Source organism: Lacerta agilis, chromosome 1, assembly GCF_009819535.1.
Source record: "Lacerta agilis isolate rLacAgi1 chromosome 1, rLacAgi1.pri, whole genome shotgun sequence".
Taxonomy (NCBI): domain Eukaryota; kingdom Metazoa; phylum Chordata; class Lepidosauria; order Squamata; family Lacertidae; genus Lacerta; species Lacerta agilis.
The window spans coordinates 103,122,314-103,177,203 of record NC_046312.1 but is presented as its reverse complement, the minus strand read 5'-3'; the positions used below and the strand labels follow the sequence as shown (position 1 = coordinate 103,177,203).

At 44.8% G+C, this 54,890-nt stretch overlaps 1 protein-coding gene across 1 annotated transcript; it reads right to left on the bottom strand.

Moving 5' to 3' along the window:
• Positions 1–3,510: 3,510 nt before the first annotated feature.
• On the bottom strand, positions 3,511–29,786 carry GALNT5 (polypeptide N-acetylgalactosaminyltransferase 5). The gene is made up of 10 exons (XM_033165233.1): positions 28,247–29,786; positions 18,252–18,418; positions 16,732–16,851; positions 15,113–15,248; positions 14,475–14,594; positions 13,536–13,653; positions 12,267–12,590; positions 9,599–9,679; positions 7,928–8,089; positions 3,511–3,915 (listed from the first exon to the last, which is right to left on the bottom strand). Exons 1-10 carry the CDS (start codon positions 29,542–29,544, stop codon positions 3,775–3,777), a joined length of 2,667 nt encoding a protein of 888 aa, XP_033021124.1. The 5' UTR covers positions 29,545–29,786; the 3' UTR covers positions 3,511–3,774.
• Positions 29,787–54,890: the final 25,104 nt, after the last annotated feature.

The following is a 54,890-nucleotide window of genomic DNA, read 5'->3' as shown; positions in this document are numbered from 1 at the left end:
TCAAAAGTTAAGAAATCAATAGCTGAACAAGCTTTGTAGTGTTGGGCTTTCTGTATTGGGCTTACCTGAGCAGATTTCAGGCTTATGCAGATTCCACTACTATTAAAAGGAAAACGGTTGACAGATGCAGTGAGACAATGTTTGTAAAAAATTATGTCAGATTTTTAATAAGAATTTCCCATGTGTAAATAACATTTTTGTCTGAAGTGCATAAAAGCTATGTTTAAAAGACAAACAAAAAAACCATCAGGTTAGAGCATTACTGCTACCTACAGATAAGGGTACAATACGAACGCCAGACAGGAAGGAACTAATTACATATATATTTCAAAACCCACAAATCATATTATATAAAAGACATCAGCTCACATTTTAAAAATATATATACAGCTGTTTATTATTTTTTTTAAAAAAGAATAAAGTCACCACTCTTTTAGTTCATTTATCAATGTGGGTTCATCTCTGAGCTATATACATTGCATAGTACATGGTTAAAATTCACAGTGGACAAGTGCATTCAAAGTCATTGCACAAGGCTTTTTTTTCATTGGATGCAAATTCTGGTTCCTTCCTCCCCAACCCCCAATAACAAAATCAAGCAAATTAAGATTTAACTTTGAGAATGAAACATATACAGGATCCACCATTAAATTACACCTGGATAAAATTTATGGCAGTATATAAAATGCTAAAACGATTGGTAGGGTCAGATTTTGGTCACTAATGCACCTACTAGTGCTGCTCCAGCAACACAAGAGTAATGTTCAAGTTTCCTTAAGTGGTTAGGTAGTAATTTCCTTGAAGGTCATGTAGGCGGAGAGGAAAGAGGAACACAGCTATGCTGCCTTGCCCAGCTCATTACCATCTTAGTTCAGCTAAGTACTAACCTCTAAATAACAGGGCGCTCCTTATCTTAAGAAGATGGGACTCTTTCATCTCAAGATCGCTTCTCTCTCTCTCTCTCTCTCTCTCTCTCTCTCTCTCTCTCTCTCTCTCACACACACACACACACACACACAAACGAGCTACTAGCAAAGTGTGCACGGAAGCAAGCTTGGGCATGCTCCTTTTCTGAAGAAAAAAACCACAAATGGGTGGATGCTGTATTGGGTTGCACATGTGACTCTTGGCACTGGGGTGGGAAACGCAGCCCAGTCCAGAGAAAAATTAGCCGTGCTCAAGTTCTACTGGAACAGAAGGGGCAATTGCATTGAAATTTCAGTGGGGATTCAGACTGGATTGAGGCTGGGTGTGCAGCTGAATGATCAAGCGCTAATCACTCATTTGAAGTGTATTATTAAAGCTGACAGTGCTAGCCCAGATATTGGGTTGATGGTAGTAGTATGGACAGACAAGTATTGCACAGCAGGACATCTCACTTATTTCCCCCACCCCCCAGACACATATTATTCCTGTCAAAATAGCAGTGTTTATTCATCTGTGTTTTCCCCTAACCCCTCCCCGTCATATGCTTCTTCTGCAATCTAGCAGCCAGTGAGTATTGGGTTCCTAGATTTTTGCACCCATGTTATTGCTTGCAAATAGAGTATTTTTAAAAAAAAGGTTTGAAAATCTATAGCGGAGTGTCTTTCCCACCTTCCAGAACCAAGCAAATCAAGGCTGTGCACGGCTGCAAAACAGGAGACGGCAGGGGCCTACCTGTAAAAGAGTTGCTCTAGCCACGAAATCGGGTCCAATGTAAATGGCGGACGCTCTTTATTCGAAGTCATTTCCATCTGCATCGTTGAAACCATCTGCATCTTTGGAAGCTGCAATGGTTTTCTGTCTGGGAATATCAGGATGGAGGAATGCCTTGAGAACATGTTCTTAGGTTTTGTGATCCAGGAGCTCTCATCTTGCTCAAAATATAATTGTGGTTTTTAAATATATAGCTGGCATGGTTGTTGTTCCTGCAAGAAAAGCCTACTTGAGCAGTGTTCCTCAGTACTCTAGATTTTTATGTGTGTCAAAGAGTCCAGAAGGGTCACCCAATATGCTTTTTTAAAGAATAAGCAAAGCCAGGGTGGATGCGAACGTTTTGCAAATGGCACGAGGGGAAATGCAATGTGACTGTGACATATGGCCACTCCGTGCCTGCTAAATGACAAATGATGGAATGTCAGCGCACAGAATGTAACGAAATTCATCCTCTTGATAAAACATGAGTGTTCAGACAACATCTGTGTAATTTTTCTGATGCCAACTACAGGGCAACAATACTGGAGGATACCGGGGGGGGGGGCAGAGGGGGCGGAGGAGAGACTCAGAAAGACAGTTGGGAATGAAGCTGACTGTTAAGTCTGTTAGGCAAATCAATATTTTGGCAGGTTCAGCTTGCCAAACATTGTCAGTGCTGATATGCGATGTCGCGGCAACATTATACAGAGGCTCGCTTGGACATAAAACAGACTTGTAAAAGGCTGTAAACATCACGGATGATGAAAGCTCGGCTGTCATCGAAGCTTGTATTGTGAGGTACAGCTTCAGGACAATGCTCCGAGGCAAAGGATGCTTCTTACTCCAAAGTAGCCCCACCACCTTTGTAGCTCCTGAAGACTATGGCTGTCTGAAGTTTATGTGGTCCTTCAGCAAGTTATCTATTCAATAAAGTTGCCCAGAAGGATCTGCTCTGAAATAAATGGTTTGAGGGCTCAGGCCCGCAAAGTTACAGAAGCGACTTAACAATGGCTGTCATTCTCCAACAATAACCAAGATAGCCTACATGAGGAGGGAGATGCAGGGCCATGGCCCACTGGTCTGATTACTGACATTCACATGTTCAGTGGAATTTCTCTGAAGGGGCGCATACACAAGACAGCACCTCGGATCAGAGGGTTCCCAATTACCTCGATCACCTATGGGCATACACACATGGGAACTCTTTTTCAGGCATCCCTCTGAGAACATGGATGTTGGGAATTTGTTTATGAAATGTATCACTTGAGCGCATTGGCTTGGTGGTCAGGGTGAAATCACACTTTCCCCCATGGACATAGACTAGATGTGTAAAAAAGGAAGACACCTGAAAATCCCTACTGTGCACATATGCTGAATCTGTTGGTGGACTGTGCCACTTGGAGCTTATAGACTGTGCGCCTGATCTCTCCAATCTGGGCTGTTTTAGCTCGAGTTTGTTCCCAAAGCTTCTTGAAAGTGACAGCAAGAGGGCTTGACCCATAAGACATTTTCAAACTCCTGCCGCCTCCACACATGTAATAAAGTCAGACTTTTGCCACGACCTCAAAGTGCAGCCTGGCCATTCACCTGGCAGCCACTATCAATCAAATTTGACAGCTGTCAACTTCTATACTCACAGGCCACACATTTTGGGATGCAGATTTGAGAGATGTGATTCTCAAGGTTTCCAAAAGATTGGCATTATTTTTTTTTTGAAATAGGGAGAAGTGCGAAACTTGTGAAGTGGAATCTCCGTAACGCTCCCGTAAAAAACCCAAAACCAAACCAGAAATGTAACAGTGCCAAGCAGGTAAACCCTCTAAGGCAGGAAGAACTTTGGTAATTTTTTCCCTGGTGATTTTTTTCCTCCCTTGCCAATGTGCCGGCCGTGTGTCATTAGGCCACATCAAACCAGCTGCGTTCTCGCTCCATCTTCTGATCTGGCCATATGCTTCTTCCAAAGTGTTGGGTTCCGACAGCGGTTTGGGAGGGAGATCACAGTTTTATGCTCGCTGCTATCGGAAGTTCCACAGCTGTTGCTTTCAAATTCATCGGCTTACAAAGCGACTCTTCTGTCCGGTTTGCTCGTCTTCCTCTTCAGGCAGCATAATAATTTCCAAACTGCCACTTCTGATAAAGATTGGAGGAGGAACAAACGCCGGCCCTCAGGGCTTTCTGAGACTGATCCACTTCCAAACACGTGGCCCGCGGAAGGTGTTCTAAGACAATGTGATCCATCTGGAAAGAGAGGGAGAGAGAGAGGGCATGGGCAATGGGCTGCAAGTAGCAAACTGATAAACTGCTATTTACACGGGACTAGGGAAGGACCTCCTTAGCTGCTTCAATATGTATTATTGATCCTTCAACAACCGTTGGCTGATACTTGTAGCCCAAAACATCTGGAAGACACCAGGTTGTGGGAGGCTGGTATGCATTTATAAGCTGAATGGGGATTTTGGACAGTGCTCAATATTTCCACCTGTTCTCAAACCGCAACTTGGCTGCACCCTCTGTGCCACATGGCTTTCCAGTTCTTTGAAAATGCAACGAGCAGAACTCTTGCTGCCTGAATGATCATTACCCTGCAAAGGAAATCATCCCAGATGGCATTTGCAATATAGGATGACTTATGGCAGGAGATCCTGCCTTTCATATCGCATTATGTCTCAGCTGATGAAGTAGAAAGACACATACCATGATGGGAAGTGGATTGGGTAATTTGTTAATTAAATCCAAAGGGCTGGGATGCAGAATTGGATTATGAAATCGTGAGAAGTTTTGAATGAGCAGGGATCCTATTCTGGTTATTTTGCATTTAGGTGTAGCTATCTTTAATGAGGCAGAGTACCATTATACCAAAGGCTGTTCTATGCTTACTTTTGAGAAATGCAGGTTAATATTTTGAAGCATCATTGGATTGAAACAGCAAATCTTAAAAAATGAAAACATATTGTTGGGGGGGGGGGTAGGCAGTGGAAATACTATTATCTTGACTTATATGCTAAACTATAGCGATTGTTCACAATCTGGCAAATGTCGATGTTCACAATGCTGAAAATGCTATCTGAATTTTAGGACTGCCTAAAAATTAGACAATAGGCATTTGCCCATTTTCCAGACAGTTAACATGAATGTTGATAGTCATATTTCAGTGGTGTATCTGTGAGTTTTCAGACATTCACATTAACATAATTTACTTTCCCCCCTCAGACGACAGTAGTATGTCCAGTATCATAGCCTTTGGTTTACACCAGGGGTCAGCAAACTTTTTTGGGAGGGGGCCGGTTGACCATCCCCCAGATCAGGTGGCGGGCTGGACTCTGTGTGTGTGTGTGTGCGTGCGCGCACACACACACGCACCCGAGGGGGCTTCTCTCTCCTGCCCTCCCCCCAGCCTACCTATGGCGGCAGAGGCAGTGGGACCAGCAGCGAGAAAGAGCTGGCTGGCTTTGGTGCTGCCCTCTGCTCTGCCAACCACGGCTCGTGCCTGTGCTTGCGAGCGGCAGAGGCGGGTGTCTGCGGCGGAGGGATGAGCGGTCCCAAAGCAGCCCTCTTGTTTTTTTAAAGCCTTTAGTTTCTTCATTCTGAACAGTGCAGGTACAAGACGAGCCTGCAGAGGACAGCCCTTAGCTTTGTAGAAAATAAACCCATCTTTTGGTTTCAAGTGACGGCAATAACTTTAGGCTCTCACAGGGCCAGCCTGCCATCCAAAGCTTTCATAAAAAAACCTAATCTGATCTTTTACCTTAGCAGATAAAATTGTACGGCTCAAACTTGCTGCTGGCTTAGTTTTGTACAGGTGCAATTGCCTGTACAATTGTGCTAAACTAGGTATTACGATTCAGGAAGAAGAAGAAGAAGAAGAAGAAGAAGAAGAAGCAGCAGCAGCAGCGGGGAAACACAACTTTCTTTATTGTAGAAGGTCCAATCTGTTTTAAGGCCCAAAGTTCAGAGGCAGATCAAAGAATGTCAGTGGTACCTGACAAGATATCTGGTAACTTAAATGGCTGGCCATTTTTCATATGCTTTTTCATGTCTTATCCTAAAAAAAGAAGAAGAGCACTATCACTTTTTAGGAGGTTTTACACCAAGATTGGCAAAGGATGAACAAATGGAAAGAGTCACAATGTCAGGATCTTGTACAAGATTATTGATCAGATCCTATAATAGCTATTCTTCCCTATCAACAGCCCCCACCCCAAAGGAACTGCTAAAAATCAGCCTCTTTCAGATAGGGAAAAATCATTTTAATTTACCTTGGTCTTTTTTTTCTTTTTAAAGCCTTTAGAATTATTTCTAGAAGCTATAGCTGAGGAGGCTGCAAACGATTTTGGTGTTCGTGTTTTAAATACAGTCATTAGATTGATTTTTGCACCGGGACAGTTTAGAGAATCTATTCTTTATCACTGCAAAGTGTTTCTATGATGTATAGATGGCCACCCTGGAAGGAAGATCTGTGAGAAACTGAAATCACAGTACTTAGTAAGGCAAAGTTCAGCTCTTAAAATAAAAAACCACCCCCCGGCACCCAGGGCAGTGTGAGGTAATTGCCTCAGGCGGCAGGTGGGGTGGGGAGGGGGGCAGTCTCCCAACTATTTCCCTTGAGTCCCCTAAACTAGCCTATTCTCTAACTTCTAAACTACCCAGCTGCCTCACCTGCAGCAGAGGGTGTTGTTTCATTGCCAGTGTTGAAACACGGGTTCTGCCGATGGAACTGGATTAGAAGGCAGTGGGTGGTGGACACAACACAACACAAACACAGGGGCCAACACTGAATCCAGCCCATTGAGATCAACATGACTTAAGTTAGTCACTTCAGTGGGACTCCACCACGACTCACTTATAGTCTGAATCCAACCTGTTATTTTTATAGCCTCCTGTTTTCAGACCTTTGCCTCAAGACGTGTGCTGATGTTGTGGCCCAAGGAAGCTTTTGGAGAAATCCCACAAATTCATTGGCCCGCATGTATGTCTCAGTAGAGAAACAGGACCTGGGGCTTAAGAAACACACCAGCTCAAAAAAGTTCCAATGATTCCTTCTGTGCGCTCTCTCTCTCTCTCACACACACACACACAAACAACACACACACACACACACACACACACACACACACAAAGGTAAAGGACCCCTGGATGGTTAAGTTCAGTCAAAGGCGATTATGCGGTGCAGCGCTCATCTAACTTTCAGGCCGAGGGACAGCTTTCCGGGCTACTTCTGGCACAACAGAACACTGTGACGGAAACCAGAGTGCACAGAAATGCTGTTTAACTTCCCGCCGCAGCGGTACCTATTTATCTACTTGCACTGGCATGCTTTCGAACTGCTAGGATGGCAGGAGCTGGGACAGAGCAACAGGAGCTCACCCTGTCGTGGGGATTCGAACTGACAACCTTCTGATCGGCAAGTCCAAGAGGCTCAGTGGTTTAGGCCACAGCGCCACCTGTGACCCTGTCTACGTTGATTCGTTTGTACAGCCTGGAAGTTTAAGTATGTAAACATCCTGTGTGGTTGCGTGATTAGAGCACAGGTGAGCAACCTGAGGGCCAGATGCAGCCCTCAACTTAATTTTATGTAGGTGGGGGGAGCCCAGAGAAGAAATTGGAGGATGTGTGTGTGGAGAGCTGAAATGAATGGAGTGATCAAAAGAGAGGAGGAAAGCCTTCTGCAAGTGGCAAATCCGGACAACTGACAAAAGCAATCTACACCCCTGCCTGCACCAGGCTACTAGGTGTAGAGGAAGGAGAGAATTGGTGTAAAAAGAGGGTGGGGGGAAAGGGCATGTCCTGTCCACTTTTAGCTTCAGTCTTTCCCACTGCCGCAGTGTGCCACAGTTGATTGACCCTGGTGGTCTGTGGACCTTGACAGGCAAAATGTCTGTCACCCCTGGCTTAAAGTGTGTTGGGCAAAGGACCAAGGAAACCCATGTTAAGCCAGAACGCTCACTCACTCACTGCAGCCATCATCTCTCAGCCTAACCTCACAGGGCTGTTGTGAGGAGAGAATGGGTTGATAAAATGGAACTATGTGCAACCCCCCCCCCACCTGAACCCCTTGGAGGAAGGGCAGGATAAACATATGGAAATAACGCCTGCACAAACCCTTTCTTTACTTGAATGACGAATGCCTCTCACATGGCCCCCATACAAATGAAAATGAGAGAAAAGGCTCCCTTTGTTTTGCACTGTTTCCAGTTTGGCTGTGGCGAAGGGGGTGGGGGGGGGAGGAGCCCTTTGCAAACGCTGCACTTACGAGTTCTGGATGAAAAGCCACCAGTGATTTATGCAACCATTTCAGGCCATTGTTTCGTTTATCGCAAGGGTGCAGGCCCAGTGTCCCTTCCGCATCAGTCACTGCCACACAGGAGTCTCCGTGCTGGATCAATCTCAGCCAAGTATAGTTGAACTTTTGGTTCTGTGCGTGGGAAAGAATTAGAAGCAGGCTAAATTTCAGTGGTTGGTTATCACGGTCAATTTCAACCCTGCTTTCAGGTGCCGCTTGGAAGACATTTTTATGGCAACAGTCTTACACAACAGGCGTCCAATATCTGCACTTTCCAGAAACAGTTGAAGACCTTCTTGTTCAAACAGGCTTTCTCAGCTGGATAAATGGGTGTCCACTTGTTAGGACTTTAAACTTGCTTTAAATGTATTTGGTTTTTGTGTGTGTGTTTTAAACGGTTTTAAATTATTTTACATGTAGATAACCTGGTTTGGAAGGTGATTGGATAAATAAATTTTAGTAATAGTAATATGCAGCTCCTTAAAATTTTATTCAGTAGCCAGACATTTTAATGATTGTTCTGTACTGCTTTTATTTTACTTTTTACTTTTTTTTACACTGCTGTACATCTCCCTGATGTTTTGTGAGGGGTTGGTATACAAGTATTTTTTTAAAAAAATAAATGACTAAAACTGGCCTTTCCAGTATGCAGCTGAATCCCTCAGTATGCAAAATGCAGGCAATCTAAAGCCGCTTTTGAAATTCGCCATGTGCATTTTGCACCTGGCTACTGGCCACTTGCAACCAAGTGAAGACGCCTGGGAAGCAGGATGGCGCCTGACGTCTCCGCCATCTGGAGGTGCATGCCTGGGGATCCTTGGATCTGAACTGTTTTCACACAGTTGGAACACATCCTGCAGAATTCTATCCATTATATTTTATCTGCACAGTAAGAATGACTTTCAGGAACCAAAAAGTCTTATCGAAAAACACGACTTTCAAGCCCATCTCGCCCAAAAATGGAAACTAGGCATTCCGTTTTGGTGATGGTAACCCTAGGAGGTATTTTGATGCCAGTGTTATCTTCTAACACTGACCTAAAGGCAACCTGTGAAATGGGTAGAGCTGCTGAGACCGTTCTCTACGATCCTGGGATAAACATCAGACTGCTGTTTCAACTAATTTTAATATTGCAGTTTGATATTGCTGTTACCTGTATTTACGGGTAAAGGGTAGGCATGGAAGCCTGCCTTTGGTTTGGTGGGTGAAAAACGCATCTCACCCGTGGCACTTCGCAGTGGTATGAATGGGAAAAGGAACTGGATTGTTTGGAACAACCCATTAGTGCAAAAAGTAGTAGCCAACCCCATGAAAATATTACATATCTTTTATGCTTCCTGGAAGCTGCAGGAAATGGAGTGGGGATAATCTGGCCTCCAGAGGCCACTTACGTGCCACTGGTTTGTGACTTCACTGGAGACTGGGCTACAGATTCCACTCATCATCTGTACCTCCTGGTAAGTATAAAGGGCCTTCTTGCATCTCCCGATAGTGAGGGAAGCCTAGCTGTGAGCCCAACACGAAGACTGTGCCCAGTACTAGCCTCCCAAGTTGCAATTTCAAAAAGGGCGTTAAAGCAAAGCAACCATATTGGGCCTCCAATATGAAGAAATGCAGCAGGAAGGCAATAAACAGTCTTACCTTGTTATTAACGTCGCATGTTTCAAAGGCCAGGCTAGATCTATTCAGAGTGATGCATTTAGCCAGTGCTATGTTAATGATCTAAAGTAAAACAAGCAAATTGAAGCAATAGGTTAGAAATGTGATGTCAAAGTGGGCGTAAAGACCCTGAAGAAGGAATGTAGCAATTTTTTTTTTTTTAAAAAAAACCCCAATTCAATGTCTAGAGGTGGGCAATAGCCACAAGCTCCTCCACCCCATTTCTGACATTTGATGGGTATTTCGTAAGTTGAAACATAGTCACTGAAGGTGATCAATCAGATTGGGCTCATTTTTAATTAGTTGGCCTGAGCATCTGAGGCTATTTTGACAGGTGTGTGACAACTAACAGGGAAAGAAAAAGAAAATGTTAAAATCTTTTAACAACTTGGCAGCACTTGTTTATTAAATTGTTAGCTGTCTTGCTTATCTCATTAAAAAGTTTAGGTGACATGCAAATTGTTTCTAATCAGTTTCAAATTCTTGTGTTTGTGGACAGCCCTAAAATCAACCTTTTTCTGTTTTGGAAGTATGAAAACTTTCATTCTACTGATTCAAATACTGTAATTCAGGTTTGTTTTCAGGCTGGAGGGAGCAATGATGACTTATCTCTATTTGCTGCAGCCCACTATCAGCAAACCTAAGCCAGGGACAGGCAAAAAGAGCAATTCTCCACAGCTGACCTTATGCAGTCAACTGGGTTGCCCAACCCATCGTAATAGAAATCTTCCATCTTGAGATTATCTTGCCTAAGCAAGACTAATTTGGAGTTTTAAACAAAAATCTTCTGGGTTAATGATGTGCACTGCAATTTGTTAATGCAAAGGTCAAAAAAATAAATATAAATAAGTGGCTAAGCCCTCCTGCTGTCACCAGATCTCAGTTTGCTAATGGATTTTGGGGATGAGTGACTGATTACATTTTGCAATTTTTACAGCTGTGTACTAAGTGGCCTATCAAGTATCTCTTTCCAACTCCTCATCACTACACCTTCTCTCGCCCAGAGTCAGGGATGGGGAACCTGCAGCCTTCCAGATATTTGCTGGACTACAGCTCCCAGTATCCCTGACCACTGGTCATGATGCCTAGGGCTCAGAGTGCAGTAACATCTGGGAGCCCACAGGTTCCCCATTTCTGCCCATGATGGCATACAACATGGCACTCTCTCACTTTCTCCGCACACCTATTGGCCCTGCAGAAACAAGGAAAGGTCAGAGTTCGTGTGACTGCCAGGCACAGAAAAGCTCCCGCAACACCACAGGTCTGTGTCTGCTGTCATGGAATGAAAGGAGGGGACACCCCACGACAGAGGCAGAAGTAACACTGTGCAAATATGCATAAGGTGCAAAGCAGGAGTGGGGAACCTTTGACCCTGATAAAACTACAACTCCCATCAGCACCAGCACTGCAATTTCTGTGCCCTCTCTCCTAATTACAGCTTATAAATCAGCACTGAAATTGGATGTTGGGCATGGAAGGTTCATCAGGATGCCATATCACTGCTTTACGGAAGAAAATTTTGGGTTTGGGATAAGGTACCAAAATACCAATTTTATTCCAGAAACTGGAGGAAAATGGGATTCTACTGCACTCTAGTGGATGCAAGCAAGAAGTCTGAGATCTGAGAGGAAGTTGGGCCTTGGTGATTTGAGTTAGGAATGGAAGAAGAAGAAGAAGAAGAAAGAAAAAAACAAACCAAACTAAGATTTTTTAAGCACCAATACTCTACTGTCAGGGGTCCTTTACCTTTTTACTCTAGTGCAAATATCTAAAATGCCAGTTTGGTAGTATCAACAACTCTTCTTCAGCTGCTAATTGTTACTACTGACACTACTAGGCTGCTCCCGACATCTTCCCTTGGCTTCACCCAAAGCTCCTCTTCCCTGACAGATTCCAATGCTTTACATGGGCACAGCTACATCTCAGCTACAACAGCTGAATAGAACCATCATATTCAGAGGCCTTTGAAAAACTAGGTGCTGAGGACAAACAGCATGGTCCAATGCCCTGCTCAAAAGCTTCTCAGAGGCATTTGGGTGGTCACTAGCGAATACAGAATTCTGGACCAGATGCCTTAGCTCAGTTGGTTACAGCATGGTGCTGAGAACGCCAAGGTTGCAGGTTCGATCCCCACATGGGGCAGCTGCATATTCCTGCATTGCAGGGAGTTGGACTAGATGATCCTCAGGATCCCTTCCAACACTACAATTCAACGATTCTAAGATAAGTGAGTAGCTTCAGCTCACAAACCAAGCCCAAGGCAGAGAGGTGGGGTCTGGGCCCCAAACATCAACCCATTTAATATATTGCGACACATGTAAATTCCACCAAGATCTTCCCCCCCCCCATTAATTTCCCACTCATCCTTTGGACATGAGTTCATCTCCTTAGATCCTCTGGTCCTCCAGATGTTGTTCGATTCCATCTCTCACCAGCTTCAGTCAACGTTGCCCACAGTCAGGGATGGTGCAGCTGTAGTCCAACAACATCTGGAGGGCGAGAAGTTCCTCAGCTCTGGGCTACCAAACACTGGGCGAAATCCATCTCAGGCAAATATCACACAGCAGCAAAAGACATAAAATTTTAGAAGGTGATGTGTCAAGTTGACATTAGCCCAAGGGCCACATTGGAGATGGGAAATTGAACATACCAGCCCACTAGCTTTAACAAGGGGGGCTTCTAAATCAGGGTAGACGTTCTCCAGGTACCATTTGAAGCTTTTGCACTGAAGCTGCTTCCTTAGTTCTCTCTGCTGAGTCAAGTCCCCTACGTCCAGATTCTTTTGGATGAGGTGATAACCATGTCCATAGAAGAGATCTGTGTATTCATCCAGCCAAACTTCTGCAACTCGGGCCAAATTCCGCTCCACCGTGGTAAGGCGGTCTTTAGGGAAGGAGTAGGGGTTGTCGTTCCTGAAAATGTGGCCCACTCTGGAACACGGGATGATTTCTATTTCCCCTCCACACATCCAAACCTGGTGTAAAAGAGGTAGGATAGCACTTTTTTTTTTTTAAATGAAATCTTTATTGTCAAATAAAAATGGATGGATGGATAAATGTTGGAATATTTTGTTTGGCATTTTGTTATGGATTGTTTTGTTGTTTTGAACTCTTGAATCGGAAACAGATGAGGTAGGATAGCACTTCATGAGGCAGCTACTGGCCAATGGATTCTGTCCTTAGGGTGCATCTGGATAGGGAAGGTTTAGCACAGCTTGCTGTTGATAATTATGTAAGGGGATTCCACAGCACACCAGCTCAGTTCAGACAGCATGCCTAACCATAGTTTACAGTAAATGTGGCTTAAGATCCTAAACCGCAGTTGGAGCTTCTGTATGAACAGGCAACCTGTGGTCTGTTTTTGTTTTATATCTGCTCAGCACTACAGTCTCCAGTTGCAATGGCCTTTAGTTTGTCAATTCAGACATCACACCAATGAGAGACGGCACAAATCAGTTTGCAAATCTATTTCCCATTCTAATCTGCCACTGGATCACAACCCACAATCTATCAGTTCACGCAAAACATTAACCATGTTGAATGTTTCTTAACCATGGTTTCATGTGGTATCTGACATGAGCCATTGTCATTATTTAGTGCTTTTTGCCTAGGATTTTATTTTAATCTATTGCATGAAAGCTATATTTTGTTAAAGGTGCATACATCTTACAAAGCACCCTCAAGTTTAAAATGTGATTGCTGGGGGGACGGGATGGAATAATATGTAAATATAACAAATACAATACACTGCTTGCCCTGATGCAGTCATTTTAAACTTTTTATTTCTACTAAGGAGCATCTGAAACCACTATATATTCAGGACTGCTGCTGTAATATGACCATTAATATGATTATGAATGTGATGCAAATCAATTGGGGTGGGGGGAATACAAAATACTGTTACAATTAATGCAACATACCTTGAATGAGATCTCCATGTTTTCACCTCCCCAAACATCAAGGCCAGGATCATATGTCCCAAGTTCAAAAAAGTACTTCTTATCAATAGAAAATAACCCACCTGCCATCACAGGACACCTAGTAATTGAAACATAATTTAGGATTATACATTGTGCTTTAAAAGAAAATACAGATTTTGCTATTAAAGGGCGCCTACCACATGAATTTTAACAATGCTCCATGTGCTTACATCAGAGTTCCCTTTATGACTTCCAGGATGAATTAGATCTGCTCTCCCCCACCCACAAAAACTTAGCCGCAGGCTCTGCCACTGTTTATAAACTCTGAAATTTAATCTTGTTATATGATTGAAGTCTTGAATATGGTATAGATGGCTTGCCTTGCAAATGCACAGTTTGGGTGCAATTGCATCTAGCCAAACATAGCATTAGGTTCCTTGCACAGGTGGTAGTTTTAACATGTTTATAAACTGACATCTCCCTATTTGTATGATGCATACTTTAAATAAATCAGGGGTAGGCAATGTGGGGGTCTCCAGATGTTGATGGACTATGACTCCTATCATCCCTGAACACCCTGGCTATGCTGGAGAGTTGCAGTTCAACAACATCTGGAGGTACCACGTTGGCCATTCCTGATTTTCTACTGCAAGAAATTGTGGCTGAACTAAAGCTTCAAACATCCCTGACCACGTTGGCTATGGGCTGATGAGAGTTGGACTCCAACAACTCTGGTCTAGAGGCCCAGTGTTTACCCAATCTTGTTCTTTGTATGGGATCCTCATAGCTGAACTCGCTGTGTTTTAATGATGCTAGTTTGCACCCAGGAACTGTTACCTATGTTTTGCAAACCTGAGTAATATACGCCTTTCTCCCAACTTGTGGGTTTAGTGCTTGAGGAGCAATTCTGTCAACAAAAGCTTAACAGCATAATTTTACCTAATTATATCGGTGTCCTTAATCCCATTTTTCTTGATGACATCTGGAGGAATGGGCTTCCATCCAAAATTCATTGGCCATGTAAAAACACCACGCTGAAAGCTGTCCACGGTCATGTAGCTAAGGAATGGAAGTCACAACAGGAATTAACTTCAGAAACAAAAGCTATGTCTGAAAAGGGTAACTGTAACTTGAAGGATATACTTTTAAAGGGGAGGGGCTGTGAATAGATCCCACGGGTAGCATTAAAACACGTACTCTCACAAAATTATGAGCTTTTTAAACATGTGGTGAAATGTGTAACATCCTTCAAAAATAGTTTTTAAATTCTTGGTGTAACATCTTTTCCTGTTTGCAATTTATTTTTGAAACTGTCACAACCAGAAGATGCTTAAGAAGATAAAGGGTAGAAAGGATTGGTTCCAAAATGTAGAAGGGGAACTTGTGGTCTTCCAGATGTTGTTGGACTGCCACTGGCCATGTTGGCTGAGGGTGATGGGAACTGGAATCTAACAACATCTGTAAGGCTACAGGTTCCCCATCTCTGCCAAGAAAAATGATCCATGTGGATAAGTATTTTTTCCTGTGCATGGATTACCAAGGCGGAACCAGAACAAATACACAGGCATCAAAATTACCTCATGTCTTTGTCACTGATTACTTCAATAACAGGACAGGCAACTTTCTTCCTATTCAAACGGATTCTGTCCAGGAGCGGCTCCAGCCACCCTACGTTACATTCCACATGAGAATCTAAGAATGTCAGTACATCACCTAGAGAAGAAAATAAAAAGGAGCTAATTCCATTGCAGAAGGTGAAATGGAACAACTCTGGAAAGCTGTCACTCCAGGGATAGGGAACCTGCAGCCTTCCGGATAATGCAGCAGTCCAACTCCCATAAGCCCCTGGTACCCTAAGTGAATGGCTCGAAAATATGGGAATTGTAGGCCAGCACAGTCTGAAAGCCCACAGGCTCCTCATCCATCGTACTTGATAGCTTCTTGTGAAAACATTGCTGGGTGTGTGTATGTGATAATAGTAGCAGAATTCTTCTTGGTGTCCTATTGAAGAAAGATATCTAGGATAACATCCACACACAGCCAGGGAGGACAATGCCCAACTCATTGTTTCTCAGATTAAATAAGAGTGCTTCCACACAGCAGTTTTTTGTGGACTTGGTGCTGCTCACGCACACAAGTTTTGTGTAGCATCAACACGATGTCGCCCTCATCATAATGACATCCTACCCACCCTCCCATTTTACCTGGGTTCTCCCCTTTTTTACTTATCAGATTTTCAACAGAAACTGCAAAGGGGAAATAACATTCAACCAGTGTAGACAACAGGGAGCTAGATGGACCAATGATGTGACTCAGTATAACATAGCTTAAAATGTTGCTATCCCACGTCACCTGGAGAGACTCCATGTGTTTACATTGGGATGGACACAGGACCCTCTTCTCCCAATTCACCCTTGTTTTCCCTCAGTGAGATCTTCAAATATCTCAGTTGTATTGTCTGTAGTGGTTTCATGACTCCTCATGGGCTAAGATCACCTGTGTGACTGATTCAGGAAGCACTGTCCTCATTTTCAGTTAGTGTTATTTGCCCCCTTCTCCCATGTCATCATCAGGGGACAATAATCTCTTGTGATTTTAAAATGTTTTTACATTAACCTGTTCATGACCTGATTTCCAGCCGATACCAGAAAGAGGAGATACTGATAGCACCAAATAAAGATTATTTTTTAAAAAAATAAAAAATGAATGGCCTCACAGTTAAAGAGGCTTTCAGGAAATGTTTTTAAAACATATTTCAACTCACTATTTTGGTTAAAAAAAATCAAAAGGAAGAGAATATTTGGTGCCACCTTTGTAGCACTACTGAATCTACATGACTGGTGGGGGAAAATATCTGCCTTCTATTATTCTGTTTTTCACTTTTAGTTATGTGTTTTACAATTGTGTGGCAATCAGGTACAGTCCAGTGAAGGTTAAGTATGCCTATATCCCAATGAATTAAAACTACATTCTTATGCACACTTTTCTGGGAGAACCCCATTTAGCAGAATGGCACTTAACTTCTGACTGGACCCATTTAGTTCCACTGATGTCAGTCCAATGAATCAAATTTCCACTAGACTGCTTCCAGTGACATCTGTCTTTTTTAAAACAACAGCAGCAGCAGCAGCTGCAGCAGCACCAGCAACAGCAAATAACAAACTGCACTTTGTTGATAAAATGCAACTCTTCTTACCTTTGGCAATCTCTGCTCCCGCTAGTCTAGCTCGTATTAAACCATGCCTTTCCTTGAGATGAAGGACCTGGACTTTGGGAAACTGGGCCATGTACTGGTCCAGTTTGTCCTTGAGGTATGCTAAAACAGAACAGAAGAGAAGCAAGGAAATGGAGCACAGATTCGTGCCTATGAGCAATAAATAAAGAGGAACCAACCAGCCACTGCCACTTGTTCAGACTACTGGAGGAGAGACACTGGAAAACAAACATTGGTTCCCTTCTTCCGACAGCCATGACAGGGATGGTGGACCCCCTTCCCCTGGCTCCCCACCCAACACTCACTTGCTGCCATGTTACCTTCATTACATATGAATTGTCGCCTCCCAAAAATACTTTGCTTTTTAAGCACTAATTGACATTTATTTCCTTTCAATAATCCTCCCAAAGTTAACATCTCTTAAGCTGCATCCATAGTGTGACTACATAGCGGTTTCTCTCAAGCTGAGTGGAGAAGTGATAGACCACAGTGACGTAAGATTTCAGTTGAACGTTACAAGAAACATTTTAACATTAAGAACAGTTTGACACCAGAACCATTAGCAGAGGGGTGGGACTGGGGCTCCTCCTCACCGGAGGTCTTCCAAGGAGAGGCTGGTCACCCATCTGCTGGGATGCTCTAGCTATGGATTCCTTGCATTGAGTAAGGGCGTTGGATTGAGTGATGGACTCGCCATAAAACCCCAAGAAGAGGTAGAATCAAATCTATGATCATCAGAAGAAACCACCCCACAGAACAGTGGGTCCCTGGTCTGTCCTCTTTTAGGCCAAATATACTTTCACGATACCCATACAGTCATACCTTAGATCTCAAATGCCTTGGCTCCCAAACAAATCGGCCCCCGAATGATCAAATCTTGGAAGAGAGTGTTCCGGTTTTCAAACATTCTTTTGGAAGCCGAACATCCAGCAGGGCTTCCAATTGGCTGCAGGAACTTCCTGCAGCCAATCAGAAGCTGTGCTTTGGTTTCCAAATGTTTTGAAAGTTGAATGGACTTCCGGAATGGATTCCGTTCAGCTTCCAAGGTACAGCTGTATTCTAATTGTCTTTTTTTTGGGGGGGGGGTATATAGAAATAAAATGTCATCTATAGGAACCAAACCAAACAAAACAAAAACCAGTTTGAACTCAAAGAAATGTAAGGCAACAGAATTTCACTAGAATATCACAACAACCACTTGTATTAAGTTACATTTGTTTTATTGTTTTTATCTTGGTATTTAGTGATAGTTTTACACATATTTGTTTTTTCATTGGGTTTGTGTATTTTAGTCATGGTTTATACATAATTGGACTGGTTTGAGTTTTGTTTTGTTCTTTGGGATTTTTTTGAGCAAACTTTCTAAATAAACAAACAAACGGCAACCTTAAAAAAAATTAAAACCAGAACAACAACAACCCGACAGCATTTTTAAGAGAGCAAAACGGCTTGGAAAACAGGACATTCCGTAAGCCGAAACACACTGGGAAACACCGACCAACCTTTTGTGCTGAAGTCATCCACCAGAATAACCTCTTTAATAAACTGAGGAGGGGAGCGGTTGAGGACACTGTGAACAGAGCGCAAGAGGGTGGACCACACTTCGTCAACAAAGCATATGATGATGCTGGTGGTGGGAAGGATGTTGTGGACGAGAAGGTCTCTACATCTGTAGCGAACAGAAACAGGCATAAACGGCACCGAAGCAGCACACACAAATGGGCAAAAGCACATGCAGAAAAGACTGGAGGGTTGGTGCTTCTAACAACTTGCCATAAAACATTTTACCTCAAGATTGCCTCACCCTTTATATACTCGGTCGATCACTGTGCTCTGCAGAAGGGGGTCTCATGCAGACTCTGCCTTACCAGGAAGTCCATTCCATATGATATAGAAACAGGGCCTTTAGTGTGGTTGCACCTACCTTTTGGAATCCTATCCTCCCATTCCGTAATAGACAGCTGCTGTCTCTGCTGTCTTTTTGGAGCCTACTGATTGCCTTCCTCTTTCAACAAAGCCTTTATCACAGCCTGCATCTGCACTGGAACTATTTCCCACTGTTTTTATATATGGAAATGTTTGTAATTGTTTTCTGCTTCTCTTATTTTACAGCCATAACTGTTTTTTTGATTGTGTATTTTTTAAAAAATTGTTTTAACCTGCCCTGGCAACATATGATAAAATCCAAATGAATGCTACTGATGTTTTAAACCGAAAGGAACGAAGTGAACAAAGGAGCCAATTTCCACATAGCACTATGATGCTGATCAGCACCAACATCAGGGGTTGAGCTGGCAAGAGAGGAAGTGGTTATACTTTCGGGTCAGGAGCTAATATCAATAAAAATAGATTATGTTAATGAGTCTCCTTTTAATGGGAAGAAACATCCTAAAATACAGGAATTAGTTGCTATAATTCCTGATTTTTTGCCACTTGGGTAGACTCTATCAAAACACCACCACCATTATCATCTAGACCAGTGGTACCCAATTAGCTAAGTACTGCAGACCCCGTTTTTCAAAAGCCAAACTATGGAGCCCCTAATGTTTGAAAAACTTGGTATCTCTGTAATAGCTCTTGTTACCTGTGTGGGTTATGTGGACCCCCCTGGGGTTCACCGGCCACCAATTGGGAACCAATGATCTAGTCTACAGCCTGCATTGCTGCTAGTCAGCTTCTGTGTTTAAGAGAGCACCTGCGAGCTCAGAACAAGCAGGGTGGCCAACCTTGTCTTGAAAAACCAAGATGCACAAATGATTTTTCCAGAGGAGTACTGTAACTTTTTTTTTAATGGCTTGGCAAGTGCAGTGTGCTATAATGAACTGGAAGTCGGGAGAAGTGAAAGAGCAGATGTCCTGTGGATTTTGCAGTATATGGAAGCCAGCTGTGGAGGACGGCTTGTGTATGAATCCCGTGGTGTAAGCTAACAAACAGAAAAAGCACCCAGTGGCTATTTAAAGAGAAAACCAATTCATGGCTTGCCTGCACTCCTGACATCCATCTCACTGCCTGATCTGTGTTGCAACGGGCAACTGTTCATTATCCACCTGCACTGTGACAACTTATGGACTACCAGCAAAAGCATGGTAGATAAAAAGCACAGGGGCAGAATAGGAGCAAATCTTCCTTCCTGTCGTCTAAAAAGCTGTGGAGTTGCATGTGGAATGGTGGAGTAGCAGATACAATATCAGGACCAGGAAAATAGGAGTACATATCCTCCCTTAACCATAGATCTCACTGGCTGACTTGGGGACTTTAGGGGTAATACTTCCTCTCAAGAGATTTTGAGGGCTGGGTGGAGAAATGCAGTGTTTGAAATTAGCCAGGCGCATTTTGTGCCTGACTACTGACCGCTTGCGTCCAAGTGAAGATGTCTGGGTGCCAGGATGATGCCTGACATCACCAGCTGAAGGTGCATGCCTGGGGAGTTTTTGGATCTTGGCTGTTTTCTCACACCACATCCCATAGAATTCTATCAGTTATGTTTTATCTGCACCATCAGAATGAATTTCTGCAACCAAAATGCTTTTTCTGTGCAGCCTGAACAGGAGCAATGAAAAACATTATAGCTAATTGTTGTAGCTTGTCTTCACTTACTCCAGCCCATTGCCCTGCTCACAATTGTGCAGAATATTCTTACATTTTGAATGGTCTCTGTCATCATTAAGAAAAAAGACATAGGAGTAGACCAATATGTATGTGGACTGTCCCTGGATAAAGTTCTCAAAGCTCTAAACCTAGCTCAATGTTGTCATCTGAACTAGCCAGATGTTTAACGGATAATCAGTCAAAGACAGCCCATCCTTTTTTTTCTTCTTCCTAAAATAAGACTCTAGAGCCTTCTTGGCCAAACATGACAGCTAGACATTTCGTTTCTGGCAACTGCAACCTTGGTTTTAAGGAGCCATTTGGCACCTAGTTTGTGTATATGAGTTTCTAACACTGGAGAAATGGTATGATGTGATACACACACACCATGGAGGCAGAACAGTAAACTAACGGTAATGACAGCAATGTGTAAAACATGCAGCACCGTTTTAAACACAAAAGAGCTCTTAGACCACCTCAAACTCAGTCCCTTTAGGGAGAACATTAGAAGTGTCCTGCTGGATCAGGCCAATGGCCCATCTAGTCCAACATCCTGTTCTCACAATGGCCAACCAGATGCCCACAGGAAGCTGACAGGTAGGACCTGAGCTCAAGAGCACTGCTCCCCTCTAGCGGTTTCCAGCAACTGCTTTTCAGAAAGATACTGTCTCCAACTGAGGAGGAAAAGCACAATGTACCCTCCATGAACTGGACTACCGGTAATCCCTTTTTAAAGACGCCCAAGTTGGTCGCCATCACTGCCTCCTTGTGGGAGAGAGTTCTCTCCATTTTAAGTGTGTGCTTTGTGAGGAAGCAATTTCTTCCTGGGAAGCTTCAAAATGGAACCTCTGTTAGGCCTAGGTACAATGGGCCAAGGGAAATGTAGTTCCCATAGCTGCTCACATGCCCAGGAGCCATGGGAACTACAAACCTATGGTCCCTTGAGTCTAGGATGTCACCACTAAGGGACTGAAGGGAGCCCTTCTTCTGAATCTCCCCATTGCTGCCACAACCACTACGAGGATACGAAATGGGAGGAGCAACTGGCAGCATTACGAACTGGGCTGGACCTGAACTTTGGTTGGATATGGGGGGAGGGTGAAAAACCACACACACACACAACAGATTTCAGTCTTGTCTAATTACTGTAGTTAAACTAACACTGGGGGCTCCTTAGAACAGAATGCAAGCTCAATTCTGAAGTGATCTTCAGTTTGGAAACAGATACAAACAATCCTAGTTTTATTCCGGAAGAGGTGGAAAATGGATTTCTAGTGCACTCTAGTGGCTGCAGGCTGGATGTGTGCAACCCTATAAGAAATTACAGTCGTTTCTCCGTACTTCATAGAAGTAGGAATGCGAGAAGATATAAAAAATTGAAACGTTAAGACTCCAGCAATAAGGAAAAACAGCTAAAATGCCTATTTAGCACCAGCAACACTTCCTTAGCTGAGATGTAGCCATTCGTCCTTGTTAAACATGATTAAATAAATACACTGTGGAACACTGCGGCCAAAGCAGGCTGCAGAGACTGGGAGCTGCAGGGCCAGTTAAGTTAAAACCTTGAACTGGGCCAATTATTTTATTGGCAAAAAAGGGTTCTTTAAATGTAAAAAATGCAAAACAGAACATTGCAACTGCTTCTGAAGCCATTCCCCAGGCACCCCTGCCATGTAAGGTTACATGGGTGGTGACTGGAGAGGGTCTTCTCAGTTGTTGCATCCCAGCTAGGAAACGTTTTCCCTGGGGATGCTTGCTGGCAGCCAAATTCAATGCAACCTTTGACCAAGGCATCCCCCTCTCCTCCCCCCTCTGTGTTTACTGTGTTGTGTTTGTAGTCACTTTGAGACATTTCTAAGAGCAAAGCGACTAATTAGCAACCCTAATAGTATTTGCAAAACTTTTGTTGTTGTTGTTAGCTTGTCAAAACAAAAGCTCTCCTTTCGCTCTACCTAAGCCAGCGAACGTTGATGTCTGCAAAGCAACACGGTCTGAATGTAGCCCACTAGGCCTATATATCAAGAAGGAACAGCACAAAATCTGCAGATCTGAGGGGGCGATAATAATTTCTCCCATTTCAATGAATTTGTCATTTCATATCATGGCAGTAAAAAGAAGAAGGAGGCGGTAAAGGGCTGGGTCAGGTCTGAGTCTTTCCTGCTTGAACAAAAGGCCGAGGGGAAAAAGCATTTCTCTTCATTTCTATTTGCAATTCATTGGTGGGCTTGATGTGGTGACTTAAGGGGGGCCTTTCGCTCCCTAAGCTCCAGTATCTTCAAGGGGATCTTGAGAAGGCCACAACATCCTACCAAAGAACTTCTCACAGAGTCAATTCTCTTGACTGTTCCTTGAGAATGTTTTATGTGGTTGTTGATGTCCCCCCCCCCCCAATCCGTATCTTTGCCTCCCTTGCCTCTGGGACGTTTTGTTTGGGGAGATGGCTGGAATTTCCAAGCAGCCCTCACAGGAAGTGAAGTGCGGCTCAATGACAGAGCACATGCTCTGCATGCCGAAAGTCCCAGGTTCGATCCTTGGCATCTCCAGTTAGAGAAAGAGAAAGAGAGAGAGAGAGAGAGAGAGAGAGAGAGAGAGAGAGAGATGGAAAAGATGCTGGAGAGCCACTGCCATCAGAGTAGAGAATCTTGGCTGCTGCTGGTGCTATGAGGTAGGCGCATGGAAGGTGAACCTGTAATATATGGTGCAAGCATCCCCTCCACTTACACGGAGGCTACGTCCCGGGCCCCCGTGCACATAAGTGTAATTGCATAAAGTGGGAGAGCACCTTCTAAAAAGCCTTTGAATCCCTATTCCCCCCCCCCCTGCTCTCCAGGTCTCTCTCTAATCCAGACCAAAATAACTAGAGTTGAAGCTCTGGAGACTGGAGGATATGCAGGAAAGTGTTTGCGGCGGCTGCTCAGCTACCCTGCATATCAGCTGAGCAGGCGGAGAGGCTGAGCAGCCTAAACAAAGCCTCACTGTGTTATACCAGGATTGTCCTTGCAGTAGAGGAGAGGTGGGGTACCTACACCCCTGGGACAATTTCACCTGAGGAAGAAGGGAAAAGGTGGGTGGGGGAAAGGGTAGCAGAACGAGACGGAGAAAAATACAAATAGAAAAGGAGGTGGCAGAAAGAGAGAGAGAAAGAAAGACGGAGTGGGAGAAAGAAAGAAAGAAAGAAAGAAAGAAAGAAAGAAAGAGGGCCATAATAACTTTGGATTTGGACCTCACCTACCTGGCCCTGCCCCCCCCCAACAAATTGCTCCTGAGGCAATGTAGCCCTTGGCTACATTTACACCATACATTTAAAACTTATTTCTCCCTCAAAGAACGCTGGGAGCTGTAGTTTGTTAAGGGTGCTGGGAATAATAGCTGTCTCTGTATGTGCGAGGGGGTAAATTACAGTTCCCACAACTCCTGGGGGAGGGAGACAATATGTGCTTTAAATGTATGGTGTGTACACAGAGCTCAACAGTAAAAGCATTACCTCAAGCCCTGCACTAGGATAAAACAAACTCCGAGGGCATTTTAAATAATTTAAACGTGGCTAAAATAATAACAACCACCCTAGGCAGATTTAAAGGAGGAAATACGTGTTTGCCAAAGCAAACTTTTCATCACGTTCACAGTGGAGAAACTTGTTCAGCGCCAACAATATACTCGCACAACTTCCTTGTCGACATACGCAGAGCAAACAAGTTGCTGATGTGAACGATGAAAGCTAAAGGTGTCCCGTGTCAGTGGCTGACTGTTTGCTTGTTTGGAGTCTGCAACCGGCCTATCCCAGCCGATACACCCTGACACACTTTGGCAATTAATTTCCCTCATGGGCAGGAATGTTCCTTCTCCAAAGCTGGTAAGCTAAGCAAAAAAAGGAAATCCTTGTGCTCCGCATTCAAGACTGCAAAAAGAAACAATCTCCCCACCCCCCCACCCCTTTGAGCGAACGAGTGCGTCACTAACTGTTCTGCTAGCTTTGCGGTAACAGTGCAGGCTACCTAATCTGATGGACAACTTTCCAGTTTTCCGTGTGTATTCCAATGCCTGAATTAACACTCCCACAGCTGGGCTGGGCATCTTGACTGAGAAAACTTCAGGCTCATTTCCGTAGACACCACTTCTACTTTGGACTCTGGCATAGCGCCCTGAATGTACATGCCCTGCAGATTTATGCTGTTGCAGGACTTACTTTTAATTAAGAAAGAATAGGATAGCGGAACAGCTTACTCCGGTGGCTAAGGCCACAATCCTATGGCCACTTAATGAGGTAATACTCAGGGCCGGACCAGGATATTTTGCTGCCTGAGGCAAAGGGTGAGATGGTGTTCCCTCCCACACAATTCCATATCGAGAAGCTGACAAGACTGGCCATCAAACTTCCCTTCAGCTCTAAAAATGTAAGTACCCCTATACACCTGAGGGCAGCTGGCTAGCTTAGGGAGTGGCATAGAGCAGGCTGTGTCCTGCTCCGCCCTCCCAGTTTCTACCGCCTAAGGCTCCCGCCTCACTCTGCCTAACGGTAGGACTGGCAACAACAGGTACATCTACTCACTGAAAATGTTTTACAAGCCACTTTATCTTATCAAAAGGCAATGTAACCAGTGCTAATAAAGCACGACAGATAAAGGGCAAGGAACTAAATCCGGTCAGCTGCCCAGATCCTTCTGTCCCCACCCCCACCTGCCACATTTCACGTGGGCGGCCACTCACCTGTAAAGCCACCTGACATCAGAATGATTTTGGCCACATGGTTTAAAATTCAAACTGGAGGAGGGGAATATGCCTCTCACAAAACTTTGTAGTGCTAACAATTGGCTGATCTTCGGAGCTTGAAGAGAGCCCATACGCAGCACGGTGCAAGCACCAACCACCAGCCGATTGTCAGGTGTTCAAAGGGATGCGTGCCGTTCTATGAGAGTCCTGCTGGTCAGCTGATGGCAGGGGCTTGCAAAAAGCAATGCACAGGGCTCCACAAACCCCTTTTGGGCCTAGACACACACCTGACGACATACACGGTATCTGGGAAAGATCAGTTGTTAGAGCATGATATTCTTAATCTCAGGGTTGTGAGTTCGATACCCTTGTTGGGCAAAAGATTCCTGCATTGCAGAGGGTTGGGCTAAGTGACCCTTGTGGTTTCTTTCAACTGTACAATTCTTTGAGGGGTAGGACAGATGGGTGACTTGTTTGAGGAAGCTGAGGGGGTGTTCATTAGGCCTGCGGGCTGGAGGTTCCTGAATGCTGCAATTGGCCAACAATAAGATTAGGGAGCAGGTCCTATTGGAATAGGGATGCGGGTGGCGCTGTGGGTTAAAACACAGAGCCTAGGGCTTGCCGATCAGAAGGTCGGCGGTTCGAATCCCCACAACAGGGTGAGCTCCCGTTGCTCGGTCCCTGCTCCTGCCAACCTAGTAGTTCGAAAGCACATCAAAGTGCAAGTAGATAAATAGGTACCGCTCCGGCGGGAAGGTAAATGGTGTTTCCATGCGCTGCTCTGGTTCGTCAGAAGCGGCTTAGTCATGCTGGCCACATGACCCAGAAGCTGTACGCCGACTCCCTCGGCCAATAAAGCGAGATGAGCGCCGCAACCCCAGAGTCGTCCGTGACTGGACCTAATGGTCAGGAGTCCCTTTACCTTTACCTATTGGAATAAGTACGATTGGCTTCTGAGCAAAACTGTTTCGGATTGCGCTGCTTGAATTCAGTGCAAGGGATCACACAAGATTCTTGAAGCTCAAGCATCATCCCATTATTTCCCCCAGCCCTCATACACTTGAGAAGCAGCTGAGCCACGTCCCAATGTTTGAGTTCCTCCACATCGCCCTTCAAAAGAGTTGACTTTGTCTCCTCTTACAGCAATGTGCTGGATTTGCCTGGGAGAATTCCCCCACTTAATTCTTGAGAGTTTATAATAATGGCTCTCAGGCTGAACTACTGCGCAAACAGAAAATATTAGAACAATCCACAGCCACTCTGGAAAATATACCTGCCCCCCCACTCTATTCTGAGTGCCGCAATCAAGAAACGCAGAGAATCAGCTTGCTCCCAGCATCAAATCCAGCAAGCAAAGCTCCCTCTTGAAGTGCTTCCTTGCCACCAGAGGAGCTTAACAGATATTCTATATGTATCAGAGGTGGTAAAGTTGTTGATCCTGCTTTGCAACACATGTCAGAATGATCCACAGTGTGGGGGAAACCCATCTTCCAGGATGGAGTCCCAGTGTGATCAATGGTTAGAACAATGGCTCCTTTGGCCCTCCAGATGTCATGGACTACAACTCCCATCATCCCTGACCACTGGACATGCTGGCTGGGGGTGATGGGAGTTGTAGTCCAACAGCTGCTTGTGTGCAGAGGCTCCAAGGAAAGCTGATGGAGCCCCTAACATGTACATAGCTGTTTGCGTGTTGGGGCTTTTTTTGCAACACACACTTGGTAGGAGGAGACATGATGTTGGGGGTGGAGCTAAAAAGAGCAACCCAACTCTGAATTAAACACTCCATTGCCCTGCATGTTCTTTTTGTTAATTTTCTTGGGTTACACAACAGACCCAAGAGCATCCTGTTCCAGACATTTATTCAATTATACTGCCACCTAGTGACCAGGTTGGGTTAGTACTCAACCAAGTCAGGACCTGTTATCTATATACTGTATACACTGGAAGAACCTATCACTGGACAGATTATTAATGAAGCCACCGCTATAGAGAACAGCTACAATGCCATGAACTATGAAGCCAGGCAATACAGTAATGAAACTTTTCATCCTATATCACAGTACCTATCAACAACATGGCGCTGATTTGGAGAGCTAGCGTGAGCCAGAAAACAGGGTTCGAGAACCTTAAAAAACTTTAGCTTGATTCTGAGCTTAACTGCGGGGAAAAGGTAGCATTATTCAGGGACACAGGGATTTGTTTATTATAAGCATATTATTGTTATATTTGCATGCTAGAGTGTGTAAGGCTGGATGTTAAAATTTAAGAAACGGTTATTATGAACACACATTAAATTAACGTGTTAATTTGGATTAATTAAGACTATATAGGACGTGGGTGGCGCTGTGGTCTAAACCACTAAACCAGGGCTTGCCGATCAGAAGGTTGGCGGTTCGAATCCCTACAGTGGGGTGAGCTCCCGCCAACCTAGCAGTTCGAAACACGTGAAAGTGCAAATAGGTAACGCTTCAGCGGCAAGGTAAACGGCGTTTCCATGCACTGCTTTGGTTCGCCAGAAGCAGCTTTGTCATGCTGGCCACATGACCCGGAAGCTGTACGCTGGCTTCCTCGGCCTGTAAAGTGAGATGAGTGCAGCAACCCCAGAGTTGTTCGTGACTGGACTTAACGGTCAGGAGGACTCAGGGGTCCCTTTACCTTTAGGATGCTTGTTTTCAGTTGATACTTTAGGTTAAAGTGTGAGCCAATCTGAAAACTGTGTACGGTGTACTTCGGTTGTCAAAGTTAATCTGTTCCGTGAGCCCATTTGACTCCTGGAACCGTTTGAAAACCGTTTGAAAACCAAAGCGCGGCTTCCGATTGGCTGCAGGAGCTTCCTGCACTCATTCGGAGGCTGCATTGGACGTTTGGCTTCCAAAAAACGTTCGCAAACTGAACACTTACTTCCAGGTTTGCAGCGTTCAGGAGCCGATGTGTTCAGGAGCCAAGCCGTTTGACAACAAAGGTACCACTATACAAAGGTAGTACTTGCATCCAGTATATGAAAAGCATGGTTGCGGCTTCCCATAAAATGAATGGGGATGGGTTTCTTTTTACACTAAATGTTAATGTTTCCATTGCTGCTCAAGATTTATTGGCAACTAACACTAGGCAACTGGCATAAAATCCATTTGATCACTGGGCAATTCATGCTAGCCCAAGTCTAGACTTGTGCAAAGCAAGAAATCGGGTCTCTTACCCAGCGGGCCTTGTGTCCTCGATGGCTCTGTCTAGTGGGATGAGGTCACTTAGGTAGACATTGAAGTTCCCCTCCTTCCACCTCCTTTTCGCCTCCTCTTCTTTCTCACCTGGGACCACTGCCGGGCGCCCATACTGACCCAGCGCTTTGGGGTCCCTTGGGGCCAAGGTCCTATCAATGGTCAATACTTTGTGCAGCTTGGCCCTTTCTGTGAAATGGGTCTCATTGGTTTGCCTTGATTGGTCCTGATGGGCGGAACGGACCCCATCCGCCTTCCCTAGCTCGGCTCTTTCAACTGGAATAACTTTTAGGGTCGCCGCCGCCGCCGCCGCCCCCTTAAGAGAGGCCTCCAGGATTTTGCCCGCAGTCACTTGCGCCTTCTTCCCGACGGCCCCACGTCCTCCGCCTTCGGGAGCCTGCGCGGCCGCCGAGACCACCCGCGCCCCCTCCTTGCTTATAAGCACCACTTGGTTAGGCAGGACGACTTTTGCACCGGCAATTCTGGCCTCCTCCTCCTCCTCCGGCAGCTTTCCTGGACGTGGCGCACCCGGAGACTTCTGCGCTGCTTCCGAAGCGGCAGGCAAATCCAGGCCCCCGGGCCGCTTTGCGGGGACATTTGGCCCGCTCAGTAGCCCAGGGCTGCCCCGAGTTCCCTCAGATTTGCTTTCGTTGGTGGGCAATCCAGCCAAGGCGCCTTTCTTCCCTAATCCACCTTCGGGTATAAAAACCGTCGCCGCCAACTCTCTCCCCCTGGATCCCGTGCTTAACGGCCCGGGCCCTTTCGCGGCGTCTTTGCTTCCGACGGCAGGAGCGTCGAGCGCCCGCCCCGGCGACCCGCCGGCGAGAGGCGGCTTTGTGGGCGGCGGGCGAGGGAGGCCGGCCTCCGCGCTGGACTTCTTCTCCGCGGGGGCGAACGGAGCGTGGTTCCGCACGTCGACGGCGGCCGTCCAGTGCAGGCCGGGAGCTGCTGCCGCTTGGGGGGTTGCGCGCCTCCATTGGGCACCCGGCTTCCCCCTCTTCTTGCTTGGGCCGCCGCGTCCCTTCTCCTCGGGGCCCCTTGGCAGCGCCCGCGGCGGCGCTCGGAGCTCCTCTCCTGCTCGGGCGCCGTCGAGGCTCTTCTCCCGCCAGCCGCGCAGCCTCTCCCGCCGCACCATCTCTTCCTTGAGGACGCGGGTGTTGATCTCGCCGAAGGAGAGGCGCAGCGCTGCCATGTCGAAGAGCAGCCACACCACCGAGGCGGCGAAGATGAAGGCCAAGGCTCGCCCGCTGCCTCGGAAAAGCTTCCGGAGCTTGTTCATCTCGGGAGAGAGAAAAGTTCTCCTCGGGTCGCTCCGGGCACAGCCTGAGGCAACCCCCTGGGGCCTTCCTTCCCCGCTCGGGAGGCTTCCTAGGCCTGCTGCTCTAGCCGAGGCTGCCGCTTCCCGCTGCCCGCCCTGGGCATCTCAATCTAGGGGGAGCCGCCGCGCCGGCCGCCTGTTGCTCCCTGCCTGCGTGGCATCGTCTCCGGGGCTCGATGCGCGCCTCGCAGCCACGCGGCATGGCCCGAGCGCAAACCGCCGGGCCGAGCGCCCCCCGGGGCCACTTGCTTGATGGTCTCCCCCCGCCCGCCTCGCCTCTTCGCCCGGGCCCTTCCTTCAGGCTACTAGGCGCACGCTGCCCTGGCCGGGCTGGGAAGGAACCTTGCAGGCGGCTGCAACAGATCAGCTGCTGGAGAAATTGCTCCCTTTCTCTCTTCCCGCCTCCCCCACCCCCTCTCCGCTCTCATTCCTCCTCTGTAACCCAACACCTTCCCGGAGCAGCAAACAACCTCCAGCTTTGCGAAGTTCCTGAGAGAGTGCCGCGTGGCTCCTTGGCTGCTGCCACCTCCCGACCTCGACCCGGTTGCGCCTTTGCAAACACTGGCAGCGAAGATCTGCTTTGTGGTTTGAAGCTGGCGATATTCCTTGTCACGGGGGAAATTCTCCCTTTCCGATTATTAGTATCGTGATTATTTATTAAATTTGTATTCTTTCCCCTTCACCCGAAGATCCCAGAGCAGTTCGCCACAGAAAAAAAATGCAAAATGAGAATACCAAATACCCACTGCTGAGAAATCACAGCCAGCTGCCTGGAAGTGGGTCTTAAGATGCACACACCACCCTTCAAAGATGTTTTGCACAAGTTGCTGCGTGAGCAGCCGCCGCATGGAAGTGGTGCCAGGCGGCGGCTTGGGAGTCGCAGGGGGGGCGCTGAGTGTCACCCCCCCTCCAGGGTGGAAAAGGGGGTGTGCCATTCTGAATGCCCCCACCTTGCTACGCCACTGCAAAAGGCATAGGTGTATTAACACCCCCCCCCCCCACTATTTCTCTATCTTGCTCTATCCAGGCAAGAAAGAGGCACTCACAATTCAAGGATGCTTTCCACCACCCAGGCCAAAGCACTTGAGAGTGTGGAGCAGGGTCTCTGAGGGTTGTGGCCCAGGAAAAGTCCTGCTAGGCCTGGAAGTTTAATACATGCATTAAACTCCTGGGCCTAAGGGTACATTCATATTAGTGGCTTGGAACACAGAGAAACACATCTGCATGTACAAAATTGTTGGCATCAGGGGGCGAGGATGTCTTCACACAATGCACATGACTTTCAGTTTCCCAGGCCCTCCAACCCCCCTAGAACTCCTATTCATTTGCATGCTCATTTGCACAGGCACGACAGCTCTCGGCTATGTTCCCACTTCCGCTGATTGCGCATCCAGTTTTCTAGTTGGGCTGAAACTGGTTTGAGGCGGGTACACATATCAAACAGCAGTATGTGTTGTTGGAGTTTATATATCACACCACAGGGCAGTTTACAACAAAGTAACACAACAGGCGACATAATGCACATATATAACATATATACACTATTATTTAGTAGATACCTAATAATATAAAGGTAAAGGGACCCCTGACCATTAGCTCCAGTCGCGGATGACTGGGGTTGTGGCGCTCATCTCGCTTTACTGGCTGACTGGTCATGTGGCCAGCATGACTAAGCCGCTTCTGGCGAACCAGAGCAGCGCACGGAAACGCCGTTTACCTTCCCGCCGTTTACCTATTTATCTACTTGCACTTTGACGTGCTTCTGAACTGCTAGGTTGGCAGGAGCAGGGACCGAGCAACGGGAGCTCACCCTGTCGTGGGGATTCGAACCGCCGACCTTCAGTTCGGCAAGCCCTAGGCTCTGTGATTTAACCCACAGCGCCACCCGCTTCCCAATTACATAATAATATAAGTATCTACTAAATAATATGTGTTTTGTGGCAAGTATAAAAAAATGAAGTTTTAATTTTTTTTAATAAAAAATCCCCAGCAACATATAGAAACAGTGTGCTAAGTGCAAATATCATCTCTGTGCAAAGTAAAAATAAAAATTGAATAACACAGTTTTCTGCCCTTTCATGAAAACCTAAATCTGCCTGAGGCAGTTACCTCACTCTGCCTATTGATAGAAGAGGCCATGCAAGCACAGGGCCTAGGATGCAACATGCTCCAAATGGAGGTGTGGCGGAATAATGCCTGCTGATGATTCAGGTTCATCATGGGTAACCTATCACTCCCATGTTAGGTAGGTGTTCCCTGGGAGGCGGAGCTAGTTGGCATTCTAAAAGGAGGGGGAACAACCATTGAAAGGCAGTTGGGGGTTTGGCAGTTGGGGGTGGAGGGTTAGAGAGAAAAAATGAGAGGTTAGGCTTTTGGGGGAATGCAAGGAAAGGTCATTACCATTGCTAAAGGGATGCAGGAAATATTATAACAAAGCTGAATTACATGAGTAGAAGATTTGTACCAGTAATAACCCGAGACATCCATGTTTTCAAGTTACCTAACAAAGTTAAATGTGTTTAAACGTTCGCTGACTCTGGCAGTGTATCAGTACCTTAAGAGGTGTGACTAAGAGGAGAGAACAAAGCTTTCCTGTGGAAGAGGAAACTGTTTGCTTATTCTCCTGTCAAACAGGGCTGGACAGTGAAGACAAGTGTGCCACTTATTTGCCTAAAGGGAAGGCAAACTGCAGTAGTTGGGAACCCTGGTAGGGAGATCCCATAGGTGGCAAGAGGTTTTCAAACGTAGAGCCCTGAGGTACCCCAGAGACAACTCCCATAAGAACACTGAAGGATCCATCCTAGTTGTCAGTGAAACCTAGGGAGAGTCACTGTTGGGGAAGTATTGGGGGGGGGGGAATAGGATCCCTCACAGGAGGTTTTCACACTGAGGCTCCGAAAGCCTCCACACACTACCACAGGGCTGCAGCCTCTGATAGCAACAAATCACAGTGACCAGCCAGCCCAAATAAAACGGGGTGTTTTAAGCCAATTCCTATCTGCCAAATGAATGAATTATTCACAGTGAATGAAGGGGAATACCCTCACTGTGAATCTGGTGCTTGCATATTATGAATCATGAAACATTTCACAGCTGGAAATGGCATGGTCAAACAGCTCCACCGCAAACTTTGCTGTCTGTTTTTTCTGCTCGGCAAATACAAACGTGCAGGGTTTGTTTGAACAGACTTGCTCAACATGGGGCAGCAGCCTTTATGGGTATGAACTGGGTAATTAACTCCAGACCACTCTTAACATTAGAAAAATACTGAGGGTCAGCTTCACATCGACAAGGAAATCTGGTGTTAAATAAAACACATGGGTTTTTATTAGATTCTTTTAAGTGCAGGGCTTCAGAAACGGGGGTTGTTGCTTAGTAATAGAAGAAGAAATCAAGGCATCTCAGGTGTCAAAGCAGCCTGGGGTCTTCAGAAAGGAATGGATCATATACTTCACTACAGCACAGACACTGAGGTCTACCTCCGAGGGCGTTCTGGCAGTTCCCTCAGCATGAGACATGAGGTTACACGAAACCAGGCAGAGGGTCTTCTCAGTAGTAGCTCCCTTCCTGTGGAACACCTTCCCATCAGATGTCAAGGAGATACAACCTTTTGAAGACATCTGAACAGAGCCCTGTGTAGGGCAGGCCACAGGCCTGGGCAGGCTGGGTCTTCCTGTTATATACCCATTGGGATTGACAAGGCATCTGACCCTCACCTGAATCTCATAGCTCTCCTGACGAGTGATTTGCTTTGCAGCCACAGTGTGGAAATAAAGGATGAGATTGCCCACCAGACACCAGGCACTCTACTAATCAATTAGGCTCCAATGTTTTTGTTATAATCCCCTTCTAAATTAAGTAATCAATTTTAATCTAGAGTTTAAATTCTCAAAACTTTCTTATTAATTCGAGCAAGTAAACTATTGCTCTCACTTCATTACAAACAGTATTTCTACCTGCAACACACTTGCAATTAACCAACTAGAAGGATTACTGTTAATAGCAGCAGTTTTCCTATAACTTGATATTGCTGGATAGTTCTGATGAACTGCAAAAGCATTTTCAGTTTGCTTTATGTTGCCACCCTGGAACTTTTCTTTATTAGTGCCACTTTGTTTTGTACGATTCCTTGCAAATGAAGGAAAACAACTTTTCTGCTTGTTTATGTTGATAATATAATTTTGGTTACTGGGGACAAACAAGATTTTACAAAAATAAGATTGGGCGCAGGCCTGGCCAGGACATAGGAGTCCTGACTGTGACAAAGGTGACCTGTGTGCTTGCTTAACAGCTGTTGGGAACGTCAAGATCCCTTGCCCTCACCAGGGCAATCTAGATGGATTTTATTTATATCTATAAGATTTTGCAGACTTTGGCTGTGAACTGGGGCCCTATAAAAAAAAAATTCAAGTTGTGCCCCACTGCTTCAAATTGGGCCCTACTGGCTAGCCCTGAGTCTCATAGTTGCTGGCCCTGAATTGCCCTGCCCTTGCATGAAGTCTTGGGTTTGCAATTTTGGGAGAGGGGAGTCTGCCCACCTTTGCCCAACTTCTTGTTCTTTGCAGCCCTGCCTCTGCACTACATGGAATCTGTCTCGATGCTAAGCTTACATGAACATGTGTCTTGTGGACCAAGGATGCCATAATGCATGAGTGAATATTAGGTTTCTTTTGAATATTCATGCATATTCTGTTAAGTATTTCATGCTCACAATTTCATAATTGAACTTTGATTCCAGTGCTTCAGATTTGTACCATTCATGTGGAAAATTTGTCACTTTGCAACTTCACACTTTACCACATTGCCAGCATTTGCCACTTTACTAATGTTTTGTTAGCACTCACATAAGTGGTAATTAGATGTTAGCGTTCTTGCATGCCTAAAGACTTGTTACGTGACATGGAGTAACTAATTATAAGAATAGTTGTTCTGTCTTTCATATTTCCCGATGAATCGTCTAATGGCAAGCATGAGCTGTTCCCTTTCATAGAGGGCACACATCTCTGCCTGAATATTTATGCAGCTTTTCTCATTTCAGCCTTGAAACCAATTTGGACTGCCTTGTCTGAGGTTGCGCACATTTATTTGCTTGCAAATATTTCTGTACTGCCAAACGTTAAAACAAAACAAAACAAAATGGGCAGTGAACAACACCATAAAACAATCAATAAAATTATATCAATAAAGCAAATTACAAGTAACAATTCAATGAGTCAGATTAACAACACAAATGGATCTTCCCACAGGGAAAGCCTGAATGAACAAATGTGTTTTAAGCAGACACCTAAATATCATTACTTATATTTGGTGGGAATGCATTCCCAAGAGCAAGTGCCACAACACAAAAAGGGCTGGTTTTTTGTTTTGTTTTTTAAAGACATAAGACAAACCTTAGGAACACGTGACACTACAAATAGTTCCAGTTACAGGTAGGTAGCTGTGTTGGTCTGCCATAGTCAAAACAACACGAAAGCTCATACCAAGAACTAACTTAGTTGGTCTCTAAGGTGCTACTGGAAGGAATTTTTTATTTTATTTTGTTTTGACTACAAATAGTGTCATTCCTGAGGAACACAGCAACTGGGCAGGGGTATATAGGCACTGGTGGAGGAACAGGGGTGCAGGGAGAGCACATTACCCCAGTGGCACGATCCTGGCGGGGTGCCATCGCGGCTGCCTCCCCGCCCTGAGCGCCATGCGCCCAGGATGCGTGCCATGCCCCTGCGGGCAGCGTGCCACACCCCCAGAATGCGCAGCATGCCCCCGGAGCATGGGCCAGCCACGCCCTTGCCTGCTCTCCACCCCCCCCCCCCACCGGAGCTTGAAGCCACTGTATATAAGCAATGGAGGCTATTTGTCTATTATGGCAAACAGGGCACTGCCCCACAGACATCAGTATACTGTCAGCCAATTCCCCACCTACCTGCCATCTTAAAACTTGTCAGAAGACGGCTCTGCCTGTATTTGGTTCTGGCTATACCTCCTGCTGATCTCCCTGTCTTCCACCCTGCCAGGCGCCAGCCTCAATGGGCCCTAGCCACCCTGTATATAAGGTAAGGAAGTCCCCAAGATAATCTGGCATGGTGTTTCAATACACAGGCTCCAAAAGCTGGCTTTATGATGCAAAATAAAAATGGTCAGCATGACAGAGATCTATCCATAATCCTTTTTCCAAGCAAGCCATCAAAGTCTACTGCCTCCAACCAGACATGTAGGGTTACACTACAAGTGGAACATTATTTAATTGCTTCTTCCAACGATTCTGTCTTTGTCAGTATCAACTAAACGCAAGTGTGTGGCACAGCAGTGGTTTGTGCTAGGGAACGTTCAGTTCTAAGGAGCAAATATTAAACTCCAAAGCATATTAGAGAACCAAGGAATGGGTTCTGTGGGCAATGCATATAAATTTTTAGCATTTTGCTGTTGCAATGACAAACAAGTTGTATTATGCATTGAAGGTGAGGGTGTGTGTGTGTGTGTGTGTGTGAAATAGTAGAATAACACATAGCATAAGAGTCCCGCTGAATCAGGCCAAAGTCCTATCTAGTCCAGCATTCTGTTCTCACAGTGTCCAACCCTATGTCTGTGAGAAGCCCACAAGTTGGAGAATTAACACAGAGAGAGAAATGTCTCTCTATCCATTTTCTCTAATTCTACGCACCTCTTGTCCCTTCTTACCTTTTCTCTCAACTAAAAAGCCCCAGATCTTAAAACGTTTTCCCATAGAGGAGTTCCCCCAACTCCTTAATCATCTCGGTTGCCTCTTCCTGAAACATTTCCAGAACTACAGCCGGGGGGGGGCATACCTAGGAGCTGGCCAGTTTGGCTCCCACCAATGGCGCACGCCCTGGGATGTGTGTGCAAAAAAATCACACCTCTCCACTCTGATACATCTCCTTGCCAAGGCAGCTTAGGTACACCTCTGTCTTCAGTAGCTTTCTTGAGGTTATGTGATCAGAGTTGTGCATATTATTCTAAATATGGTTGTACCATAGATCTGTATAGTATTTTCAGCCCCTTTCCGAATGACCTAGCACGGAATATGCATTCCCCACTGCTGCCACACATTGGGTCAGCATCTTCAATGAGTTATCCACTACAAACTCATTCCCAGGGAAATATGTTATTTTGGGGGGGAGGGGAGGGTTGCCCCAATGTGGACCACTACACACTTACTTGCATTGAATGACACTTGTCATTTTATTGCCAGTTCATTCAGTTTGGAGCTACTGGAGTTAAGAAATAATGCTTTCCACTTCCAGTGAGAATAAAAATGCCAGTACAGTCATACCTCGGGTTACGGCCGCTTCAGGTTGCGCGATTTCGGGTTGCACACCGCGCCAAACCCGGAAGTAACGGAACGGGTTACTTCTGGGTTTTGGCGCTCGCACATGTGCAGAAGCGCCAAATCACGCTTTGAGCATGTGCAGAAGCACCAAATTGCATCACGGGTTGCGAACGCGCCTCCTGCACGGATTGCGTTTGCAACCCGAACGTCCACTGTAGTTATTCAGAGCTGTCTCTAGAGCTAATTGTAACACTTGCAATCTCTTGTCAGGCAGAGAGCAGAACTGATGCTCACTACTGGTCAAGTTGAAACCTCAACACCATGTGCATGTGATTTCTGGTCTAGGTCATATCTGTAATTTTATTTTATTTTATTTGTTTTTAGTAATAACTTTCTTTTTCAGTTTCACTAAAGGCTTGAGTTGAAAGCAAATCTGGCAAAGAAATCATTGTGCTATGTTATGTAATGTCGGCTTCTTCCTTTCAGGAAGAAAACAATTTGGTAAAGGCAAAGCAAGCCTGTGAAAAACCAGAGATGAGGATATGTTTGCTTTGGAGTCTGCTCACAAGGACTCAGAATTAAAACAACATCAGATCTCTGCAAATTTGCATAAGGGTCATGTTTGGCTAATATGTGTCTTGTAAAAGCAGACAGCATGTTTTAAATAAAAGATGATAAAACATGACCTGGCAACATTCTTTTTTTAATTTTCAAATTATGCATGAAGTGTGCAATAAATTAATTAGGGACTTCATGAAGAGGAAAGTAAAACAACTAGTTAGCAGTGTGCAATATTCAGTAATGGGAAGTATTTTCTACTACTGCTAAATATAATCTGTCTCATAAAATGATCCATTGGTGAAAAATTGCTGCATAATATGATATATGTAGTTTATTAACAGTACCATTAATTACTATTAGAGCAGAGAAGCACTGAAAATCTGGTATACATATCAACAAATGCCGAAGCAGATGGTTGAAATTAACGAAACACGATCCGTTGCTGAACTCATTACCTAATTAGATTATTACATCAAAACAGTTAAACCAAATTTGTCAAGTTATCGGCAGAGAGCTACAGAATGTAGGAATCTGCAAAATAATGCAGCAAATCAAGGAATGGACAGGAAGGCAAAATTAAAAATTAAAAAATATCTGTATACTTGCTTCTATCCACTTAGCTAGATTGGGACTGAAAAAAACAGAAATCTGATTGTGGAGCTCAAATTTATAGAACATGTTTCATGTAACTATTATCTGGTGTAAGTAATATTCTAATGCTGACATCATAGGGTTATAGCAAGGCTGGGGAACTTTGTTCAAGCAGAGGGCAATAGGCCCTTGAGGGCAACTTCCAGGGTCCACAGACCAGAGATGGGTGGGGCCCAAGGCACCATGGGTGGAGCAATACAAATGGAAGAAGAACCCTGCTCACCTAGGCTCACCTAGTCCAGAGTCCTGTTCTCACAGTGGCCAACCAAATGCCTATGGGAAGCACACAAACAGGACATGAGCACACTTGTGCTCCCTAGCAACTAGGTAAAAAAAGGTAAAGGACCCCTGGACAGTTAAGTCCAGTCAAAGACGACTATGGGGTTGCAGCGCTCATCTCGCTTTCAGGCCGAGGGAAGCCGGTGTTTGTCCGCAGACAGCTTTCCAGGTCATGTGGCCAGCATGACTAAACCACTTCTGGCACAACGGGACACTGTGATGGAAACCAGAGCGCACGGAAACACCGTTTACTTTCCCGCTGCAGGGCTACCTATTTATCTATTTGCACTGGCGTGCTTTCAAACTGCTAGGTTGGCAGGAGCTGGGACAGAGAAACAGGAGCTCACCCCATCATGGGGATTCGAACCACCAACCTTCTGATCAGCAAGCCCCAAAGGCTCAGTGGTTTATTATTATTATTATTATTATTATTATTATTATTATTATTATTATTATTATTATACCGCCCTATATCCAGAGTTCTCAGGGCGGTTCACAGAATAAAACAAAGATATAAAACCACAGCACCACCTGCATCCCTCCTTGGAGTACAAAGCAGCAGCAATAATCAGTAGTAACCAGACAGGCCTTCTTACTATTTGGTCGCTAGAAAATAATTTTTCGATGGGGTGACCTGCTTTGGGTCTTGACGATTCTTGGGAGTCTAGGCCCACAGAACACTAGGATACATTCATGCCCATTCAAGTAAATTGTCTATGGAATTATCATCACCTTGTATTCTATGTAGCTCTATGACCTATTAGCATAAGGATTTGCATTTGCACAATGGGACTTCCACCCTCTCCTCCCATTGGGCACCCCTTAAATCTGTTCTGTGGAGCAGATTTGGGGAGGGTGCGAGGGGCATGCTGTGGGAGGCATGGGAAATTCAATTCCACAAATGTAATTTCTTCCACTGGCAGGGCAGTTACTTAACTCCACGTTGGATATAAGCCTTTATTATAATTATTTACGGACATTTTATTAACTAAAAGTTCAATCCTATGCATGCTTATTGTGTTCAGCAAGACTGACTCTGCATAACTTGCGTTTAAGACTGCAGCTTCTGGCTGCAACCCTGTCCACGAGAGGTGAGGGTGGGCTAAGATCTGAAAGGCCAAAGTCTGCCCAAAGGCTGGCCAGAGACATTTTGCTGCCTCATGTGGAACAGGTACAATCCGTTCACAAGACCTTAGGAACAGTTTTCTGGTGAGATTATATATATGGGTTTAAATATTCACAGTCGTTTTCCCTCCCGCAAATGAAACTCTTGCTAGGGAACTAATTTGGCAGAATGAGAGATTAAAGAGTTGCAAACAGAACTAAAAGGGAGTTACATACAAAATGGCAATGAATATTCATGTCAGATTTTTAGCAGCTCTCTGACGTGTAGAAACGTGGGATGGCTCCAGCAACTTGAAATACATTCATTCTGGTCCCCCGCCCTAAAAAAAAGTCTGATAATATTGCTATAGCTCAAACTGAATTTCAGCTATGCTTTTCCCCCCTTCCCCAGTTCCAGGCTTCCTATGCAGCAAGAGAACTCAATTAACAGGACTGCATAAACCTGCCCAATCACAAGGCCATTTGCAAGCAGCTTTTCACATGCGGTGAAGATGCAGCAGTGCTGTGAATGAGCAAAGCCATTGCATGTTCAAGACTGCGGTTTGTGCAGGGTCTGTGATTGCATGATGGGGTGGGACCATAGCTCAGTGGCAGAGCACATGCTTTGCAAGAGGAACATAGGAAGTTGCTTTATACCGAGTCAGGACATTGGTCTATCTAGTTCAGTATGGTCTACACTGATTGGCAGCGTCTCTCTGCGTTTTCAGGCATGGAACGTCCCCAGCTGTACCTGGAGTGGGTAGGGATTGAACCTGGCACCTTCTGCATGCAAGGCAGATGCTCTTCCACTGAGCTATGGCCGTTCCCTATGAAGATGAATCCCAGGTTCAGTCTCTAATTTAAAAGGCTGGTAGCAAGTAATGGGAAAGGCCTGGGAGCTGCTGACAGTCGGAGCAGGCAGAGTGCACACATTGTGGTTTAACAATCAATCACTCTTCGCTCAGAACTGAGAACAGTAGCTCTGAGAGTGGAATGAGGGTCTTCTAAGAATCCTCAGCACCCTAAACAAACTACAGCTCCCATAATTCTTTGGGGGAAGCCACAACTGTTTAAAGTGGTACCACAGTGCTTTGACTCTATTGTGTAAATGTGGTCAGAGCCAGTGCTTTTCCCCCCTGGGGGTACGCAGGGGTACGCATACTCCTAAACATTTTGTGAATCTAATGGCAGAAGAAACAACATTTTTTTTTTGTTTCTTCTCTAGCACGGTGAATCACCAGTTCCGTTGCTACCCTCGATGGTGGCCTCATTTCCTGTCACAGTGTTTCCTGAGTCTCCTGAGACAGAATGAGAGTACCCCTAAAAAAAATTTGTAAGAAAAAAAACACACTGGCCAAAGCCATGTGTGCCTCATAGCCTCCCCTGTGCCCCTAACCTTGTCTGCAACCTAGGTGCTGTGGAGAATGTTATCCTGTCACCAATGTTGATAAGATGCAATTGTCCGTCTGGTCAGCTTCGTTTGTGGAATAGGGTGTGTGGGTGCCATCTTGTCCTTTGCCTTAGGCAGCCAAATGCTTTGAGTATTTCACATTGTATAAGCAGAGATGCTGGGAGACAGTTTCAAGGACTAAGGCCATTATAAATGTCCACTTTCCCCTTCTTGATCGATGAACTAAAATAGATGTAAGTTTTTCCAAGCGTCATTCTTTTTGAAGGCTATTAAAGTCAACAGATGAGGCAACATCTCTCCCAGCCCGCTTTCTTACAGAAGCACAATGATGTATCAGTTGCAGAATGTTTAGCTGAACACTTACTAATTTCAAGTCCTGAACCATATATCTAAGCAATATTTGGGGACTCTTTTTATTTTTGGCACATTTATAACGTTTGTTTTCGTATTATATTTCTATCCCACCTTTCCTCCAAGGAGCTTGAGGTGGCGGGCTTGGTCCACCCCGCTCTCCATTTTATTCTCACAACAATTCTGTGAGGTGAGTTCAGCTGAAATACAGTGACTACCCCAAGGTCACCCAGTGAGCTTTGTGGCCCAGTATGAACTTGAACCTGAGTCTCCCAAGTCCTAATCCAACACTTTAACCACTGCATCAGATTAGTTTTATAGCAATCTTTTCCAGATATTTTAAATTAAAATGTTCCTCCTTAAAAAAAAAAAAAAACCCTCTGGGAAAAACAGGGAGTAGCTCTGCCATTATACATCTTACCATGCAGATGAGGAGTGAGCTGCCTTTGATGTCATGGCTGTGTGGGGTGCACTGGGGCTCCCATTCACTCCACTTGGCAGGACGATGCAAATCAAGCTACTCGTACCATAGCGTGTGGGAGGACAACCCCTCCTCTTCAAGAGTAACCAAGCATAGCTTGCCATGAGAAATAAAAACGGGAAACAATAATCAAAGGCGAAATGAAAACAACAAACTGGGAGATCAGCCAATGCTAGGAGAACATGGCCAGATAGAAAACATTTCATTGAGGGAACTGGTTTAGAAGATACATCCCGTCAGAGAGGAGAAGAGGGCTATGCTTAGAACATGCGTAGGCAAACTAAGGTATCCTATATAGTCTTAATTAATCCAGATTAACACGTTAATTTAATACAGTGGTAGGCAACCTGTGGGCTGGATGCAGCCCAATCGCCTTCTCAATCCAGCCTGTGGACAGTCTGGGAATCAGCGTGTTTTTACATGGGTAGAATGTGTCCTTTTATTTAAAATGCATCTCTGGGTTATTTGTGGGGCCTGCCTGGTGTTTTTACATGAGTAGAATGTGTGCTTTTATTTAAAATGCATCACTGGGTTATTTGTGGGGCATAGGAATTTGTTCATCACCCCCCCCCCAAAAAAAAAACAGTCCGGCCCACCACATGGTCTTAGGGACGGTGGACCAGCCCATGGCTGAAAAAGTTTACTGACCACTGGCTTAGAACTTCCCTGTGTTCATCAGGGCTTCTGACCCACTTAAAAATAATAATGATAATTTTGTACCCCGCCCATCTGACTGGGTTGCCCCAGCCACTCTGGGCAGCTTCCAGCGTAAACAAAATTATAATAAAACATTAAATATTAAAAACTTCCAGAAGCAGGGCTGCCTTCAGATGTCTTCTAAAGGTTGTATTGTTACTTATCTCCTTGACATCTGATTGGAGGGTGTTCCACAGGGTGGGCACCACTACTGCCACTTCCCTTTCGTGCAAGAGCACTCAAAAAAGCCATTCTGCAATGCCAAGACACCTTCCTTTGTGACCTCCATCAGAGTATGAGGAGCTGCCATTGGCAGTGGCTTTAGGATGCTATCCCCCCCCCACACTCTCTTACATTGAACTCCATAGGGTTTGCCTCTCAGTAAGCATGCGTAGGATTATCCACTATTCAACTATGGGAGAAATAAACTAAAGTGGAGAAGGTTTTCCCCTTTAGCTATTAAAAAAAAGAGATTCATCGTTCACTTGGAAAAAAAGAATTGTTGCATGAGAATTGCACCATTTGTTCGCCACAAGGTGGGGCTTTTGCTCTCTCTGTCTTTTCCAGGAGAAATGCAAAAGCATCCCTGGAATGGTTGATGAAATATGTTTAATTTTAAGAAGTATGTTTCGGGTTCAAGGCACTCGTGATGTTCCACCCCTGCTATTCCTTGCATTAAGAATGTAAATAAAATAAAATAAAATCTTAAAATAAAGCCCATGTGGACAGTCCTATGCGCATTTCCGGGGATAAATCACACTGAATACAAGTGGGACTTCTGAAATAAACATACGTAGGATTCCTCTGTCAGTGGTTGTTGTTTGTTTGTTGCCTCTTGCTTTGGAGTGGAGCAGAACAGCAACGTATTGCCCTCTGTCCTCTTTGCTAAGACAAAATATCTTCTCCACTAAACTATCTGAAGTTAGGCTCGTGGTGTGGACTATTAGCCACAAGGGGATCTCTAGGGAGAGGATCCCAACAGTCAGGGCTATGTGTATGCCGTTATCCTATGCTAGACCGAAATATGGCATTGGTACTGAATTGTAGCTCCCTGAGGAGGAGGCCCTTAGCTTTCATTTGCTTTACAAAAGGAACTGTCCGGTCCTGATTACTGTAGAAATATCAGTGAAGTGTGTGGACAAAGCCTGGCAAATCCCCAAAGCTCCAGGAACTTCCGAATAATGCTTCTATTGGCCAGTGCATATGGCTTCCCAATGTATTTTGCAGAAATGGGATAAATTATGTGAAGTACTAAAAATTGCAGATTAGATCATGCAGCATAAAAATGTTTCCAGACGACAACCCAAAGTTGGGTTGTTTTTTTTGTTTGCTTTGCTTGGTGTTATATGAGCACTGTGTGCTGTTCAGTAGACTTATGCATTATCTAGTTCCTATGTAACAGTAGCTGGTGAGAGGGAACGCCACTGTTGTATTTTCCCTATTCCCACCTCCATGGTCAGGAGGATTATCAATGTTGGGAACTGCTGGATCCATGTGTGTGGTGTCCCCATGTGATGAACAGCAGGGAGCAGAACTCTCAGTAAAGTACCTTCAGGCCCTAGACTAATTCTGTTAACCCACCTGGCTATTGGATTCTCCTGGGCAGGAAGGGGAAACATAATTTTTTTCCTGACCTAACTGGGCCTTGCTTGAGCAGCAATGCCTAATGAGTTTTCATGCGCTCTTGTGTTTTTCCTCAACTCTGCCTTCTGGTTTATCCATCAGATGGTTCCCAGCTGCTTACTCCCTCCAAATGGTTGCCCCTTGCCCCAGTGTGGTGTAGTGGTTAAGAACGGTGGACTTGTAATCTGGTGAACCGGGTTCGCTTCCCCGCTCCTCCACATGAAGCTGGTGGGTGACCTTGGGCTAGTCACACTTCTCTGAAGTCTCTCAGCCCCACTCACCTCATAGAGTGTTTGTTGTGGGGGAGGAAGGGAAAGGAGAATGTTAGCTGCCTTGAGACTCCTTTGGGTAGTTATAAAGCAGGATATCAAATCCAAACTCTTCTTCTTCTCTGAGAGCTGGGCATGGGCATGGGCATGGGCATGGGCATGGGCATGTAGGTCTGCTGCCAGTCCCTGAAGCTTCCTGGCCCTGCTCCTCTTCATCCTTGCTTCCTGTTCACCTGCCTTCTCCAAGGAAGCAGGCAGTTAAAAGATGCAAGGTGAAGACGCTGTAACTTCAACATTCCTATGAAAAGGCAGCCTTTTCCACTTCCAGTGACAACTTCCTGGTTACTAGCATAATGATGTACATAGGAATAGGTGGTGCCATTGATCTCTCACCTGTCCCAAGCTGCCACCTGAGGAAAGGGGTTCACCTTGGCTAACAGGTGGGCCAATCCTGGCAGCAGTCCACATATCAGTCAGATATTCTGTAAATGGAATGCAATGAAGAATATACTGGCTGAAATGTACACACACACACACACACACACACACACACCCCAGCTTAACTATTTTGAGGTTCATGTTACGCAAAACAGATATTATAACGGATATTAGGTATTAAGAAGAGATCTCCATTCGGTATTTATCTCTGCCATCTGTTGCGAGAACATAATCTGCGTCCAATGTCTATAAAATGCTTTAAATGAAAATCTGTTTTTAAAAAAGTAATTTCCCCCTGTATCAAAAATGAGAAGTATTGTTCACAAAGGGTATGTATGAAACACCGTATTTGCGTCAGGGCATAAAGAAAGCACTCCAGTGTGTTTGCTCTTTGGCAGAAAGTATTAGTACGAGAGGATGGAGCAAATTAGTTCTTATCCTCCTCAGATTTGGTTGGCTTCAGAAGGGGATCATGAAGGTCAGTGTTCAAAATGGCATTCTCACTCTGGAAATGCTGTCCCCCTGGGAGCCATGTTGTATTAGTGGAAAGGCCTGGTTTCTCTTTGTCAAGATAAGGCTCTGTGAGCTTGTATGCTCCTCATGTATATCACTGGCATCGATAGAGATGCAGTGTTTCTGCAAGCCTTGATCATTCTTAATGGGCATCTTCCTGGAAACAAGACTATTGCTTATGGAAGCAATAAGTTCTGGGCCTGACAGCTGAACTGTAGATTTGTAACATGCCTTCTTCCAACCAAGTGTCTTTTGCACCTAATATATTCTTTTCCCAGTCCAAACAGAGGAGTAAAGCTGGAGCAGAGTTCTCAGTGTATCTGAAATTCTGGCTGAGCTACTAATTCTGCTTCTACAAATGTTTCCAGCGATGTTAAATCATCATAATAATCCCTCACCTTTTAAGCATTTCTTCAGCACGCTTTGTAGACATTGAACTTACCCTTATTTGTCCCACTGTATGTTGTTCTCATTTCCCCTCATTGACTGTTAAATCTGATTGGCTACATAGCACTGTGATTCCATCCTATTCACTACACATTATCCCAAGACAAAAGTGTGGCAGGTCCTTATCTGAGATATGTTTTTTTGCAGATGACCCAGCCTTGACAGCGCACACTAAGGAAGTTCTATGGAGTCTCACCAACTATTTTGCCCAAGCCTACATGGAGTCTGGCCTTACCATTAGCCTGATGAAGACCAACATGAAATGGCCACAAATACCTGAAAAGTTTCAAATTAAGGGCCAAAAATCCAGGCCTGGCACTTAAAAATAGATACAGATGGCACAAGGAAGCCTTCATGGGACAGCATTTCACAGTCTGGGAGCCAACACTGAAAAGGCCTGCTCTCGTGCTGCACCCTCTGCACCTCCCATGGAGTGGGCAGATGGAGAACGGCCTTGATTCATATGGGGAGAGGCAGTCCTTTATTGGGGTCCTGAGCAGCATAAGGCTTTGAATTGAGCCCAGAAACTAATCGGTAGCCAGTGCAGTCCTGTCAGAAATGATTGATGTATTTGGACCACTGTGGCCCACTCAACAACCTGGTCAATGAATTCTGCACCAGGAAAACAATTTCTCCAAACTCTGAAAGCCACAAACCATTCTTACAGATGCACAATGTTTCATAAATGATCGGGTCACAACTCTTCAGTATGTTTCTTCAGTAGGCACCTAAACATGATGATGTTGGACGTCTGTCTAATTTCATGCAGTAATTTATAACGGAGAACTGATTCCCCATTGATCCACGTGTTGAAAGGGAATTACCTAGGGCACATTTTCTCAAGAGCACTTCCAGCTGTCTTAATTCAATTCATATTAATGTCCGAAAAGATTTTGTGAAATTAACTTTTTTTGTTGGCTGTATTAAGAAGACAACTGCTGAGATGGAGGACTTGACAATCTGATTTCTATTGCTTTATAATTCAGCCTGGGCAGAACAACCTGCCCATTTGATAGGAACTGCTAAGCTAAACATCATGGCTGGTTAAAAGCTACCGCTCCCCAGCGTTGCTTTCAACATGAAATGTGCCATGGGTTGCTTCGACATTAATGGAAGTATCCATTTGAGGAGACGGTGTTTAGGGGATTGATATTAAAAGTGCCTTGCCTTGAGTAACTTGAACAGTTTAATGGAAGTGAGGGGTAACAACATAAGAAATATGCATGCTTCCTTTCTTCATTCAGATTTGGCTGAGGTCCTTAATGTTTGGCAGAAGTCTTTAATGTTTGGTGACCTTTTGTGCATAAAAGAATTGTTCTCCAAGGGACAGTCATAGGGTCCACTCCTATGTTCCTTGGGCTTCACTTCTCACTCCTAATTGAACTGGTGTGTCGACTGACCAGGAAAAAGACCTTGCGGCCATAGTAGAGAGCTCAGTGAAGCTGTCCACCCAATGAACAGCAGCTGTGAAGAAGGCAGATTCCATGCTAGAGATAATTAAGAAAGGAATTAAAAATAAAACTGTCAATATCGTAATGCTGTTATAAAAATATATGATGCAACCACATTTGGAATGCTCTGTAAAGCTCTGGCCTCCTTACCTCAAAATGGATATTGCAGACCTAGAGAAGGTTCAAAGAAGAAGCTATAGCTAAGGAAGGGGAACATGTTTTCCCCTCCAGATGTTCATGGACTTTAACTCCCATCATTGACCATTGGACATGGTAGCTGTGGCTAATGGGAGCTGTAGTCCTACAGCATCTGAAGGTCAATGGGTTTCCCCATCCCAGGGTTAGAGTAACACTCCTAAAAGGATGGGATATAACATTTGGGACATTTTCATTTTTTAAAAAAGTTGAATATTTTCCCCTAAAAACAACAACAGGTGTATAAAATTATTCATGGTGTGAAAAAACTGGATAGATAGGAAAGCTTTCCTCCCTCTCTCATAATCCAGTGAAGCTGAATGTTGGAAAATTCAGGACAGGCATAAGGTGGAACTTCTTCACATAGCTCCTGATTAAGCTATGGAATTCGCTCCCACAAGATGTAGCGATAGCCACTGACTTGGACAGCTTTAACGGAGGTCTAGAGAAGTTTGAGGATGACAAGGCTATCAATTAGTAGCAGACAGTGGGGAAGGGTGGTGGTGTTTACCTGACCTCAAGTCTCCTGGGTCACTGGAAGGAGAGAGGGGGAGGGCATGGTGCAAACACAATGGAAAAGCCAATCCGGTGTTCCTATTGATGCACCTTGTTGTTGCCTCACCATTCCCCGTACGAGCATGCAGCAGTGACATGCTTGTTAGTTTCCCTGGGCATCTGGTTGGCCACTGTTGAGAAGAGGATGCTGGACTAGATGGGTCTTTGGTCTGTCAAAGGGCTCTTCTTACATCCTTATGGTTTTCGTTGTTGACTGAGAATTTGTCTTGCCCACTGTCTTTACAGAGGTGAATTTAAGGGAGCACGACCAGTTCAGTTGCACTGGGCATGGAACCTTGTGGACCCTGTTGGGGGCGCCACAATTATGATTAACCACTTGGAGCACAAGAGGTGGAGGAGCACCAAATTTTGGCGTTGCACAGGGCACCCCTGAAATTTGAGACCCACAAGATCCGCAACTGTACAGGGTTCCTATTACTTTCCAAAGGGACTACTTTGGAGTAAGCAACTTGGGGATTGTAACCTTTCATTCTACTATTTATGTGTGTCAGTATTCCAGGATTTTGATTCTACTGTTGTTATTTTCTTCTTATTAGAAACTAATTAATTAAAGCACTACTTGGTTCAGCTGCTAGAAAGCTATAGCCATCTGCTGCCCCTGTGACTAGTCAACTAGTGGGGCTTTTTGTGTGTGGGGGTCACCTGAATCAGTCCCTCACCTCTTTCCTTCCGTGGCCTCTCCAGCCATAGTGTGCTAAATGGCCTTAGTGCAGTGGGGAGTACCTTAGCCCCATATCTAGAAGTGTGTCCTTTATGTTACTTAGTGGTAAGAAAGATGCTGTGCATATAGTGAAAGAAACTGTCTTATTTATTATTCCTTCTGGTGTTCAGTTCTTAAACCCCAGTATTTGTAGACAGGTTGCAGGGATAAGTCTTTGTGATTCCTTGTCTAGGTAATCTCCTCAGACTGCAAAATTGAAATAATACATGATGGTTCTACCCACAATCTCTTTTCTGTTCTTCAGTGTGAAGAGCAGAATGTTTGTTTTTAATGGGGGTTTAAAAAAGCCTTTACATATTGCCTAATATGTTTTGTAATACAAATGCAACAGAACAGGCTCATTTTTATTTCTATTGCAGCTAAATTAAATTAATTTTTAAATGATATATTTCTTTTCCTCCCCAAGGGGCCATTTGCTTTTAAATCATGACAGATTATGGTGCGGCATTCTGCTGACATTTGGTGTGAATGAACCTGCTGAAACATGGCTGTGCAAATGGCACATACAATGTCGATTTAAGGATTTGGGTTTTATAGCCCTACTGTGTTGATATAGAACAGAAGATGAAGATACCCAACAAATCACAATAAAACAATGATATCAAAGAAAGCAATCAAACATGAAGCTACAATGCAAAAATAAAACAGCAGCATAAAAACAAGAAGTTAAAAGTTGGACACAGCAAAATAATAATAATAATAACCATTTTAAAAGTCTAAGAAAATTATAATGTCTTTGCCTGACACACAAAGTAAATAAGAGTAGGAATTATGTGGGCTTCTCTGGTTGATCGCTCCAGAGGCAGGACAGGTCACCGCTCTCTCTGCAACCATAAGCTGTTTAATTCCAGATGGAGAGCATCCAGAAAACAGACTTGGTGTAGTTGTTAGAGAGTTCAAAACTTTACCCAGACATGAAGCTCATGGGGTGACCTTGGACCAATCACTGTCTCTCAGCCTAACCTACCTCACAGGGTTATTGTAGTGAGGAAGAGAGTCATGCTACGTTGAGCCCCTCAGAGGAAAGGTGGATATGAATGAAATGGACTGTTTGGTATTATATAAAAATATTCTGCTTTGTCATACTGTATAATGAAACTGTAAGGTTGTCATCATGCTGTACTTTGTGTGGCAAGGGAGCAAAGAAGGCAGACCAGCTTCATGAGTGAGCAAACCAGAGAATGAGCAAACAAATAGACAGGCAGGTGGCCCGGGCTGGCTTCTCATGCTCTCTGTCATCACAGCTACCACCCATGCCTGCATGCTTGTGAGGGAAACCCAGAGCCTTGAGGTGCACATTAGATTCGGTGGTGCATTAGATTAATGCAGTAGTCTGTCTGCTGTTGGGGATTACCAGTAAATTCCAAGGACTTCCTTGAACCTTGGACATGTTGCGGGACATCATGTGAATCACTCTAGCTGCAGGCTGTATCTGCCAGGGTAATGCTTTGGTATTCAAATCAAGGAGGGTCTCACACAAAGGATTACACTACTAGGCAGAATGATATCAGAAGAACCTTCAAAGAACTGCTGGCTGCTTACATTGACAGTGAAATGTCTTCGCTGAAGGGAAAGCGGGTGGCAAACTTTTGACAGCTATTTTGCTCTTTGGGTAGGATATGCTGGTTTTCTATTTTCCTATGTACAATGCCTTTCCGAAGAACTACCCCATTAATCTTTTTAGCAAACTTTTAACTCTGTTTCATAAAAACCTTGTGGTGTGGGCCTCATTAATAAACCACTCACAATGCCTAAAAGCCAAGTTCCACATTACTTTTGAGTTGTTCTTCAGGAGTGGCAAAGGGGATTTTAGGCTGTTTTAGGTAGAAAAAAGGAAACCTTGCAGAAAACAACAACTCTTCACCTGGTGGCAGCAAATAACTTTGACTGGAAGGGTAGCCAAGTACGGGGGTACACAGAACACCCTTCTCCCCCATGGTGCAGAACCCAGGGATGCTGAGGTGTTGTGACAGTGGGATATAAATGGAATAATAAAATTAAATGCATGGGTAGATTGCAGTGGAAACAGGCATTCCTTCAGTCACCCAGATCCTAAACCATGCAGGGTGGGCTTTAAGGGTAAGCAACAGAACTTTGAATTGTGTTGGAAGCCAGAAAAGTTTCTGAAGCCCGGAGGAAACATGTTCCCATTAGGAAATCTGCTTCCCTATGCAAACCAAAACACAGCTATCCTTTTAAATTCACATCTCTCCAAATGTTGTGATGCAGTTCTGCAACCAAAAGTGTGTACAAAATTACGTACATACCGGTAAGTGGAAAGTATAGATATGGACAAAAATGCACATATTGGGAGAAATGTGCACTAAAAGACTGGCTGTTTTTTGTGAGGGCTTAAAAAAAAAAACGTTTTCTAGAAGGATGAAAAACAGGCTTAATGATTGTTCCTCACATGGTGGCTAATTGTAACATTTTCACATATCCAGCCTATGAAACAGTAAGTGCTGTTATGTTATGAACAATGTAATATGAAGTGAACTCACCACTTCATTTTACACACACACACACACACACACACACACTTTCAGAGTATCTTGACTGTTTCTGTGAAATCTTGCAGATTTTACTCTGGGAAGAAGAATGCAATACTACTAGTGGACATATAGCAAGAATTAAAACACTCCAAAGAGTCAGAGTGCCAAAATGGAAGCGAAAAAAGCAAATCTTCATTCACTCGTTCTTTGAGTGAACAAATGAACCTGAGAGTGATGGGTATTTGCTGACAGGATTATCCATGATTTTCTTATTTCTGGGTTCGTTATCCACAGTAAACAATAGTTTGTTTTGTTTTTAAGGTCATTGTTTTGTCAGTTGTAGGGATTTCCCAAGCAATGTGAAGTCTGAAAATAAAAGGCCAATCTTCTGAATGCCAAGAGCAAAATTAGGATTGTGGGGGCGGCGGGGGGGGGGTATTTGCCATATTGAATGTGCAGATTACAACTGCAACGACACAAAAGGATTGAAAAGGTTTCACCTTTGGCATGAAGTTCAAACATGGTGAATATCAACTATCAGTGCTTTTTTGGGGGGGGGTACACAGGGGTACACATACCCCAAAACATTTGTGAATCCAAGTTTGGCTTCATTGAGGGGCAGTATTTCAATATGAGTAGGAAAATGAGAGTACCCCTAAACATTTATTTGTTTTTTTTAGAAAAAGCACAAAGCGCTGCCAACTATTATTGAGCAATATTATAGCACATGTACAGTACAGTGGTGCCCCGCTAGACGAATGCCTCGCTAGATGAATGCCTCGCTAGACGAAAGGCATTCGCTAGCAGAAGGCTGCCCTGCAAGACAAAATTGTCAATGGGGCTGCCTCGCAAGACGATTTTTTTTGTCGCGCGAAAACCGCTATTGCATTGGTGCTTCGCTAGACGAAAAAATCGCTAGACCAAGATACTCGCAGAATGAATTATTTTCGTCTAGTGAGGCACCACTGTACATACATCTCCACCAACAATGGATTTTCCTCTCACATGTCTGCACAGCTTTCAAATCCCAAGTGAGAGTTGAATTACACAGGTGGTGACAACACATTTTGCTCCCTCTTATATTTAAAGTTACCAGCTTGCACAGGCAACGGACACCTCCACACCGTAGTCCAATATTGAAGATGAGCAGGGGACGGGACAGGACAGGACCCAAGGAGCTTTGTTGTTCCCAAACTGCCCATTTGACAACCATACCTGCAATTTTGCACTCATTAGCACGTGCATGGAACCCACAGACTTTGGAAAGGGTTACTGACAATTCTGTGTGACCATGATTACAGACCATATATCATGGGTGTAGCCAGGGGGGCAGGGGGGCAGCTGCCACCCCAAATCAAGTAAATAAAAAAAAAACTTAATTAAGTGACCAATTACATCACTGAAAACTCAGTTCTGTCCCACCCCAGCATAAAGCCTGCCCGCCCAAATAAATCCTGGCTATGCCCATGCCATATATTGATGTGGTTGGGTGGAGGCATAAGAAATTATGAACAAAATGGTGGATCCATAGTGTTATGAGTTGTATGCCTGAGCCCCCTTCTAATTCCTGGATCCAGCAAGGGTTAAAAATCTAAGCAAGGGTTCAAATTGTTGAAATAGCCAGGAAGGTTTCATGGCAATGGCCCTCTAAGTATGGGCCATTAAGATAACAGATAAAGCGACTCTGTGCCAGATAGCAAATGACTAGCCCCTCTCCCCTGTCAACTCGCTGGTAGTTAGAAAGACGAAGGTCAGAGAGGAGTTGTGTGTGAGAGCTAGAAGCTGCAGGTTGCAGGCAGAGCAGCTGGGAGAGACACAGATGCCTGTTGGAATCCAAGGCTATGGGAAAAGCAGGACCCTCTTGGGGTGTTAATGCTGTGAGATCCCCCCCCCCCCCATTATAGGCTCAGGTTGTGCATGTTGTTGTTGTTGTTGTTTAGTTGTTTAGTCGTGTCCGACTCTTCATGACCCCGTTGACCAGAGCATGCCAGGCACTCCTGTCTTCCACTGCCTCCCACAGTTTGGTCAGATTCATGTTGGTAGTTTCGAGAACACTGTCCAACCATCTCATCCTCTGTCGTCCCCTTCTCCTTGTGCCCTCAATCTTTCCCAACATCAGGATTCAGGTTGTGCATATATATGTGTGTGTGTGTGTAAATAAACCATATATCATAAAAACACCAGAGTTTCTGTTGTCCCTCATTCTGAGGAATCTGAACCTCTGGAATCTCTCACTGCTCAGAGATTGGGGTGGCATGCAACAATACACTTTATCGTTCAATGTTCTGCCAAGATGCTGGGAGCCCCGCTAAAGACAATAGTTTGAATTAATGTACTAAAAAATGAGTGAGAATCTATCCTCCATCCACACTGGGAGACCAGCAATGGGAGGAGCCAGAGCCAATGACAAACAGAAGCGCTCTCTAACAGGTTGCAAGTAAGATGACAGGTATGTGGGTGCCGGCTGAGAGGAACTGATGTTGGTGGAGAGGTGTCCCATTTACCCTAAAAGATCAGTCTCCGCAGCTCGCGATGAAAACTAGTTCACCATCGAATTACAATGTGGTTGCAATTTTTCAGAATTCTTCAAGTGCTTGTTTGTTTTTCTTAATTTTATTAGTGTGCCAGATGGCATCTACCTAGAGGTTTGACACCACAGTGCTAACCACCTTTGGTCAGAAGCAAATTGTAATGAATTCCATGGGGCCTACTCCCAGGTTAAGTGGAATTAGGATCGCAATCTTACTCTTTTGAAAATCCATTCAACAGCCTTTTTAGGTTGCTGCAAGGTGGTTCTGCTTGTACAAGGCAGCCCCACCAAACCCTTCCAATTTTCCCCATCCGGCTTTAGCCCTCTGACCCCCCCCCCGCCCCACTCCACCACATTCTATTCCAGTGAGTCCAATCCCCAGAAGCTGCTTTTTTCATGGGGGGGGGGCAGTGGGTCGTAGTAGGTGTGGAAGGAGCTAAGGAACCCGATCCATGCACAGAGTTCCATTCACTCTACCCCAGATCCAAGCCTCTGCTTTGCTTTATGGGACTATGTGATTCACAAAAAAGTTACTTCCTTTGTATTTTGTTACAAGTCTTTGCAATCAGCTGTCAACTGAACTGAACTGAACTGAACATGAAGAGCAAGTAACGTCACACTTGTCCCTGGAAGATGAGAATCCAACCCTGTCCTTTTTAACAAGGCTTTTTGTGGGTGTTATGCCGTTTTGTCAAAACAACCTTCTGCAAACTGGACCCAGCTCTCCCGGATTAAATTTAAATCGAACATTTATCCTTTCCAAATGTCAATAAAGCACTCTCTCGCTGAGAAAAGTGGAAAGTCTTATGTGATTTACATTGCTTGATAGGTGGCTCCCCTTCTTGTCTGCCGGTGTGTGGTGCCGTTAGGTTAGAGTGTGCTGCAAAGCGCCGGTGGGAATATTCCCCCAAAGTTAGGGGGGGATTCATCTTTGTACATTCTGAACTGCTGAAGTTATTGCTAAATTAAAACGAACACTGATCACAAGGCTTTACTTCTCAATGGGTTGTTTTCAACTAGCTTTGACTCAGATTAGTAGACCCATTGAAATTAATGCCTGTGCGTAACTTAGGTCCATTAATTTCAATAGCTCTAGTATGAGTAAAAGTTTAGTTTTTCTACAAGTGAAGGATAGGTTTATTACAGTATAGAAAGGGGAATAGACTGGGTTCACCTGCTGAATCTAAACAAGGCCCTTCCATATTCTCCTTCTGCAGTGCTATCTCTGCT

Coding starts and splice junctions, on each gene's coding strand:
- GALNT5 (XM_033165233.1), bottom strand. CDS start 29,544: ATGAACAAGCTCCGGAAGCTTTTCCGAGGCAGCGGGCGAGCCTTGGCC. Junction 18,419..28,246: donor GAGGACACAAGGCCCGCTGG/GTAAGAGACCCG, acceptor TGTTCGCTACAG/ATGTAGAGACCTTCTCGTCC. Junction 14,595..15,112: donor ATCAGTGACAAAGACATGAG/GTAATTTTGATG, acceptor TCCATTCCTTAG/CTACATGACCGTGGACAGCT.